The sequence below is a fragment of the Nannobrachium achirus genome, assembly GCF_963921795.1.
Source record: "Nannobrachium achirus genome assembly, chromosome: 17".
Classification (NCBI taxonomy): Eukaryota; Metazoa; Chordata; class Actinopteri; order Myctophiformes; family Myctophidae; genus Nannobrachium; species Nannobrachium achirus.
In genome coordinates, this window is record NC_137824.1 from 42,816,563 (window position 1) to 42,888,651 (window position 72,089).

The window sequence follows — 72,089 nt, forward strand, 5'->3', positions numbered from 1 at the left end:
CAAAACAAATCTTAAAAAAAAAAGAATTGGCGCGACCTCGCCCTATGTCGTCCTGAGGCGTCTCACTAGTAGTTATTATTACAGTGAGATTAACAATGTACTAAATAACACAATGTAGTCTTATTCATACAATGTCAATTTACAAACTTGCGATGTGGTCTAGAATAAGTTATACATCACATTTGTGTAATATGCTGTGTTGCAACCTTGCAAAACTTATAACACAACTAACAACACATAAGGTCCGTTCAGAAAGGATCTAATGCAACGTGTTGCACCTGTGGGCTTTAGATTAGCTGTGGACTTGCTCGCTGCTCAAAGGACTTTTAATCATCACACAACGACGATAAACTAATGATGCACTTTGTTGAGAACAGCTTGTTTCTTTCTGAACCTCTCCAGTCCCTCCGCAGATAGCGGAGGAAGAAGTTCCAAAAGGAGCTGCCGTTAAGAAATCATTGCAAGTGCAGGCAGCCAGCCATGGTCACAATGCGACTCTACTCTTACTCTATAGCCTAAATAATTATATCCCTAATGCAAGGTGAAGCTGTATTTTATTTCTACTGTATATCCCATTCACATTCAGATCGTTTTCAATCCCAAATACAATGCTTTAACTGTTATTATTGGCTCCTTACGCACCTGCTTGTCAAAAAACCGTCAAAAATAACGATATGTGTTTTCACTGAAGGGAAATGTGTATTCTCACAGTACTTTCAGCAAAAATTACTAGGTATTTTGCCGTCAAATTTCGGACTCCAAAACTCCCGGAACACAAAATAAGTGGCCGTTTTCACATGGCGTGAATTTCAAAATTGCCGTCATTTTTGAAAAAAACTTCCAGAAGTTTTGCTCAATGAAAACGGGGCATAAAACTCATGTATTGCCATAGTTGGAACGTTGCCATTGTAAAGTGAAAGTTTGACCCAGACAGCCTCCAGGCAACCATGACATTAATAGTCTAGGCTACTTCCCTAGTTTGTCTGACACTCGTCATGAAGCGAGAATGACGTTCAAAGTTCATCTATTTTCAGCGCTCGACTAATGCAGTGAAGCATCAATCAATCAATCACAAGTTTTGTTTCATAATTTTCCACTCCCATTCTCTCTCCCTACAATTGCTACTCTGTTCTGTAAATAGATATAAAAAATGTCTTGTTAACCAGCTAGTTCACCCGTCATTAACGCAGTTGAGCCACATCTCACCATTGACTAGGCAGCAATGTAGCTGGTCGTGCTTGGTCGTTTTAGCACTTATCACTGCTAGTGTGAACACATAACACTTTGTAAATCCTGGAGGCACTGCAATACATTTAATACGCAAGTAAATAGGTCAGAGGGGTCCCGGACCCCCTGTTGAAGACCCTTGCACTAGACCCCTGGGAGATGGATTACTGAGGTGGAGCGCAAAACCTACCATCATCAACTCAAAATAGCAGGTCCTTTTATTACAAAGAATAATCATGATAATAATATTAGTAATGAAGGCCTAAATATTATATTATTTCAGCCTTTATTACTATTATAATTATTCTAATAATGTCAAAACATATTGGCATAATAAAGGCTGTTCCCTCTTTTTATCTTTGAGCGCCCAGATCCCCCATTTTTGTTTATCTAAATGTCTTTTGATAAAGCCGTTTGATCCAGGAGCACCTTTTACTATTTTCAATGGTTCTCTTGTACGAGAAGCCAGTCTTGTGCTCCCCACATATACTGTACAGGCTGCAGCAAAGTGCAAAGTCATACTAGGCCTAGCAGTGTGACAGGCTGAGACAGTGGAAATTCCCAGAATCCCCAGGACTTGAGGTAACAGTATACTCAGGGCTCCACGGGGTTGAGGTAGCATGGTTGGGCATCCTCCAGGTATCTTCCAGAGAACCGGACAAGACTGGTTACACAGTAGGGGGTACACGTAGGACATTCCTAGGGGGTCAGATAAGGGAACGATGGGCGTCGGATGAGGTCACATCGAAAAACATCACGGACCAATGGTAACTGTTTGTGAAATGTTCAGCAACCAATAAATAATGAATACTCCCACTGTATAGGAAGGGCGGACGGAGGACTTTTGGAGAAGGAATTCGGTATTGTGTCCACTAGGGTTAGCTTATAACTGCAATGCTCTATCTGCGAATGCTATCTTTTCTGTCTCAAGTATAATTGTCTTTGTTTCTACTGAGTGAATAAAGCTGACTGGTTCACTCTGCTACATCTGTCTCGTTCTCCATTGCTTCCCAATCTGATGACATATTAAGTATTGGTACTTCCCCAAGAGAAGAGGTACGCTTCTACACTCTCTTTCTCTCTGATTTATTATTAAATTGCATGGCCTTTAACACCCAGCAGCTTTTTTGCAGACGGTCTTATGATGCATGCATCATTTAGTCTGGTTGGGGATCTCATGAGACAGATTGAAAGGTCACTGTTGCAACCCAAGTCAACCAAACACATTAAGGTTCACAATGCCTGAACTCAAGTAACTAGATGAGGAAAGGAGAGAGATTGGAATGCTGTAGAGACAAGCAAATGCTGACTCATCTCCAATCTGGTGTCATTTCACATGTAGCTTGTAACTTAATGAGCGTGTGATGAACTCACAACTCATTTTCCCCACATTAGTTGAACTGTTTTCCCTTTCCTTCTCGTTCCTTCTTTGCGTCTTTAGGCTATTCTTATTTCCTTTCCTGAAAACATCAAATGATAGGAGATTCCTGAAAACGTCAAATGATAGGAGATTGATCAAAAACAAGTTTCACCCACTTTCTTTAAATTGAAAATGACTAAAAAAGTTTGAAATTACTTTAAAGTCTTATAAGTAAACTTGTAAGTAGGTCAGAGGGGCTTATTGTCGCTATCAGCTGAGAATGCAGGAGTCTATCATCTCTATAGCTGAGGTGAAGGCTACCCCTACCATCAGCATCCAGTAATTACAGCACGACTTGTCGCACCAAAGCCATGCTACTCATACGCTGAGTTGGCGGTGCCCGGGATCAAACCCATGACTTTGTGTTTCCGATCCGAATGCTCAAAACCGAGCTACCCCAGACACAAAGTCTTGTGTGGGCTTCAACAATACCTGCTGTTTAACCCATTTAGGACTGAGGACGATTCTATAAACGCCTTCTAAATCCAGAACGTTTTTGAGTGGTGGTCTCCGCCACTCCTGTAATTCGCTTTCACAATGTTATTGGCTGGCTGGCCGTGTATGTCTGTCGCCTGCCATACCTCTCCTGACCACACACACAGACCACAAACACACTCACACGTTAAAGGAGGGGCGCTATTGAGCAGGCAGACTCAACCCTCTCTCTCTCTCTCTCACACACACACACACACACACTGTAGACACACACACACACGTAGCAAGGAGGGCACGCACACACACACACACACACACACACACACACACACACACACACACACAGCAAGGAGGGCACGCACGCACACACACACACACACACACACACACACACACACACACACACACACACACACACACACACACACACACACACACACACACACACTATAACACACAAATATCCTCGACTGGGTGGCTGCAACAGCACGCACAACGTTTTTTCCCCTGACCAGAAAGTAGGCTAGGCCTACCACAGATGCTTTTTCTGACACAAAGAGGTAATGTACTATCACAATGCGTCCACCCATCCATCATTAGCCGAGTTTCTTAAAGCAGGTCAAAATAATAATAAACAAATAATAGTTGAACTCCGTCCGTCCGTCCGTCCGTCCGTCCGTCCGTCCGTCCGTGAGCAACCTTGCAATCCATGTATTTGACTCTTTTTATTTGACTCTTTTTATTTGACCACCACTCAGTTCACAAGGTGTGATTTTTTTCTTCAAATTTACTCCAAAGATTACAAAAGAATGTTTCTATATAGGCTACTGTACATAGCAAAAAGAACCCCAAAGGGGGTTCCTGTCCAAAATGGGTTAATGTTGGTATAGGACACAATTACGATTTTAACAATTCTATTGTACAATTACTTTTATTTTAAGAGCTTTTGAAAGAATTCTCATTTATAGATCATTTATAGTTCATTACATTCGACAATTAAGTCTAATATTTCTAATATTTATACATCAAGGTTTCTTTTACAGTAACACTGCACCAACCTGATATGGAATTGTCCACACTCACTCTACTATCCCCTTTATTCTTGTATTCAGTATGATTATTATCCTCTATTGTACAAGTTGGTAACTGTTCAATCTTTCTTGTGGTGGTTCCTGTTTCCCACTTGCGCCCAAGGTCAAATTTAATGAATGGGCTTTTGAGCCTGCAGAAGATAAGATTGCAGAAGAAAACTCCCCAAACTCCCCTGCTCCTCCTCTCTCTGGGAGGAAAGGGAGAACCACTTTGTAGTCTTAAGTGTGTTTACCCTGACTTCCTGTCGCTTTCATGTTGGCTTGAGCCAGCATGAGTTCTTCATCCGTGTACACGTAAATAAAACTTTGAAACTTTGACAGCTCTTTGTTCATTATTTATTCTCAGTATGTAAATAAAAAAAGCCCTGTCAAATCACAACACTCTGTCAGTGTGTGTGTGTGTGTGTGTGTGTGTGTGTGTGTGTGTGTGTGTGTGCGCGTGCGTGCGCGTGTGCGTGCGTGTGGTGTCCCTGTCCCATACTGCATAGCACATGATTTCCCAAACATTTCAGCCAACAATCCCAAAATAATGCTGCCATTGACTCATGACCCCAACCTAACCCCAGAGGTAATTTTATGCACACAAACGTGCATGTTTGGTGCACACTTGTACCATAACTGCCAACCCTCCTGGATTTGGAAGGAGTGAGTCTCCTTGTTTTTGACCATTTTTCCTGCGCCAGAATTTCTCCAGTTTTTCTCCTGGATTGGGGGAATTCACCCTTTTTGTGTTGCAAGTAACCCATGTGTCAAAGGCCCACATAAGACCACCTCTCACACACCCCACTGATATGCAGCCACTGCTATTATAGTTCCTATATTAATTATGCCTATCAATTTGATATGCAATTGTGTCCGTTGTTTTATTGAAAACAACGGACTAATAGGCTCTACATTGTGCAAGGTTTCCGCAGTAGTCGCAAACAGTTGACATAAGGTCTACGCCTGGTGTCCTATATTTTGCATTTGTGCATGCCATGTGTAGTAGAGCCACTAGCCACAGTTTTGCCGACCATCCAGCCAGACTGTCTGATAACCTTGTAGCATTGTAATGTGTGGAATGAGGAAGTCTCGCTACAAGGGTTTTGTTTACATCCTAGTCTATAGACTAGAATGAAAACAAAGTGTCAGTCTGACAATGGCCAAAATGATAATTTTATCATTACTTTACGCTTTTTGTGGTCATTTTTGAATAGAAACACATATGAAGATCATTTTTTCAAAACATTATTTTTATTTTAGCATCCGTTTTTCAAGAAAAAGTTGACTATAGCTCCTTTAATTTCTGTTGGCCTACTTTTAGCTTTTTAATGTATCCTAATGTATCCTAAAGCCTGATAAATATCAAACCCTGTACTAGTGCTTACTTATGTGTAAGGACAGGGACTCTCTGGACTCCTTGCGGGGGCTCCAATGGACTCTAACTCACTGAAACCACGAGAGTGGACAAATGGAACCAAATGGACACAGATTTGTACAGAATTATCAGAATTATGGGGGTCCTTGAAATAAAATAAAAAAGCATCTTATACGATATGTTCACAACTGTGTTATAGAGAAATGAGTCGTAACCACAATCGTGCAAACAAAACGTAGGCCTATAAACCCAACAAAATATGTGTTCAGGACTGCAGCGTTGAAAATGTACACAATCATGTTGATAAAGTAGCCTACACAGCCCTACAGTGATAGTGTAGGCCTTTTTTATTTTATTTGTACGGCGACCTTGAGTGTCCTGAAAGGCACCTTCAAATAATATGCATTAGATACCTTTATTATCTCAAGGGGGAAAATCAGTAAATTATTATTACACAATCATGTTAATGTGGGCTGTATTAACCATTGGGCCGGTGGGGCAGTTGCCAGGGGCCCTTGGCTCTCAGGGGCCCTTGGGGGAACTGGACCGCATGGTCATTGACAATTTACTAAAATGAAATGTATACATTAATTAAAAAACAAATGTGCGGGCCCCTCCTCTGTTGTCTACAGGTGTTTTTTTGGCCCAAGGATGATCATCATGGCTTAAAGTAGTGCGCGTCGGGAGGGAGAGGGGTTAAGGTGGAGGGTGGGGGGGGCCCCTAAAAAATTATAGGCCAGGGGCCCTCGCGGGGGTTAATCCGTCCTCACTCATGTCACGTGACAATCGGCTCAAAACCTTCACGTTTGTTAAACTCTACACCAGTGGTTCTCAAACTTTCAACTTTGAGGCATTACATTTTGTATAACACGGTTCTATTGTGAAAATAGCATATCTACTTAATCACAATGCCTTGCGTTGTGAGGCGTTGTGACTGTGAGCATGTAGATTGTCTATTTTCTCAATTTCTGCCTCTAATATTTGACAATTTGGCCAATGTTTAATTTGTCATTTTAGAGATATTAAAAAGTTCTTAAATTGTCACTTTAGAGATGTGCATGTGTACCCTTTATACACTTAAACTTTATGTTGGTTTGTTTGTTTACTGTTGAGTGAGAAAAAAAATGTTGCACATTAAGTAAACCAAAATAAAGTATTCAATATACCTACTTTAAAAAATATAATAAGGGTAAGGGTAATAACAATAATAATAACAACAATAATAATTATTTATAGAGCACCATACATAGGCTACGTATAGTTCAAAGTACATTCAAGTTAAAAATACAGTTTAAAAAAAGCAATATGCCTACATTTAAACTAATAGGCTACTGGCCTACACTGCTGATGCTGTGTCATGTTTCAGGGCTGATGCAGTCATGCAGCACAAAGTTAGTAAGTAGGCTAGGCTAATCATGTGATACGGGATGATTTATGGCATTGGTATTAGGTTAGTATCGATTGACCTAAAGAAAAACACATATGAGTACAACTTTCCATAGAGTTATTTGCTGATGATCAGATAAACAATAGAATGACTCATGTTGTCACTTGTCACTGACCCTACCCATTCACGTGCTTTTGACGTTGACGTAACCATGACACATGACGAATGACCATGACGACGCGTTTGTTTACTTCCAGTTTGTTCCACGCGGTTCGAGCGCATAGGATGAGCGTTGTCCTTCTGGGGGTCCCTGGAACAAAATATTTTGAGATGGGGGTCCGCGGCCAAATACATATAACTTTGGGGGTCCTTGCTTGTGTAACAAAAGTTTGTTTTTCCCCAGAAAACTGTTTAGAAGACATTTAGAATCGGCCTATAGGCCTATATGGTTCTCAAAGCTGTGTCATGTCAAGGACCCCCACAATTATGTGTATTTGGCCGCGGACCCCATATCAATATATTTTGTTCCAGGGACCCCCAGGGACAGAAACAAAGATTTGAGTTAAAAATGTTCACTCTGAATTTTGGTCTTGCCTTAAGCTCTCTCGCCAGATCTTGCGAGAGAAATAAGTAATCGGGTCTATGAAAACAAGCCCAAAAGAAGCTATAACTAAGTCTAACACGATCACTTTAAATCTATATAGCCTACTGTACATCAGATATTTGAGAATAGCAGATCTACAAGCTTCTAAAAAACATAAAACAAAATGTGGACTATTAGGAAGATTTTGATTTTCAACACAACTCGTACAGCATGGGCTAGCTCCCTCAGGGAGCTAGCCCATGCTGTACGAGTTGTGTTGAAAATCAAAATAAGGGTAATAATAATAATAATGGTAATAATAATAATAATAATATTTATCCCCATCTGAAAATGTTTTGTGCCAGGGCTCCCTGGCACAAAACATTTTCAGATGGGGATTAATATTAGGGACAAATAGACCTACATATTAATTTGGGCTATCCATGACATCAAAGTAGCCTATTTAAGAACAACCACTGGTTTAAATAATAATAATAGCCTAATAATACAATAAAATATAAAGAAGCCCTTAAGTCGCTTATAACAAGCAGACAAGGCAACACCATGTCAGAGGAGGAGCTATATTATGAAGTTATTAAAAGAAGACAAAGCCAATGTGAACCAGTTGTTATGAACTTGTGAACATCGAGGCATTTATTTTTCAGATACAACTGAAAGGGATCACTGAAAAGTTGTGTTTTTTTTCTTTTTTTCTTTTTTTAACTGAATTACATGGACGTGGATTCAACCTGGACTTTTACACAGAACTTTAAAGTCTCGTTGCTTTGTCTGCTGTTTCTGACGCTTGTTAAAGGTAAGAACTCAATGAATGAATGATCACTGCCTATGTATTTTAATTGAGTTGTATTGTTATTTACAATAGTCTCTGTTCTGTCCTTTAAAACAGGACATGCATGCTTCACATGTTCAAAACTAATAAAAACAATTGATTGATTGAATGTTTTATTAGTTTGCAGAGACATTTGAATGATTTGATTGATTAAATAATTATTAGCAGTTTGCATAGTAGCTATGTAGCCTACAGTTCAGATACAAGGTCTACAATAGGTTTTAAACGCACAAGCACAAAGCACAATGGCTTTCAACTTTACATTTTCAAATTAGTCAGGGGATATCTTCCGAAATAGTGTCAAATCCTGGAATAATTTCCTTACCAAAAATAAAAAATAAAAATAAATCTTCACCAATTTGTTTGTAAAGGGGTCTAGTAACACATCTAACAAAGACTGAAATTCAGTTTCCCGTGAATCTGTGACAGCTGCTGAAAGTTGGGGTCCCCATTAACAAATAGTCATACAGGAAAACACACCAAAATAAATATGCTTTAAATAGCATGTGAGGGGTCAAACTAGGGTTTTTTCTATGATTCTGAATCCAAAAACATTCCTTGGGATAAAAAACTGCCCACACAACCATGGTTTAGTGATGAGTCATCACTTTTCACAGTTTTGTAGGAGCCATTCAAGGAGTCCAAGGAATGATTCAGAAATGAAACCCCCTAGTTTGACCCCTCACATGCTACTTAAAGCATATTTATTTGGAATGTGTTTTTCCTTTATACCGGTAGTTACATTAATGGGACCCCAACTTTCAGCAGCTGTGGATTCTCCTAGGAAAACTGTGAGATGTGTAGACACTTTAACAAACACATTGTTGAAGAATTATCTTGGTAAGGAATTTATTCCAGGACTTTATAAGATATCCCCTGACTAATGCTCTGCCTTGCATTGTGTCCTTGCAATGTTTGGTGCCTTTTATGGTTGCCTTAGCTGTGTGTGTGTGTGTGTGTGTGTGTGTGTGTGTGTGTGTGTGTGTGTGTGTGTGTGTAGATCTTTCTTATTTTCTTTTCCTCCTCTGTCTTATCCTTTTAGCCTAAACATTTATTTAAGCTAAGTATTCAATCAATCAAGAAATCAATCAGAATATAGAGCGAGGTTAGTCCTGTCTTAAATACATAACAAAAAGACAGACTTTGTTCCATCAACAAGGGAACATTGAATACTTCATGGTCTCACCACCAACTAACATACTTTTCAACGTAAATAATATCAGAATAGAACTATCTCTGTCCACATACAGTATGTGTAAATTTGTCCATTCAGGTGCAATTATAGACCTATATATATATATATATATATATATATATATACATACAGTATATACATGTATATATATACATATATATATATGTGAATGTACCTGTTCTATAGTATGAATGATTAGTTTATGTGGTAAATATGGTACAACATTTTAGGTCAATGTAAAATACTAGTGAATAGGCTATACCTGATGAATTATGTATGAAGTAGTACATTCATTTCATATGCATCTAAAATACTAAAATACTACTGAATGTACTACCTATTGCACTCTATGAATGAATGAATACTCATGGCATCTGTATGTAAAATGCCTCATGTATTATTATTCTCTACCACTCAGGGCAGTCTCTTGTGGCCGGTCCGTCCCAGCCTATCGTGGCTGTGATCGGGGATGACGTGGTCCTGCCTTGCTACCTGGTGCCTCCGCGCGACGTGACAGACCTGACGGTGGAGTGGTCCCGGCCCGACCTGAAGGCCGCACCCAACCCCACGGACGGCCTCAAGCGGAAGTACGTCTACCTGTACAGAGACGGCAGGTAGGGATGAGACCTTATGAACATTTCATCTCACGATTACTGTCAAAAGAAATGTGATTTATGATATTGTCGCGATACTCCAAATATACCCAACATCCATTATCCTGGGGTGGAACATTTGCTATTTTTTGGCAAAGAGATTTGGTAGAGAGTAAAAAAAAAAAAACAACCTTGACAGTTCTTTACAAGTCGGTTTTACCAATTATAGAGGGTTTAAGTGGTACCAGATATGCAGCTCGGCAAATAAAAGGTGAATTGATTGGAGGTCAATTTCACGATAATTCTAAATCTCCACGATACGATTATATGATTTTATCACGATAATAACCATTATGGTCCCATCCCATCCCTGACGGCAGGGAGATGACCGCCATGAAGAACCCTCTGTACTTTGGGAGGACGGCACTCCCCAGAGACGGACTGACGAACGGCAACGCGTCGCTGAGACTGACCAACGTGACGCTCTCTGACGATGGCAGCTACCGATGCTTCATCCCCAAGTTGAACAGTCAAATGAAGGAGCACGTTGTACGCATCGTCGTTGTCGGTAAGTCCGGGAGCTGAGACTCGAACCTGGCACGTAATATGAACCACGTGAATGCTGGTGTCCCTGTTCTGGGGTGAGCGTTTGGCAACAATTGCAGCTCTATAAACTCACAACGTGTCTCAATGTGACATGTTATAAAGCAGTGGTTCTCAAACTTTGACATTTGAAAGTCTCCCCTTAACTTTGCCAGTGTACAAATGGACCCTAATGGGTCAAAGTTACAGACTTGTAAGGGTCAATTTAGACCCCCATAAAGTAACCTAGAGAGTCCCTGAAATCCACTTTGAGAACCACTGTTGTAAAGCTTATAGATTATGCTATTTTCAGCAAATAGATTTTGTGTGGAGGGAAGAAAGGAGGGATCTAGTATAGATTCCTTGGGGGACTCTGGTCAATGTAGTACAGTATATTGGGTTTAAGTGGTTCATTTAACATGACATGATTATTCTCTTCAAAACTCCATAAATGCGCACACTCAGGGACTTTATAAATTGATAGTGCAAAGGTTTACGCACCCTTTTTAAAAATGTAAATCGTTTCATCCCCGTTGACATGCAAGAGATTTTGCCCAACTTCACCACAGTACAACCTGGTTGTGTGAATGCGTTGTCTGCTACATGCAGTAGTAATACAGTAGTCTCAATGTAACGAGGCAGACAACCTTTTTTTTTCTTCCAATAATCATCAGACGTGTGTGTTTCTGCACATCAGAGTCTATAGTTAATCACCATTTACTGTACACACTTTAATACACACCCTGTCATAATATACACAGAGGAGGGTGTACTTTGTCAAGCAGTAGGCTATTTATATGAGGAGACCATAAACAACTATTAGATCTAAGGTACAATGATGACATATTTTTTTATTTTGTTCTCATGCCACTTAAAGCTATACCTCTTTTGTTTTAACAAAACCCTGTTTATATGTGTGGCCAGAAGCACAGCCAACCACCACATCCAACGACATGAGGACAGAGGCACCACGTTCAACACTGAATCCACAGCACAGAAACAATGACCTGCCAGGTAAAAGCCTTTTACACAACTCAGTTAACTAGTAATTGCACCTCTGATAGTATAATAGGCAATAAACCAATAATTGTTATACACCTAAATGTGTTTTGAACCCATTTGGCCTTGGATTATTTTATACCTTAGCTATATATAAAAATAGCAGATGTACAAGCCACAGCGTGGCACTGAGTGACGCCACTGCGAGCTTGTAGATCTGCTATTTTTTTTAAATAATGAGAATTCATGGGAATCTTTGAATATATGTATTTTTAAAGCGAACATTTGTAACTAAAATGTTGCTTCTGGTGGTCCCGGGAACGAAATAATTTTTAGATGGGGGTCCGTGGTCAAATAGGCTACATATCATTTAAGGGGCATGAAAAAGTTTGAGCACCACTGACATAGCTAACATAGGTTTTTCAGAAGCCTGTTAGGATTTAGGAGACATTTATAGAATCGGGTCAATATATTCAAAGACATGATTTTCATGATTCTCGCTCACAAGAGCTTGTATTTCTGCTATTTATTAATAGTTAAAGCATAAAATAATGGTTAAAAGTAATAATGGGTTCCAGGTCTTTCAATGCAGTTGTCATGTTTGTTCATCATGATGTTTTTCACCACAGAATGATGACAAATGCTTGTTGTTTCCAGGGGTGAGATCTGCTGAGAGATCTGCTGAGAGATCTGCTGTGAGATCTGCTGCTTTCGGTTCAGTGTCTGTGTTAATAGTTCTGATAATCATGGGATTCATCTACCGTTACATGCAACATAAGAGAAAACACCAACAGCCAAACGTGAGTCTCCTGCTACTATCTCATATTCTTAACCACTTAGCGTCTATAATCTGGGGGGGGGGGGGCATTTGCCCAATGCCAAACTCATCAGTTAAAACTGAAATGTATTCAAATAAATTCACACTAAACACATGAGACATTTGATGAGTTTTGGAAGTCAGATCAGTCATGCATGAAGGTTTAAGGATGCTATGGTTAATATGAGGTCCAAGTTGTCGCTGTAAAAACAAAAGCCAGCAACACACACACACACACACACACACACACACACACACACACACACACACACACACACACACACACACACACACACACACACACACACACACAATCAAAGTACACACAATCAAAGTACACACAATCAAAGTACACACACACACACACACACAATCAAAGTACACACAATACATACTGTATGAAATGGTTTTGATATTTCAAGCCATGCACTTATTTATTCACAGTATTTATCAGTATATTAAACAACATATTATTCATAATATTACTTCATCCTCATCAATTGTTTTCTTTTGTTGCTCCAATAGCCAAAAGTTGCTGGGGAGAACAACAGGATGGTGGAGTCAAGTTCAAAGCAGACAGATGCAGCTTTTGAAGAAAACCATCTGACCTCATCATCCCTGGATAGTACATGTTGATGGAAATGAGACACTAGTTTATCCCTAGTTTATTTAGATGTGACCATCAAGGCTTAGGTGTAAAATCCAGTTAGACGGTTCCATCAAGACACACATCAGTGACTGAACTGGAGGCGGAGCTTGAAAAGGGAGATGTTAATTCTACTGGCCAACACAGTATCACTAACTTCCTTAAGAACAGCAGTAACACGCTTGTAAACTTGTGATTGGAGCTCACACTAAAGTTATTAAGAAAGCAAAACACAATAGAATTTAGATGACATCTGTCTATCAGCTGAGCTTTGCAACAGATGGACTGCATGGGTAGAGTTCTGCGCCATGGACTGTGTCCATGGTGTCCAACGGAAATGGCCTGTGCACTGCATGGATCTTTCCTTTTCCATGGACAACTCCCTGTGGTTCTGTTCCAACTGCCAAGACCCTGGTTGTTGTCCTGGACAGTCAGCTATCCTGTAGGTTTACACTTTACAACAGCACTCAGGATTAAACCCTTCCTCACCAAGGAGTCTGTCCATCACCGTATCCAGGCCTCAGTCTCAGGCTTGACCTTTACAACTCCCTCCTTATTGGCCTCGGCATGCTCACTGAATGATCCTCCAAATGATCCAGAAGAATGCCAAAAAGAAGATGGACAAAAATCCTCTCATCCTAGACAATTCGCCCCCCCCCTGGCTACCAAACTGTGGAATAAACTCCCAGTCGCACTGAACAGCAGACTCACTCCCTAGCCTCCGCCTTGGTCTGAAGTCTCACCTCTTCAGACTCCATCTTAGCCCATAGCACTTACCGTAGCACTTACGTAGCCTAACCACTTACATTTTAGATAGTTATATTTTTTTAGTTTTTTTTTAGGTTTTTATATCAAGTTTTTTTATATCACGTTTTTACTGAATAGGTGCTTGGTCTACCTATGTTTTCTTTCTTAGATTACTAGTTCTATGGATTTGATGTATTGATGTATTACCTTGCTTATTGATGTTGATGTATTGATGTATTACCTTGCTTATTGTAAGTCCCTCTGGGTTTAGAGCGTCTGCTAAATGCCTAAATTGTACATTGTAATGCTGCAGCAGGCCTGGTCTCCCAAAATGCTCACCACTTTTGTGTTGCCTTAACTGGCTTCCTATTGCTGCCCGCACCCAGTACAAATTTAACTTACTTAATTACTGGTGATGACTTACAAGGCAACCAAACACATGGCATCCCTGTACCCAGTGCATGATCCAACCCTGCAACCCCTCCTGCTCACTTTCAGTAGATCAGCTAACATTGGAAGGCTGTCGGACCCAGGACAACACTTTACATATCCCAGACTCTTCTTCTCTCTCCTGGCTCTCAACCTGTGGAATAAACTCGCCATTGCAGTCAGAAGAACTGCAGACTCACTCCCCATTTTCCACTGTAAATTCACCTCTCAAGTATTCCCTGTATCAACTCTTGTCACCTTTTTGATAGATGCTAGTGCATACTATGCAGATATTATATGTTGTATATTACATGTATTAATATAACATATAAGCATGTTGGTTACTTGTTCACATGGTTTTTTATATAGATATATTTTTAGATAGAATGTTCCTAGTAGTTAGAATGATGCTACTTTTGATGTTTACCTGGCATCCTATAGTTTCTTTGAATCATATGGTCTTTACACTGTACTTACTGTATGTGACTTATGTACTGACAGTATGTGTCGTAATGTGACAAAATATTTTTATACATTTTATGCATTTGAAAAAATGGGACTGAGTACTGAGTACATGTTGATGGCAATCTTGTACTTTTACTCACTTAAATGTAATAAGTCAGCAATGCATGCACACTTATATCAGACGAATTTGATGAAATGTTCTTTTTCGATGAATCTTAGATATGTGCGCTGTACTTAACACCAGGTTTAACATTTCATCACTTTCTTTTTTTATGGAATAATAGAATATTCTGGTCCAGGATTGTAGATAATGTCTTGGTAACATTAACATTTTGTATCTGTTATCTTTTTATAATTGTTATTTCAATAAACCTATGGCAGCTATTGCAAATGGTGACAGTGTACTGCTTTTGGGAGGAGTGTGTGCCTGGGCTGGTTCTGGGTGGGATGGGGGTTCACCAAGGTTTGAATACATTAGGGGCTGAGCCGGGATGGGACAGGCATTTTACCTTGAAAATCAAATCTATCCACATTTGCGACCCACTACCTGAATTTAAAATTATACACTTACTGAAAACATTACATTTTATATTAATAATGTGTCAAAGTAGTCCTTTAACCCCTACTTGATCTTGATGAACAGGTTGGTGCCTTGCATGGTTTCCTCAGCCATCGGAGTGTGAATTTGAAATGCATAACCTAAGTAAATCACTTTGGAGAAAAGAGTTATGTTGACTAAATGCAGTCCATTTACCATTACATGTTCACTGTTATTTAACTGCATCAGTATTATTACAAATGTGAGCAAAACACAGCCTTTCTCATTTCCATGCCCCATGCCGTAAAGCTTCTGTGGATGCATCACCTGAATACTGGAGTAACTGAACATTGTTTTAGCTCTGAGTGCTGTTTGTCAGCCACTAGAGGGTGCTCTGGGATTGTTTTAAATTTATCTCCAAAACCGTTTTTTTGGCTCTGTACATAATGCCATAAAAAATTATTTGCAATTTAACACATAATTACATGTGACTGATGCAAAGCTGCAGTATTTCTAGAATTCCTCCAGTGTGACATGCATTAGGCTACGGACCCCCATTTTATGGATTTTCTATCTCTGGTGGTAGCCCAATTTATATTAAAATCAATGTTAATTTAGTGTACAAATGGAACCGGTTCCATTTGTACTCTCTCTGTGTTACATAAGGGTCCATTTGGTTCCTCATTTAGCTGTGGAACCCCTGGAACTCCCTCAAGGACCGCACTTTGAGAAACATTGTTCTACGGAACTCAGGAAGCAATTGGGGGTTAAGAGTCTTGCTCAGGGACAGGTACCTAACTCAGGCTCCCCAGGCAGGCTCACTAACCACTCAGCTATGAATGTCTCATTACCACACAGTCTAAACACACTAAACCACATTACTCCAGTGGTTTCTATACACAAGACCTTTTTACAACATGCCCAATGGGTTTCTCGTATTGTATACTATGCTATATTACAATTTGTTGTCTTTTTATGCTAGTCTTTTTGAGAAATGAGTTGGTATTTGTTCTGATTTTAAATTGGAAGAGTTGACATAGGTTAGTTAACTAGAAGTACAACAGACTTGCTGTGATATTAAACCAGTGTATCTGAACTACTGTGACCTTAACACCATGACCCAATATGTTAAATAAATTGCACTACATTTGCTTTAAAATGTTTCTTTGTATATCACTCTGTCACAACATATCATACTTGACGACTTTCTCCAAGCCACTGGTTGGAGAACACAAGTCTATTTAATACAGAAAGACCACAGTAATTATATTATACAGTATGTTCTCTATTCTTTAATGACCAGTGAGTGACTGATACGAAAGAATAGTCCTGACAACAATCTTTTATAGGAACACCTTTATTTATAACATTTGTCACACATAGCACCAAACTCCTTTATGGTCAATGAATAGAGGAGTTACCCATATTGCAGTGGTGTATTCATAACAAAGGCACACATAGCATAAATTCCATAACAAAAAGTGAATTAACACATACATTCCCACCAAAGCATTCCCATAGCAAATAACTTGATAAACAGAAAGGAAACGATACACAGAATTGTGGACACAACGAGGCATTCTGGGAATGTTCCTCAGACAATAACCCACCACCACCCAGGACACTACACAGCTCCCACCTGAAATGTTCTACTGCTCCCAGTAACAGACTGGAACTGTCTATCAGCTCCTGTAAAACCCCTAACCCAATAAAAAAAGAATGAAAAGGCACAAAGAAAAACTTAAGATTATGTCTATTCTGAGATAAATTCCTTAAAGATATGTATATTTTGTGCAAAATAAATGCATGAATGAAGCGTAGGTAGGTTTATTTGTTTGTGCTGTATGTCTCTTGATAGTACTATTGATGTATAAACATGATACTGTATACACACATTTATATGCAGTATATTCTCTACAGTATATACCGGTAGCTTAAGCTCTCCTGCAAGATATGTTTATGTATTATTCTTATTCCTTACTGTTTTTAAACTATGTGCTAATAAAAGTAGAAGAAGATAATATAACACTTCCAGTTAATATTGTATTATCGTACCATTTTGACTGATTATTGGGCTGATACAAACATAATTGATACAAGCCATTAAAGCAATCACACAGATTACTAAAAAACTTGACAGAAATACTTTCAGAATTACAGCACATGTATAATCTTAGACCAGGGACATGTTGTGCTTACATTGTAATTTGTATTTAATAGTAGAACATCATTCTGACCTCATGGTGTATTGATCACAGTGATTGGATATATAGATCATTTCGTCCATCCCTTAAAATACTTCAAATAGCCGATCTACAATAAAAACATTGTGAGCTTGTTGATCAGCTATTTGTGCCATTTGTGTGGAGTCGGGTTTCATTCTCTTAAAACCTTGGTGTGCAGTAACTCTGATCTCATCCATTGAAGCAATAAGGCTTCTCAAACATTTAGTGTCCTCGAGGTTGTGTTTTGAGTGTCGTTACTGAACTATCTCTTGTAAACATTAAACTTTTAGAAGCTCAAAATCTCTCACAGTTCCATCGCTGAACTGCAGAACACCACCACAGGTCATAAACATTAAAACTAGCCTTTGTAAATTCCTTGGTAACTGTGATATTAATCACAATTGAGCAGTATGGAGTTTTCTCTCTCTGTTGTAATATAGACATTAATAACAAGCATCCATGGTTGCTGCTCTCTGCTGTGCAACCTAGTGTCTTACTCTATTACATTGCTTCATGGGGTTAACAACATGGGCCTGGCGAAGGCCACTTGGCCAAAAATCGTCTGCATTTTATTTTTATTTCTTTTCCTACTTTTCTTTCCTTCTCTCCAAACCGAGTGCGTAGCCTTGGACACACCAAGACCTCCACCACCACCTACAGTACATCACTTTACCCGAGACCACCTTGGGTAACATACAAACATGATCAAACAAATGCAACAGAGTACACCAGTCTGTAGCTTTTTTAAACACCATGGTGGTGTTCAAGCCATGGTCAAACCATTGTAATCAAAGACTATAAAAAAGGTGAAAATAATTGTATTAAATATTAGATAGTAATCCGAAAACCAGAAGATCATTTCTGTGTTGAAGATCACCTCATGCACCACAATACAAACACCAAACAGAAAACAGAAAAAACAACTACAAATTCTTAATAAGTTGTTGTTCATGTTTTTCAAGGCCTTTGTAGAAAGTGGTTTTGGCTTTTGGATCGTTCAGGAGTGCATAGAGTTTCTTCATCTGGTCCACAGTTTTGGGCATATCCATTATATCACTTTTTTGTTCATCGCTGATAACCTCCCCCTCAACGAGATGATTCACGATGGGTTCGACTTTGGTCACTCTCTTAATCAGAGAATCCTTTTCTTTGTCAACAAAGCTAACCACTGAAGAGGAGGGAAATGAACATAAGAATTTGATATTGGCTATATAGTAGCTTACTAGTTGCTAGTTCCTGCATGTTTCATAATCATTTGTATAGCCAACAGGTCTTCTAATGTAAACATGTGTCAATAGTAAAGTTATTGTAATGCCCAAAGTTTAACAGATGTGTTTTACGGTAAGGAGCTGAAAATGAAAAATTAACTAGGAAGTCATCTGATATATTGAAATGCTGTTCACACTTTTATTTTCTGTGAACGTGTGCTGATTTTGAATGCCGTTCAGCTGCCATTCAGTTTTCACAGTACATAGTGTTAATGCAGTTCGTTCAATACCGGTAGTGTCATGACGGTGCTTACATGTGATATTTCAGTTCTATGAACAAACGGTTGTTCTATCAATAAAATTGTTCATAAAAACAACGCTAGCGCATTCGAGATTTGCTGTGTGGTGGAGAGTTAGTGTGTATGTGTCAGTTGAGGCTGGCTCGAGATGATGGCAGAGAGAGCATCAGATATAGAAAGATTACGAGCGTTCACATGGTGAGCGAGAGAGAGCGCATGTTTGTGGTGTGTGCGTAGGGTGCAGTCGAAAAAGACATACAGAGAGAGAAAGTGAGAGAGAGAGAGAGACACAGACAGACAGACAGAGAGAGATCTTTGACCAGAGCAGTTCCATATCTACTGGAACGTCCACGACCCGACTACGGATACGCAGATGAAGATGGATAGAAGATTGTTTGCCCCATGTCTTGTGTAATGTTTGTGTGTCTAGTCCAGAGTGAGTACATCAAAGGAGCAGATGCACCCGGCAAGAGATGACGGGGAATACCCAATCGTCTCATTAGAGGGCCCATTATTATGACGCCCCGATAGTCTGACAAAATAATGTTAGGCTAGGTTGAGAATTAGGCTTGTGGTGGTCGGATCTGCACTGGTTTTAATGTTACATAGATAAATAAGGGCCTTGTGTCTCCGATCTTTCTGAAAACCATGTAGTCTCTCTCTGTCTCTCAAAAACTTTTGGAATGATGTAAATGCTGGTACTGAAACAATTTCCCCTCACAGCCACTGTCTAGCATGCTTAGAATTTTGGGGGGTGGGGTGCCCGCCAGCCTACTGGTCCAGGCGCATACCACTTAGGCATTGCCACATATGCATGGATGCCAGGCGGCGTTGTCGGTTTGATTCCCGATCTGGACGACCTTTGCCGCGTGTCACTCCCAATCTTGCCCCCCATTTCCTGTCAGTATACTGTCCTATCATTAAAGGCATAAAATCCCCAAAACAAATCTTTAAAGATTTGGGGGGTAAAATGTTAATCAAGTGAATTTGTGCTTGTGTGTAAATGCAGACACAAAAAAAACTGATTGTGTGTGAATGCTTACTTTGGAAACGCTGCATTGGTAGGCCTGGTTGTGGAGAAAAGGGGAGAAAATTTGTGTGTGAAAATGTCATGACCACTTGCAGGTATCGCACACACACACACACACACACACACACACACACACACACACACACACACACACACACACACACACACACACACACACACACACACACACACACAGGCACACACACGGCACACAAACACGCAGGCACACACACACACACACACACACACACACACACACACACACACACACACACACACACACACACACACACACACACACACTGTGTGTGTGTGTAAATGCAGCCACTCATCAATTGATGATGTGTGAATGCTCACCTTTCAGTTTGATCCGTTTGGGACCTGGTTGTTGTGGAGACGAACAGAGTTGTGTGAAAAAATTTCATGAGAAACAAAAATTTACATCCACTCTATTGTACAGGTACTGGTACGGTATAAGCATAAAGATAAAGTCTGCACAATTATTTTATTAATTAATTTATTAATACATAAGGAACAATAGCATACCACACAATGTATATTAAAGACAATACAATGCCTGTGTGGACTTAACTTTTATCTTTACGCAGAAAAATGTCATGTAAACACACACTAACACACACAGTCTACTTTTTTCCATATTTCCCCCCATTCTCTCCTAAATTGTTATGGTTGTCATCTAGTGAAGGGGGGGAGGGGTGTAACTCTAAACCCCCCAGACACCACCCCGCTATCTGTGTCTTCCACAGTTAAAAAGAAATACGGAAACACTTACCTTTCCCTTTGTCAAAGTCGCTCTCAGTCGGTAACGGTGGGTCACCCTCAGGATCTGCAGAGGCAAAAAAAAAAAGAAAAAAAGAAAAAAAAAGAAAAGATCACAGCTCACAGAGTTTAATCCATTTAGTTTAGTTTACTTTTAGGAAGTTATTGTAAACTTCTTTAAAACCTGACAGTGTTGTATCTCTACACCACCCCAGTAGTTTGTCATAGTTAAAATTGGCACACTGAAGTGTGAGAGAGAGGATTTTGGTTTAAAATAAAATAAAGATGTATTACATTTTCAATTAAACTAAGTTCAGTCAGATAAATCACAAATAGATTGAAGCAATATTTTATTAGAATAAGTATGCAAGTGTGGATGTACATTTTATCTTGGCGTTCAGGCTCTGCTACAATTTTCTCCCTGCTCAGCACAACTTTGCCCACTGGCCTACTGGTCCAGGCGCATACACCACATAGGCATAACCATCATTAACCATAAAAGAGCAGGGAGGTATATATACTAGTAAGACACCTGAGGATGACATGCGACCTGAGGGTGACATGCGACCTCAGGGTGACATGCAAGGGCGAGGTCGCGCCAATTCTTGACCATCTGGCCAACCACAGCGTTTCTCTGACGATTCTAGTTGTTGTCATTCTGGGGGGAGTTTGTTCATGTTTTTGTGAGGGTATCAACCCTAGGAGACACGGGGAGAACATGCAAACTCCACACAGAAAGGCCCTATCGCCCACACCCTAGTTGGGGTTGGCGATAGGGCCTTTCTGTGTGGAGTTTGCCTAAACATGGAGATTTGGTACAGAATTACTCATATATGGGCATAAAAAGTATGTCATGTGACATCACTTCCTCAACAGTAAGTCAGACAGACAGCCATTGTCTCCGGCCTAACAATGGCTACTGTCTATGACGGTAGTCCCATATGACATGATGGACTGGACTATCTCCATATATAGTGTTCTCCACATCTCCATGTTTAGGCCAAACAGGTTTGCTCCATTTCTCCATGTATAAGTCCAAATGCCCAACGTTGAGCTTGACAACAAAACGTTCTTAACACAGCCGCCCCCATATTTACTTTAGAAAATATGTTAAATTCTAATAACGTTTCGAGTGCCGGTTTGATACAAGAGCGAATAAGCGCTACACTTCTGGAATGCTGTGCGTCGACTTAAAGTCGGATCCAGGCCTAATAACTTTATCTGGCCGCCCGTTGCCACCTCCTTGTTACATTTTCTTTTCTGAGACTGCCGACTGCACATTGTACCTCATCCACCCTTTCTTCTCTCTCCTTTTGGTATCTTTATCCTCCTCCTCCTTTTTTTCTTTTTTATTCTTCTCTTTTTTTGTCTTTCTTAGTCTTGTGTATCCTTCTCTTTTTTTTGTTGTCTTTCTTAGTCATATAATAACAACCCCCCATGGGGAAAAGATTAATAGCAGAGCCCACTGGCGGTGCTGGGGAGGTGGTGGGAGAAAACAAGCGCATACTAACAGCCCAGGACAAAAGACAGCAGGGAGAACGACAGACTGAGGTGAGCTTAAATAGTCCGGCAATTGATCAGCTGAAAGGTCTTGCGTAATAGTGTTGTAATAAGCATCCGTATACGCCCACATAGCGCAGTGTGAAACCACTCGAGTATATCTGCCTGAACTGACCTCGCAGGCTACGTATAATTCACATCCTATGAATCCATGCTTTTCTTTTCTTTCTTTTCTTTTCTCTGTATGTAGTACATGTATGTTGTTTGTGTGTGTATACTTGTCGACAAGACCTTCTAGGTTTTTTGGCCTTTCTGGCACATCATGTTCTGATTTAGATTTTTGTTCCTTTCCATATAAAAATATAAACTAATGTACTGTACACTTTTTCAATTCAGCCTAGTGACTACGATATAACGGGCCACTTTTTGTTATGGCCAATAAATCTTGAACATATACGGTAGGTCGCACAAAAAAAAAACAAATTACATTTTCTGCCACTTTGCTTTTTTCTTCTTCTTATAAACACAGTACCACTAGTTAGTTCTCCATACATTTCCCACTAGGAGCATTTTAAATGGCTAAACATGTGTACTCTCTATTCACTGTACCTTTGGGGAGAGACTTCAGATCACTCTTGTTGATCTTCTTTAGGACATTCATCACAATCGTAGATCCTTTACTGCCGTAGGTCTTCATGATCAGATTGGCAGTGTCTGTCCTGTCAGTGTTCTCCAGAAGGCTCTTTGGGAGCGGCTGGAGACCTTCAAGGTTATCAGACTGTTGAAGACATGACTTGAAGTCCTTGAACTCATTTTCGTCCAGCTCATTCAGAGTGTCAATGAGCCATGGTGGATGTCTGGTACAAACAAAGGGTGTTACAGCTTCATTTACTAATGTTTGGGGTGTAAAAATGTGCCACAGTCCTATTATCCTCCGTCTAGGGAATGATTACTGGATATTATTCTTATAGATCCTGCAGAGTAAACAGTATAATTATGTGTAAAAAACCTTATGACTGCCAACATGTGTAGTGTTGTGTGTGTGCGCGCACACGGCGCGCGCGTGCGTGTGTGGTCATTAAAGTGTGGGGTTCTTAGAAACAGAATGAGATGTGGGATAATGACACAACACTGAAAGCATCTTGGTCTGAAAATGCATATTCTCGTGTACAACAAAATTTGACCTAAAGTTAATTCAAAAGAAAATTACTTCAGATCATCAAGAAGAAATCGCTCATGTTTCTGGAGACCGCTGTAGAAAATGTCTTTGTCTCTTCTGGAATCCAGGAGTTTATAGAGTTCCACCATCTTCTTCATAGTGGTTGGCTTAGACGTCACATTGCTGTAGTCAGTAGGGTTGATGACACCCTCAGCAAGGAGCTGGTCCAGGATGGGATCGATCATCTTCACTCTCTTAACCAGGTCATTCCGATATTGGGTCACAAAGTGATATGCTGATGCTGGGGATAGACAATTATTTTGTGGGTGAGACTTTGTGGATGGAACATATTTAAACATGTTTCTGAACATTTTATGTTTCTAAAAGGAAAGTTATTGCAAGATAGTGTGTTTGTGTTGACCTATGTCCATTTTTGGAGTTTGACGTTAGGCCAGGTTTTCCCAACCTGCAGTTGGTGGCCACCTTCAACCAAAGATCACTTGTTGAACAAAATCCTAGCTAACTCCCACTTTGCACATCACAATGTTACACATTGTGAGCTTGTAGATCAGCTATTTTCACTATTCAGTGTACGACGTAAGAGGTTAACAAAATGTGTGTGTGTGTGTGTGTGTCTGTGTGTGTGTGTGTGTGTGTGTGTGTGTGCGCGCACACGCGTGTGCGTACGTGCACATGGGGTCTCAGGATTGTCAGATATAAGGGGTGGCTACATCGAAAAAATCTTGGGATCTACTAATGTAGGCTAATGCCTGCTAGTGGCTCAGGGGGTAGAGTGGCCGCTTGGGAACCTTCTGGTTCCAAAGCAGATCCCGGGCTCCCCCAGAGTTAGTGTGGAAGTTTCCTTGAGCAAGAAACTTGGTTTTCTCTGCTATCAGTAATATGAGTGGTTGTGTGAAAGGTGCCTTGGATATATAAATACACCATTTACCATAACAGATAGAAATTATGAATTGCACATCACCTTCAGGGTGACAAAGATCCCTTCGATTCTCATTGATTATCTCTTGCTTAACTTCTAAACATATTAAGACCTCTCTTCACCGTACCATCTGGAGTTGATTCATCTGGAAGCATCTCTTTATCCTTCTGTTTGATCTCCTCCAGAACATTGGTTATTATGTTCTGATCTTCCTCACTTTGGTAGGTCTGCATGATCAGACGGGCAGTTTCCATCCTGTCAGTGTTCTCCAGAAGGCTCTCTGGGAGCGGCTCGAGACCTTCAAGGTTTTTAGAATCTTGAAGATACAACTTGAAGTTCTGAAACTTCTTGTCATCCAGCTCCTTCAGAGATATCCAACAAGTTGTATCCCTGGTACAAGGAGAGAATATTAACATCTCAGCTTCATTCTCTTAATAATTATTTACCCATAATAAAAACTGTTATGGGAAGTCGATTGTTTATTTAGTTAAATTAAGTGTGTGTGTGTTAGAGCTGGGATCGGGACCACTTTTTCTGTCCCTGCTGAACCCGTGTGACAGTTTTTTGTCCGACCCGGATCGACGTCTGACCAAAAATCATTAAAGGTCCTACACCATGCATTTAAAAATAATTTATATAACCCTGTTTGTGTCCCAAAAACGTTTTTGAAAAGGTTTGAGGCTAAATTACCACTCCTGAATACAGAGCCCCTGTCATTTCTGCCTGGCTTTCAGAGCATTTTCAGCTGCAGTACCACCTTGTCCTGAGTGGGAGGACTGCGCTATTGAGCCAGTTTTGGCCCCACACTCCTCCCCACCTCCTGCTCAGCAGGCCTGCCCACCCCTCCCCAACCCTCTCCCAGCTGCTCCTGCCTCCTTCTCAGGCCTGCCCACCCCTCCCCAACCCTCTCCCAGCTCCTCCTGCCTCCTTCTCAGGGCCTTGTGACATCACAAATCTGACATTTCACAATCAGGACCGTTCTGAGACATGCTAACATAGATCTGCCCATAAACTGAGAAAGACATAATGGTCAGAAATAGGACTTTGTGCTGGTGGGACACCAAGAAAATACATAAAAATTGGAAAAATGAAAATTCATGGTGTAGTCCCTTTAAAATGCGCCCGACCTGCGCCGAGGACCGACCCTTATAATTCCCACCGCTTTTTCCCCTCCTTGCTAGTCAGTCAGTGTTGATTTACACTGACTGACTAGCAAACTTGTTCTAAAGTGCAGTGCATGCAGCTTTCCTGCTTGTTATGATTATTATGAATATTAAGCCACATTGTGGCTTGTGAAAGTATTTACATTGTGTGTCGATTATTAAATATAAATAATATACGTCTGACTATAGTGACTCGCTGCCGGCTGCACACTCATCCTGTAAGTTTCTGCATTTGGAAAATAGCCAATCTGCCAGCTCACAACGTGTTGCGGATGCAAGGCGTTGTGAGCTTGTAGATCAGCCACTTTTGGCACAGAACACGCCGTGACGACGGAGTATAACCCAGGATTTACTTGTTAATGTGTGTGTTGGACGGACAAGGCTTGCAATGCACAGTGCACTGCACACAACCACAACCGTCACAAAAATAAACTTCCAATTCAAGGGACGTACAGTAGTGGGGAACACGGCGCCAACAAGCAGCGAGCTCCCTTCACCACTACAACATGTTTACCTCAGCGTTTGGGACGTTCTCCATGCTTAGAGTTATGTCTCCATGCCTGCAACATTAGCGCGAACAGCACACACACAGTGCCACACACACAGGAGTCGTGCGCTGCGCGCATCATCAGAGAGATTGCATGATATGTCCGACCCGAATCGACGCCGACAATTAATTATGAAAATGCGTCCGGCCCGAGCCCAGGTTTTCCGTCGGGTATCCCAGCTCTAGTGTGTGTGTGTCATAGACTGTATAAAAGATATGGACAAAGCGAAGCCATTGGTTTCTATGCAGCGCAAATTACAATTTTGGGTCCTTAAATAATTAAATAATGGGTGTGTTAAAAATGTGTCACAGGCCTATCAACCCCTAGATAATGACCACTGTGTATTATAGTATATTAGCCTACTGACTATTTGTATGTTATAGGCCTAGTTGTATATGTCATTTTAAGTTTTTTTGGAAATAGAAAGAATAAATTAGAATATGATATGACAACACAGAAGCATTGTGGTCTGAAAGGTACATTCTCTTGTACTATAATGTTTGAGCTAAAACTTAATTCAAAATAAAATTACTTCAGATTATCGAGAAGACGCTGCTCAAGAAGGTCCTTAAGAACTTTGTGGAAAATGTCTTTGGCTGATTTGGAATCCAGGATTTCAAGTTTCCTCATCTTCTGCACAGTGACATCTTCAGTAGAGAGCATATCCTGGATGGCAATGACCATCTTCTCTCGTCTATTCAGGCCAAGCTGACTGACAACGTGACCTGGCTCTGTGGCTGAAACATATTGAAACACACGTTGCTGGACATAATAAAACGAAAAGACGCAAACAAGTCAGTCAGCCCCATATATGGACACAAAAGGGGACATGCCTAGCCTGACATTAGCCAGACTGATAACGTGAATTCACTCAAATGTTCCTCCACGGTATCAGTCTGGACTTCAGCCCATAGGGAGCAAGTATGAGAAATCAGAAAATGATCGGGCCAAACAGTAACTTCCCTTCACTGTTCGGTTGAAATGCAGTCATGGATTGGCCCTATCATTGATGACATTAGTGATCTCCACAAAAGGGCATAAAGCAGGGATGTCAAACATACGGCCCGCGGGCCGGATCCGGCCCGCGAGATGATTCAATCCGGCCCCATGCTTATAGAGCATACATTTCTGAGCATTTAGGAAAAAGTAAGAAAAGAAAGAAAAAGAAAAGTAAGTCTCTAGCCCATTCCTGTCAAGAGTTATGATTGTTTTAAGAATTAACCTAACTAATGCCTTCTCACTGCAGGCTAGGTTTCTTCCACCTGGCAGTGATTGAGTTGATTGATTGGAATGTTAAGTGACCAGCTCTCTCTCTCTCTCTGAAGATGACAGCATTGCTAGGAATGGGGTGGGGGGTCTGGCTATGAATAATACCTGAACATACCTACAATATTCGAACTGTACTCAAAGATTACACATATTAGACATGGAAATTAATGTTGTTAAGAAAATAACTTATTTAAAAATATAATAATAATAAAATGTAAAAGTTTTATTATTCAGATATTTTCTGAATATGCCATTATTGTTCATTACTTTCTTTTTATTATAAAATACAATAAAAATTATTATTGTCCTGCATCAATAATATATTTTTTTAGCCATTTACAAATTATAGCAGAGACAATCACAAATTGAATTATTCTATTACCAAATGGTTTATTCTTATTGGCACTTCTTAAAGGAGTAGTTCACCCCCAAAATGCCATGGAGCCAATGGAGACTCATTCCTAAAACAGAAATTTGATTACAATAAATACATGCCTATTGATTCCGGATGGGGACCCAAATGCATTTGGGTCCCCATCCGGAATCAATGGGGGGAAGTGTACTATTATCACATTTTAGTCTTAGTAATGCGACAAATAAAATAAAAATATATTATTGAACTCAAGTCTCCATGGCGTGAGTAATCAAAGAAAAAAAAAGTCATTTTGGGGATGAACTACTCCTTTAAACAAATAGCATCTCTCGTACCTAACTGCAACTGTAATACCAATAATGAAAGTAGCTATTTTACTTAATAATGAACACAATTTGTAAAATGATATACTGCTATACTGCTAGCTACAGTTAGCAGCTAGCAGTATAGGGTGCAGTTAGGGTGTTAGTTCGACACCCCTGGCATAAAGGGACAAGGACTGACAGATACAATACCTCCATATATGGGCATATTGGTCAGATTGGCAGTCCCCACAACAACTAGATGTGAGGGGCTGAGGGCCACTAGTACAGTAATGGTACAGTATAGACCGATTTCCTGAGCAACACACTGTTCCTCTACACCCCCCTAACCTCGCCTACCAGGCTTTCTCCCGGGAGAGAGCCTGGTGTTCGTTCACAACAGACCGTTTGGTTTCCGCCTAAAGCGCGGAAACCACTAGAAGAAGCGGCGTTGCTTTGATTTGGTTCCCTCCGTTTGTTTCCCCAATCCCTTTTAAAATGCTGGAGTAGCCTAAGTAGTCTTGCCAGTCGCTACGCGTTGGATTAAAAGATGCACATACCAAACGAATCTTTCGAAAGCAAAACTACGCCTCATCAAGGTGTTTATTAGGTCGGCCCTAAAAGTATGTCCTTGGGTGCAGGGGAATATTTTGGGTTAAAACTGAATCCGGTTGATAGTTCCGGCCAAAGTGTAGTCTGTCTAGGACTACAACATGACGTAAAGTGGTTTCCGCTCCCGACCGGATCAAACCCCGTAAAGTGAAGTGATCCCAGACTAACACCCCCCAGACACCAACAGTAAAGAAATGCAGAAACACTTACCTTTCCCTTTCTCAAAGTCGCTCCCAGTCGGTGAAGGTAGGTCACCCTCAGGATCTGCAGAGGCAAAAAATAAAATAAAATAATACTTCATTATAAAGTGCTACCAAAATGGTAGCTAAAATAAAATACATCCCAGCTGAGCTCAAAGACCACCTGACCAGTGTTTAATCAATTTAGTTTATTTTATTTTTAGGAGGTCATTGTAAAAATGTCAGGTACAGTAGTTTTACTATTCACTGCACACAGAGTGCATCTGCTTTCCATACACTCCCAAATCAATAGGTACTGATAAGTAAAAGGCCAAAATGGTGAGTGTTGACCATAGAGCATAAAGTGATACGAGTTAATGAGGAGGCATTTATAAACAAAAGTATTCAATGTCATTTAATTAATTTGAGTATCTGTCTGTAAAGCATTGCAGCGTGACTGTCTGTCTACAGCCCTTGATACTGTTGCCTCAAAAAGTGTGACAACTTGTGAGCTTGTGGTTAAATGGTGATCGGCACCATAATAATATATAGATTAAAGCAAATTAACAGAAATGCATTGATCAAAAGGCATATTTAGCGTATGCTCTTTTGAAGCAAACAAATATAGAATGGAGCATAACACACACTTATACTTGGTTGGAAAGAGGAGGAGGAGATCTTTATTCGCATACACATATTTATACATGTAGGTGAAAGTACAACACTTGGGCCCCAGAAAAAGGTGAAATTAAACAAAATACCTGGCATCAGGGGCCATCAATCAAAATAAACATTTGATGTACTGATGTTGATGTATTGATGTATTACCTTGCTTATTGTATCGTATTGATGATACTTTGCTTAGTGTATTGATGTATTACCTTGCTTATTGTATTGTATTGATGATACTTTGCTTAGTGTATTGATGTATTACCTTGCTTATTGTATTGTATTGATGATACTTTGCTTAGTGTATTGATGTATTACCTTGCTTATTGTATTGTATTGATGATACTTTGCTTAGTGTATTGATGTATTACCTTGCTTATTGTAAGTCACTCTGGATCAAGAGCATCTGCTAAATGCCTAAACTGTACTGTACTTACCTTTCCCTTTCTCAAAGTCGCTCCCAGTCTGTGGCGGTGGGTCACCTTCAGGATCTGCGGAGGCAAAAAAAGAGATCACAACTGAACTCAAATACCACCAGACCAGTGTTTAATCAATTTAGTTTAGTTTATTTTTAGGAGGACATTGTAAAAAAATGTCAGGTAGTCTCGTCAGGTAATCTTGTGGAAAGGTTTGCTCTCATCCCCCGCACCCTCCGCTATAGGCCGAAGTCCAGTCTGATACCGTGGAGGAAAGTGTGAGTGAATCCATGTGATCAGTCTGGCTAATGCCAGGCTACCTAGACACCACCCCAGTAATTTGTGTTGTTCACAGTTAACAGGCAATTCTTTCAAACCTGACAGTGGACAATTTAAGCTTTTGGGCGGCTACGGCAGATGACAACGGTAACCGGAAATGATCAGTGTTCGATAGATAAACCTGCCGCCATCGCAGCGGTCTCTACAACGCCAGAAGCACGTCTACAACGTCTTCTGCATAGACGCGTCGCCATGGGAACCAAAGCGTTCAGTAAAAGGGGTGGGACCCTGTCGCTGACGGCTGTTTGCTTAATGATTTTGACCGCTACAGTGATTAGGTCACAGCCATAGTCCCGCCTCGCATTGTGGTTGTAGAAACGGGCAGCTTAAATTGTCTATGATTGTACCTCTACACCACCCCAGCAGTCCGTCCCTGTCAAGGTACATATAATGCAGAAATATGTACCTTTTTCTTTCTCAACATCACTCCGAGGCGGTGGGTTTTCACCCTCAGGACCTGCAGAGAACATTTGTGCATATACTGATGACATCAGTGATCTCCACAAATGGGCATAAAAGGGACAAGGACTGACAGATATAATACCTCCATATATGGGCATATTGGTCAGATTGGCAGTCCTCACAAGAACTAGATGTGAGGTCAACTACCTCTAGTATTACAAAAGTACAGACACTGTAATGGTACAGTATAGTTAGTTCAATATAGTTTACACTGATCTGGGCTAAAATACAGCACACACCAAAAATGCCTGAGTACACATCTCTCTCTCTCTCTCTCTCTCTCTCTCACACACACACACACACACACACACACACACACACACACACACACACACACACACACACACACACACACACACACACACACACACACACACACATCATTTCATCCATAAAATAGAAATCTCACCTGAAGACCCCACAGTCTGGGTGGATGACGGCAACAATGGAGCCAATTCTGCAACACAAGGTAGGAGAACAATAGGCTAAGTGATTTAATTTAATCTAAATAATAACAACAGGTCTATGTCCTGATGAATACTAGTTACTATAGAGTGTTTGGTCTATATTTGGACTTCAGCCTTATATACCCTGTGAGGAGAAAAAATGCAGTTTCAGTTGCTCCACAAAAAGTGTTGGGTGACAGGTTTTCCTAGGATAGACTAGCCCTTACCCGTTCGAAGATGTGAGCTCTGAAATTATGTGTGGGTTATGGGGTGTGCACTGTGCACACAGTATATGAGGGCTGGAAAGTAACTTTAACTGGTGCTTGCATGTTAATACATAGGAACAACAATTTAAGAAATACCCGTTTCGTTTAATGGCTATAGAGATACTGTGTACCGATCTGCATGATTTTTGGACAAAATCTGTAGCAGTACTGTGCAAAAATGTGTTTTACTCAAACCCGCCTCCTGGTGGCGCTGTACTCAGCATTCTTGAGTCAACAAAGTAAATCCTAACAGTTTGGCATATGCTATCAGTGGTTCTAACTTTGTCATGTCAAGTAACCCCCATCTCAATCTAATTTTTTTCTTCTTCTGGGGACCCACCGTTAACTTTTTCCCTGCCAGATTATTTATTTATTTATTGGGTCTGGTGCCATCAAAAAGCGGCTTACCTTTGCGACGTTATAGTAGATAGATAGACATTATTATTATTCTTTTTCTTTTTTTTTTTAAGTGCCTGGTCTGCACTTTCGCAGACCAGGCAGCAGAGGGCGGCGTCATGCCATTAATGTGAATTTGGCCGGTCTCGCTTCCCATACATTGAGAGCAGTCACTGGCCACAGAGCCTCTGGGACAGAGAAAATCAACACGGAAGAGAATTGGTCTCTGTTGATGTTAACGCATAATGGATTTTTAAGACCATCACTGCTCGCGATGTGATTACAGTACACGGCGGCGCGACCCCTCATCAGCTTAAGGACATCAACAAGGTAAACGAACGAACGGCCGTATTGGCGCGGCTCACTCTCTAGAATTGGGGCCAACAGGAACGTCCAAAGCAGTATAAGAGTTAATAGCCTAGGTCCCCTCTCCTCCAATATCCACGACAGTGCAAAAAACCTTGGCTTTATTTTTGACAGCAATTTCAAATTCAATAAACAGATCAGTTCCACCGTCAAAACCAGCTTTTTCCATCTACGACTACTAGCCAAAATAAATCCCTATCTACCCCTCAAACTATTTGAAACAGTAATCCATGCCTTCATAACATCTCGACTGGACTATTGTAATGCACTGTACTATGGTATTGACCTTTCCTCTCTCAGACGATTACAACTAGTACAAAATGCTGCTGCCCGTCTACTTACAGGGACCAAAAAATTCAATCACATCACACCAGTTCTGGCCTCACTCCACTGGCTCCCGATCAAATACAGAATCGATTTTAAACTCCTCCTTTTCGCCTTTAAATCAATAAATGGTCTGGCCCCCTCTTACATGTCTGATCTCATTGACCGCTATAATCCACCCAGAGCCCTGAGGTCCGCCAGCCAGTCACTGCTGACTGTGCCAACAGACAAAACCCAAAAAAACAGAGGTGACCACGCTTTTGCAGTGGCGGCTCCAGAGCTCTGGAATAATTTACCCCTCCATATCAGATCCGCCCAATCTATTGAAATCTTTAAGTCCCTACTAAAAACACACCTTTTTTCTATGGCTTTTAATACCTCCTAAATGTCAGTTTTTATATTCCTTGTTTGCCTTTGAAGTCTTTGATTGTTCGACTGTTTTATTTTGTCTTGATGTCTTTTTTAAACTGTTTCATCTGTACAGCACTTTGGTCAGCTAAGGTTGTGTAAATTGTGCTCTATAATTAAAGTTTGATTGATTGATTGATTGACCCCCAGAAGCAAAGATTTTGGTTATAAATCAATATGTTTGATTGGGGCCTTCCGCCAATCATGGGGGGGGGGGGGGGGGGGGCGGGGGGCTCAGGGGGAACGCTCAGCGCAACACTTCTGGAAAACTTTCAGTACTGTAAACAAGGAAATACTTGGTTTTGTTTTTAGTTTTGAGTCAAATGTATTAATTATTAATAATCGATAGATAAACCTGCCGCCATCGCAGCGGTCTCTACAATGCCAGAAGCTCCCTTTCCACGTAGCGTCTACAACGTCTTCTGCATAGACGCGTCGCCATGGGAACCAAAGCGTTCAGTAAAAGGCGTGGGACCCCGTCGGCGACGGCTGTTTGCTTAATGATTTTGACCGCTACAGTGATTAGGTCACAGCCATAGTCCCGCCTCGCATTGTGGTTGTAGAAGCGGGCAGCTTAAATTATCTATGATTGTACCTCTACACCACCCCAATCATGGGGGGGGGGGGGCTCAGGGGGAACGCTTCTGGAAAACCTTCAGTACTGTAAACAAGGAAATACTTAGTTTTGTTTTTAGTTTTGAGTAGAGATGTTACCGATCAATCGGCAATGGATCGGGCCGATCAAAGCGTGATCGGCGATAATCGGTGGTTTAGATCAAAAGGTAAATTCACCGATCCGATCCGATCGGTGCATCCGATCAACCAGCCGTATGCCCACTTGAGGCCATTTTGGGGTATTGAATTCCACAGTGCTGAAGGAATAATTAGTTACTGCTATGATAATAAATACATAGTAATGCTGGTAAATAACTATAAGGCAAATATATAAATGATTTCATGAATGAATTAATTAATTAAAGTTAAAACATTAACATTTAGAAAATATAAATAATATATAAATAATAACTTGATCGGATCGGTGATTGATCGGTATCGGGTGATCAAACTTTTGTGATCGGTGCTCGGTGATCGGTTCCAAAAAACCTGATCGGACCATCCCTAGTTTTGAGTCAAATGTATTAATTATGAATAAGCTGTGTAATAAGCGGGATAATGTCTGTCTGAGCGGCCGTTATCGAGAAATAATCCCTTCAAGGATTTTATAACGACCACTCAGGCAGTCATTATCCCTTACGTACTTGATTACATGCAGTGGAACTCAGTAAGTAAATAAAGTATATCATGGATGGATGTTATACTTACCTAAAGCCTGAGGGTCAGTGTCAGTCCTATCCATAGACACTATAGGGGGAAAAGGTTTCAGGTAATGTTACGTTATATAACTATTATATATTGATGCTGTCAGGCAGAAAACACATATGCCCATATTTCAACATGTGTAGTAGTGAAAATAGTATAGTCAGTATATCTCACCGACACAGTCACCGTGGTTGACCTTTTCTTCATCTGAAACAATTACATTTTGGATTATGTTAACATATTTGTGTATAATTCATGTAAACAAAGTCAAGCATTACACGCATGCATATATTAGGCTGACCATATTCTGAATCGCACGCACGCACGCACGCACGCACGCACGCACGCACACACACACACACACACACACACACACACACACACACACACACACACACACACACACACACACACATGCGCATGCACACCATGCAAGGCAGACCGAGGAACAGGTGGGGGGGATCATATCTCCTCACTGGCCATGGACTGCCTTAGGAGTCTATAGGAGTGCTGCTATAATTATGTTAAGGTTATGGTAAGGTTGTGTGTTGGAAAATGGCATTTAGTAGCTACATGTGATCTTACCAAGTGTCTTCAACAGGTATGGTTGGTGAACTTTGAGAGCATTGTAAAATGCTGCTCTGACATTTGTTCCCGCTGGTTGTAGTATCTGTCTATACAGGATCCACATCTGGTCCATGCTTGTCTCCTCCTCTTGAATCTCATCATAGATCTCAGGATGGACCATGGAATCTAGATTGTCTAGTATAGCCATGACTTGTGAAACATATGTTATCAAATGTTTCCTGTTCTCCTCCACGAAACGTGCTGTTTGGAGAAAAAAGAAACAAAGAAACAAAAAAAAAAGAAAAAAAAAAAAGAGAGATAAATGTATAACAGAAAATGCAGCTCTCTACATTCCCACATATATAATAGTGTAACAACTGGTACATGTGTAACGGAGGTGATCCGAACCTCCCCTCCCCGGCTTCGAACCTGGGTCTCCCGCGCGAAAGTCCAATATCTTAACCATCGGTCCAAAGGGATATCCCTAAGGAACAAGGGAGATACTAGACTTTTGAGGCTTCAAGGCTGGGGCTGCGACTCTCTCCGCCACACTCACCCCACTTTAGACCTCCTCCTACAGGGAAGCCCGGATCCAGGTCACGGCACCAATGTAACGGAGGTGATCTGAACCTCCCCTCCCTCGAACCTGGGTCTCCCGCGCGAAAGTCCAATATCTTAACCATCGCTCCAAAGGGATATCCCTATGGAACAAGGGAGATACTAGACTTTTGAGGCTTCAAGACTGGGGCTGCGACTCTCTCCGCCACACATGTACAGTCTTGGAAAAAGATATTGAGGAAAATGTTGAATAAAAAAAATGATTTTAATATTTAATATTACATTTTACATTCAGGGCTTATGTGCCACAAGGCACTAAGTAATAATAATACTTTAGATTTTTTAGATTTTCAATATATATATAATGTTATGCAATGCAGACTCCTCTTTTAAGAGGAGATTTAAGACGTTTCGATGGCCAACCATAAATGTCAACACACTGATACAAATAATACAAAATATAAATGAAGATGATATGAAATAATCCAATCAAATAATGTAGTTTACACCGTTTTATTTGCAACAATATGATGACGAAAAGCTGTAAGCACAGAGCGAATAGAACTGTACCTTAGGGTGACCAGACGTCCCGGTTTGGCAGGGACTGTTCTGTTTTCAAGCTGCGTGTCCCGGTGTCCCGACCAATATCTCCAAAACACTAATATGATATGTCCCGGTTTTCAACATTCACAACAAAATTGTCCCGGTTTTCGGCAGAATTCAAATAATAGTAGCTGTTTTTAGTGGTTGCATAGACTAGATTATGTTCTTTTCATGAAAACATGCTCACCTAACCAATCAGAAAACATGAACAAATACATGAGGCTGTTTGTCAATCATTCACTGCCTGCATGCAACCCTGCGGTGCGCATGTGCGCGTGCACGAATGTTAGAGAATGGGCATGCGCTGTGCGCGATAACATGCACATTACTTTGAGGGTCCCGGTTTTAGGCAACAGTGGTTCGCGCCCCGGTTTAAGCGGCTGTACCTACAAGAACATACAAAGCTCACCTTTTTCTTCTGGAGTCAAGTCAACAGCATCCTGTTGAACACAGTCATGTTATTTAATTCATATCATACCTGATTGATTGATTGACTGAATGATTTTGGGCCATATCTGATTACTGATAAATAGCATGGTAAAATTGACAAATTGGTCTTTTCTCTGTTATTATACAGTAACTATGATTCTGTTTCCTGGTGCATACTTGCAGCAGAAAACACTGATTGAATCTGCAGCCTTCATTATAACAAAATTACTTTTCAGCTTTACATTCAAACACAAATATTATAAAATAAAATATTGTCTAAAACTGATTATTACAAATTACTAATGCCCGATATACAGTACTGTGCATCCCTACTACTAGAACAACCCGTAAAGTACAGATTTCCTTAAAGTAAACTAGATCCTGAATCATCACCAGACAGGCAATTTAGCAAATTATTATTATTATTATTATTTTTTGTGTAATGGCAAAATTATTGTACATTTGGGCATCATTTGTGATACATCATAAAGAGGCTAAGTATAGTACAAATACAATAATTTTCATAAAGCTGTGAAGTCTTACCCTGGTTGGTGGATTTTCTGTCATGACGTGGTTACAGTATATGCCATATAAGAAAAAACAAAGATGTGTGAGAAAGAATTCAAGACAAAGTCAATAACAAACTGAAAAATAATAACCTGAGAGACACTTATTATTTATTGTAAAAGTAAGACTAGAAGAAGACAGTTCTTCTAGTCCGATTATATTAGATAAAGGTGTATGACAAATTAATAACAATGCACAAGTATTTAAAGATGAAACATCCAACACGGTAAAGCTGTAAATAAAAAAACTAAAACTAAAATGATGTGTTTAAAATAACTCCAACACAAACCCCTAAACCTAACCTCTAATTTCTAATCACAATACCCCTCATTGTATTTAATCTGAGCCGCAATGTGTCTATATGCAGGTACAAACAGCCCTGTCTCTGTGCGTGGCCCAGAAACTAAGCACAGTACACGAGTAAAGGCAGACTCGGAAATATTGTCATTATTTTGAGTTTGTATCAGTAAAAAATATATTGCTGTAAACTTAGTGCTTGCAACAAATCACATATCAATGTCAATGCTGCAATGCAGTATATACTATGTTAGCGTCACAGGGCAGCCCACACCTGATGCAAGGACTAAGTTACAAATGTTTGTATATAAGCTTGCCACAAAAAGTTCGGAAATCTAACTTTGGTCGATTATATCTCCCCTTTAATAAACCCAAATGGTATTGTATTTTATATCATTTTTATCGTTGATTTGTCACCTTTACAATGAAGTACAGCTTGTAAGCATCGGGCATTCGAGGCATGAGCTACACAGCCAAACGTGTGGGTAGCGCCGACCAGAATTTTGCCAAAATGGCTTGCAATATACTGTTCTGCTGGCATTTTTTGGGCTTCCCTGACACTGAGCTTAACATTAATAAAGTGTAAAAATTGCCAATATGTGTTGTTTTTTCTTTTCCTTATTACTGTGAGAGAGTGCAATCATTCAATGCCCCAAGTAACAAAGGTGAAGACCAAAAGAACAGTATTGCAGGCCTGCCAGGCCATTTTGACAATTTTTGGAGGAGCGCTACCCACACGTTTGGCTGTGTTTCTCATTCCACGAATGCCAGATCCTTAGAAACTGTACCTCATTGTAAAGGTGACGAATCAACGATAACAATGATATCAAACACAATACCATTTGGCACAATTAAAGGGGGGATATAATGGACCGAATGTTGGCAAATTTTGGGTCAGCGCAACCCACACGTTTGGCTGTGTAGCTCATGCCTCGAATGCCCGATGCTTACAAGCTGTACCTCGTTGTAAAGGTGACAAATCAGCAATGAAAATGATATAAAACACAATACCATTTGGGTTTATTAAAGGGGAGATATAATCGACCAAAGTTAGATTTCCGAACTTTTTGTGGCAAGTTTAGGTGTATGTTTCGAAAACATGGCTGCTGTGTCGTAAGACAAATTTCAGTGTGAACTGACAATAAGTAAGGGATAAATACTGGCTCCGCGGGGGTTGTCCATATATAACATCCCGACGGACTGATAACTGTTATCAGTTCGAAGGAATGTTATATAACATGGACAACCCCCAAGGAGCCAGTATTTATCCCGCTTATTACCCGGCTACTAAATAAAATTAATAATTTTGACTCAAAACTAAAAACAAAACGAAGTATTTCCTTGTTTACAGACGGCTGGAAGTGTTCCACAAGTGTTGCGCTGGGCGTCCTCCCAGCGCGACACGGTCGCCTTGGAAAACAAGGAAGTCCTGATTAGATAGAATCCATTTTCTGATACTAGGTCGTCTATTTCTCGCTTAAAATAATTTTAAAAACATTCTTGAGATCAACGTTTAGTTCTAAATGTCGCTGTGTGGTTGTTTACATGGCTGACATGTTGGATACGGCACTAAATTCATGCAGCGCAGGCTGCGCAGTTTGACTGCAGCAGGTGCTCTGAGTCTTTGATTAGGCAGCGGTCTGTTATAGAGCGGAGCGGTCTGCTATCCAGAAATAACAGACCTCTGATTTCAGCAACTGACCAATCAGAATCAAGCATTTTAACAAGCCGGGTAATAAAGTATCATATCATATCAAGGGACAGGTCGATTTTTCAGGTCGAGGGACAGCGTACCCCTGGAGAAAATGTATGTGCCCTGATATAAAATACCTTGACCCTCCCTCAGACTGTGTTGGCGCTGGTAATTATATTAACCCAAAAGGCCACAACCTTAACAGTACGATAAAGCAGGTTCTAATAAGCTACACAAGACTGAGGGACACTAAAACAAATAAAAGTCAATGACCTTCCCCAAGAGACAAAAGAAAAAAGATTAATCCTCCCTAGGGGTGTCACAATATATTGTCCTACAATTACAATGTGACAATAAGTATATTCTTTAATATATATTTTTAAACATTAAAATGATGCATGTCTGTCTGTCTCAGCTGATGCTCATTGACGCTCTTAATGTTACAAGCATCAAAGCAATTTTGCTTCTCCACTGTCAAATAGGCCAAGTGTTGGCCATTGTTGATGATAATTGAAAAAAGGAACATAATTATTAGGGATGGCTAGGGTTGCCACCCGTTCCGTAAAATACGGATTCGTCCTGTATTTCAGAATGAAATGTTGCGTTCCGTATTGAACCAATACGGAACGCAGTTTGTTCCGTATTTCCCAAATGCCCCATAAAGGTCTGTCACTCAAACACTGAATTTAACAATAATGAACTGGCGGCACTCGCGGGAGGCAAGCAGGACATCCTGCGAGCGTAAACATAAGCTGTTTACACTTGCATTGCGACACATTGTGAGCTTGTAGATCGGCTATTTTCAAATGGCCGAAATGTAGGTCTGAAGTGCTTAATGTTTTGTAACCAGTAAGACTCCCTAATCAGGAGATAAGCGACCATTAGGTCGCATACACAAACTTTAGAAGGCAATTGTAGGCAATCAGGAGGGAATATGGGAAATGGGACAGAGCCATATTGATGACATGACTGTAGAGATACTGTATACTGCTTTACGTGATTTTAGGGCAAAATCTGTAGGAGCAGTGTCCAAAAATGTGCTTTGCACGAATTGGCCTCATGGTGGCGCTAGAAGAGGGCCATGTGAGAAAGGAGGGTGGAGATTGTGGTTTGGCAGCCAAGGGGTGTGTGTGTGTGCAACGTTTGGCATGGATTGGGGCAACGGTGGCGTAGATATGAGTAGGGGAAAAGTGTGAGGTGACGGACAGACTGACTGACTGACAGACTGACTGACAGACGGTGGAGGTTTTGATAGTAACTGAGACCTGACGGTCACAATAATAATAAAGAAATGCTGAAATGTAAGGAAGTTACTGTTTGAAGGTATGAAAAAATAGGTACCACGCAAGCCTATTACACAAACCTAAACTCTGTATATTTGTCTAAAAACATATGTATATATAATTGTATTGTTAACATGGTTAACATTAATAATTGTAAACATTGGTATATAATAGAGCATTACATGTGATCTTACCAAGCCACTCCAACAGGTGGGGTTCATGTTTTTTAAGGACTTTGTAAAATAAGTCCTTGTCACCTTCCATCGCTGTGTACAGAGTCCTCATTTTGTTCCGTCTTGCCTTCTGGGCTTCAATCTTGGTACGGAGCTCAGGACTGATCCTGGTTTGTACTTCTTGACTGTCTAGTATAGCCATGACTCTGGAAACGCGTTGTATCAACTTTGCCCTGTTCTTCATCACAAATTGTGCTGTTGACAAAAGATAAAGTGGTCGAAAATAAAATGCAGTACAGAAAATTAAGCTCTCTGCATCTTTACATCCTCACATAAATAGTTGTGGCGAGGTTGCTTCTTTGGTAGTAATACTGTACAACTGGTACATTTATATTATCAGGAATAAGAGAAGATTGAATGTGTATACACTGGCAAACAAAAGGTAGCACCAGCCAACAACCTCTTTAACCCATTTAGGACTGAGGCCGATTCTAAAAACGCTTTCTAAATCTTCTAAAACGTATTTATAAAACAGTACAATAAAATATGTTTCAAGAACCCGTCTTGAAAGGTAAAAACTACAAAAGGGGTAAGCATTGAATTGTTCCAGAAAGAAAGCTCACCATTTTTAGTCAAGCTTTGTTCACCTGCATTCGATCCAGACCTAGCCTCAGTATCCTGTAGAACACAATCTTGTCAATTAAATCATATACCTGAGTGCTATAGAACAATGTTATGTCTTGTATGGTATTGTGTATACCAGTGGTTCTCAACCTTTTCAGGCCGCGACCCCTGTGTGTCTTTCCCACCACACAAGACTGGACAGTTCCACTGTGACCACAAATCCTTGGGTCGCGGGGTCTCTAGATCTTCTGTCATCACATGGTTTGTAAATATAAATTAATACATTTAAGAGGGAAGAAAAAAATAACAAAATGAGAAATAGAAAAAACAAAAACAAGAATGAATTCACATTGAGGGAAAAAAGTTAAGAATTCTACAGTCACTGCTATAATTTGTATTACATTTTCTGTGCGTGCTGAATATTTTTCTTTTAAATGTAAGTGATATTTGTTCTGAAAATTCTAATTTAGTACTGTAGTAGCCTACTGAACATGATCTTACCAAGTGTTTTAAACAGCTTGGGTTTGCGTTCTTTAAGGGCATTATGAAATGCTGCTTTGGCTTCTACTCCTCCTGGTTGTAGTATTTCTCTGTACAGACGCATCATCTGGTCCATGCTGGTCTTCTCCTCCTTAATCTCAACATAGAGTTCAGGGGTGACCATGGGTCCTAGACGGTCTAGTATCTTGATGACTCCGGAAACATTTAGAATCAACTCTGCCTTGTGCTTCATCACAAACTGTGCTGTTTGCATGAGAAAAGGAGAGTGGTTGAGAAAAATGCAGAACTGAAAATATAGCTCTCTGCATTTTGATAGTCATGTAACAACAGGTACATTCATAGATTTGGAATAAGATATTGAGCATGTACATCCTGGCGCACGCACGTACACTGTCATACAGCTTACCTGCTTTATTCTTGTCTTCTTGTTTACCTGGTGAGGATATAAAAGAATAGGATGAACACTCACACTCATTACACTGTAATGTGATTAAATAGAATGATGGAGGAATCACTAGGGATGGATATCATTCAGATTTTTAAGTCCGGTTCCAGTTCTGCTTATCAGTTCTGGTTCCTAACAGTGGGGAAATCGCGCTCTTTCGAACAACCATCATTTCGACCGGAGGGTTAGAAACTCACTCCACGGAGGTTAGGGTTAGTGTGAGGGTTAGAGTCGGTTGTCGAAAAGATGACATGTAGTAACAGCGACACGCTCCCCCTAACAGTTCCCTAGATCGGTTCCAAAACGTAAAAAAAAACAAAAAAAAAAACATGTAGCTTATTCTGAAGAGATTGGCCACTGGAAGAATTGCCAAAAGAACACAGCTCGCAAGTCGTAACATACAGTACATAGCCCGGCCCCTGAGAGACACAGGGATCAGAGGAGACCCCAACACAAGCACTGTTACCGCACACCTTTTCAGATGAATGCCACGCTCTCTTAAATGTTTCATCTCCATCTCACGTCTCTCTGTGCCTTTGCAGGGCTCATCTCTACTGGCGGCTGGACTGCTAATGTTGCTAGTAGTAGGAGCATTGCTGCCAGTCAGTGTTAATGTTGTTGACTGGCGACAACACGCTGCGTTGTGGGTGCGTTTTATTATTATTTTTATTCTATATTTTGTAGCGCAACTACGGCCCCAACACTGGCACACCAGACCAGATTGTGTGCCTATTCAGATTACAATCAGTTTTTGTTAATCAAGTCTGAACGGCATAAAAACACATAAAAGCCTTGTTCAGATGTTATAAAATCAATCCAACTTTAATCTCGAAAGGAAATCAGATTTGACGGTTACGCAAAAGGGACCTATATCTTCACGTGAATAGGAACTCCTCGTGATCCCTAATTTAAGGCTGGCAATTGTAGCCAGGAAAAGGGAAGCGGGTGAAGATGGATGGATGGATGGATGATTGAGACACTATTCATTTTGATCATGATAATAAATTAATAATCCATGATCAATTTGATTATTTCATTAATATAGATGAATGGATATATCAAATATGCATTTAAAAAGTTACATTTGTTAATAAATATACTGACCAGTTTGCTTCTTTTTCCAGTAGAAATATCCCATTAACATAAGTATTGATGCCACCAAGAGGACCATCCCTGCAATCACTCCTCCATTTGGTCCAGTACTCTCGGCACCTCTGGCACTCGCCTGAGGTGCCTCTGAAAAAGACAAAACACAACCGCTGTTTAAATTAAATCAAACAATCAAATCAACAGTGGTGTTAAAATGGTTGAAGGCATTGTTCCGTGGGCCAAGGCTCACAGGTTTGATTCCTGCCTGGTCTCCTATAAAGCCATGTGACCTGCATGGTAGACCACTAGGGGGGGTGAGCCCAACTTGTTTGCTATGGTTTTTGTAAACATTATAACCATACCTAACACCATACCAAAAATCTAAAACACATCACCAAGTGCACGATTTTGATGATTTTGCATGAATTACCTCCCTGCCTATTTAGATTTTTTTATGTTATGGGAAGGCATTGATTAAAACAAGATAAGATAATAGAAAGTTGACAAAGTTACAGATAAGTGGTACATGTTATCATCAATATCTGATGGGGGGTGGGGGGGGGGGGGGGGGGGGTGTCATAATGCCCAAAATGCATAAAAACCTATGCATTTTGGCACTCTTATACCTATAACACACAATACAAACAGAGAGGACCAGGTGTTGGCTTTTGTCTGTCCTCTACCCTGAAACAAAGCAAAGCAGCATGTATCTATTCTGCATCTAGCTTGAGGCAAGATCCAAATGAACTAAAATCTTTGCTTCTGGGGGTCCCTGTAACAAAATATTTTGAGATGGGGGTCTGCGGCCAAATACATATCATTTGGGGGGTCCTTGACATGACAAAGTTTGAGAACCACTGATTGAGGCAACATTTAGCTTGTCAGGGTGGTTGGAGCGCCTCAGTGCAGCTGCAGAGTTCATGTATAACCTCTCTTCCAGAGTAGAGAGAGACACTAGAAACTCTGCTGGAAAGACAAAACAAACTGCTGAATGAAATGAATTATGAATTTTAACTTTTGGAAGAAAAGAAAAAGGACTCATGTCCCTCTCAACTCGAAGGGACTATATGGCATTATTTCTGCAAGTGGTAAATACACACACAGATGTGCTGAGTCTTTACATGCTGCTTGCTTGCTTGCATTCACTTGAGCACCCCCTCCTCAAAGTGTCTGTGCACGCCCCTGCATATTTCACTTGAGCACCCCCTCCTGAAAATGTCTGTACACGCCCCTGCATATTGTGGGATGTGTTTGTTAATGTCATTAAATGTGGGGTCCTTTGCCAGAGTGTGAGAATTCCTGTTCATCATGTGAGCTTTCCAGAGTGCACAAAGTGGAAGTCCATTAACTACAAGGACCTTTACTGAACTACTTCTCCTACGGTTTTAATGTAGTACCTATTTTTTTGTATTCGGGTGTAATTTGCGACAAGGGAAACAAAAGCATGCATCTAGCTTTACAGAATATTCCAGACATGGTCTTCCACGGTACCAGCCCGGGTTGAATGTGCGTGCTGTCTTGCCAAAATGACGTTTTGGAGAAACAAGATTAGCGGGCTGTGATGGTGCTGTGGTGCTTAAACCAGTGCTGTTATCAGCGGCCACTGCTGCATCGTGTACGGCGGCGCTTTCAGCCGGTGTTGCGGTGCTTGTGGATCTTAATTGGGGGTTAGGGTTTGGGTCAAGGAGCAGCTGTCCCCCGAGTTGACGACGGCTCGGAACCTGCCTCTGGACTGACTGGAGCCGCCGCTGCCGTAGCAGTGCTACTAGCGCTGGGAGGTTTAGAAACCAATCAACGCATTTTGACCGAAAGAGCCAGAGAGAAAGAGAAGTTTAAGTGAAGCAAGCAGCGCTAAAAACAAACTGTTCCTTCTCTCGATTAGTTCCTTCTTATTGCGCTGAACAAAGATTGGATTTTGGCAACCAGAAGTGGTGTGTGTGTCTGTCGAGATGAGAGAGAGACTTACTGCTGTTCGCTCCTCAACCTCGTCGCTACGCATCAACGCAAATCAGGGCGGAGCTGCCGGAGCATTATTTTGACTTCTTTTTTGAGGTGCAGAGAGGGAGAGAGATGGCGATCAGATTTCTTTTTTTAAATGTATACCTATAATGAAATGGTGTTGGTTTTGGTGGTGCGACAGCTGTAGCATAATATTTAAAATAGTTTTAAAAATATAAGATTTTTTCTTTTTTGCCATCTTGTTTGGTGGGGCAGTCAGGGCATTTAGAGGGGCATTGCCCCCCCTTGCCTATGGGGAGATCCGGGCCCGCTGAAAGCTAAAGTAAAAAAAAACAACGGGACCTTTTTACCAAAGCTACAACTGTACAGGAGTCCTGTCTCAAAGCATCTTATGCCGTTTCACTTGATCTTGCTAAAAATAAAAAAAACACTGTCAGAGGATGGCTGAATCTTTTGGAGATGAGGACATGGCAAAGAACTTTTAATCCGTGTCTCTCTCGCGTCGTACAGTGACGCGTAGAATATTTAACATCCAGAATCACGTCGAACTGTCAAACTGTATCAGATCTCTATGGGCACATGAACGCTTTTCGGAATAAACTTTCCCTTTTCACACAGGGCTTTTCATCTGACCACCCGATGTTGACGCACTTTTCCTGCATGTGAAGAGATGTGCAAGGATGCCCCCGAATGTGAGGAAATATTCAAAAAGTACAGAAGCGACATTGAAACTCAACTCAAGATGTCCACAGTATGCAGTCACGGATAGTGCTGTTTACCGCGCCCCTCACAGCCAACGTCCCAGATCAGCCTCCCGCGTTGCAGCTTGAACTGTGCAAACTACAGTCTGATCCGTTTTTTCAAGAGAAGAAAAACAAGACGGGAATTTCATTTTGGAAACTGCTACCACTCCTCAGGGACTTTGCTCTTTCAATGGCCATTATGTTTGGAAGCACATACATCTGTGAGAGCAACTTCTCCAACAGGGTTAGGGTTACACATTAAGTCAAAGGAGAGAAACAGGCTGACAGATGAAACGTTGTTCCATCTGATGCAGATCGGATGCACAAGCATTGAAGTTGACCCCCACCTGAAAATGTTTTGTGCTAGGTACCCCCAGAAAAGTGCAATTCTTTTTTTTTCAAAAATTGCAGATGTACTGAGCTTGTAGATCTGCTATTTTTGAGAATCACTGTTCTAAACCAATGTTCTAAATCCTAAGAGTTTTCTGAAAAACATATGTTGCTATATAACCTTGCATCACCAGGCTTTCCACCGCAGAGGAACGCCTGGTATTCATTCTAAACTGAGCAGCATCTGGTCTAGAAAAAAAATAAAACATTGTTTTTGTTCCCTACATAATGCAAATGAATGTTTATTCTCGCTAGTCGTGCTACTAATCAGAATAAAAGATGGACATACCAAACAATTATTATATCAAAAGAAACAAAAGGAATATACCAATTAAACCAATTTGAAACTAGGGGAATCATTGTGCACAGCACCTCAATACACACTTAGCTCTGGCTAGGGCGTAACATAGTGTTTTGACAGGATTTGTGAAAAGAACAGATCTACAACCTAACAATTCAGTACCTAGCGATGTGACGTGTTGTTAGATGTAGATAAATACAACTTTTGGATAATGGATTCATGAATAAAATTACAGAGGTGTGTGTGTGTATGTATGTATGTACTGTATGTAAATCTCTCTCTCTCTCTCTCTCTCTCTCTCTAAATATATATATATATATATATATATATATATATATATATATATATATATATATATATATATATATATATATATATATATATATATGATGTTGCTAGGTTTGCTAGGTTTTCAATGTAATGGGTCCCAGGACCCAGAAGTGGTCATTCAAATGGGTCCCAGTCAGAATTTTGTTATGGGTCCTGTGATGACACATGCATTATGCATCAACGGTGAAAACATCAAAAAGGACTTTAATTTAAACAAATAGTGGAAAATAGCTACTTGTATGTAGTTAATAAAGGACAGAAGCATGAATTTACAATACTATCTCAATCATCTCATCAATTATGCCAGAACGCACAGCTGTGGAGACTTCACCACATGCGGCTCAGCTGGTGCAGTGAAATGATAGTAGGAAGGATAGCGTTGTATGCGTTCTGGGGATGCAGTGATGCTTAGTTTAATGCATCTTTTATTTAAAATATACGTCAGGGACGCAGGATGCAGGGCTAGTAGCATCACTGATAGCCTATGAAATAGTATTGTGCAGTCACAGTTACCAACAGTACTTAAAGCTTATTAATTTTCTGCATTATTTTAATGATGGGCCAAGTACAATCCCACTAACCAGCCAAACTTCATTTGCGATCAAAACCGGCTGGGGATGTCCTATCAATCGATGCCAGACTAACCGATTGCGTGCATGCTTGGGCATGTGTAGCCTGTTTTGAGAGTGGCGCTTGCGTGAGCTTTCGGTAAACACCCTCGACATAAGGCACCCTTCGTGCCAGAGCCTTCGTAATGACTGCACTTAAGACGTAAGGATCGCTTCGGGAAACGTGCCCATGGACAGTTGGTACTGAATGACATTTTCGCTACTCAAAGCAGTTCGGTCAGTGCCATTACTGCCATAAATGCATCAGATGTTGGTAGAGCAGTTTTTTACAGATGTACAGAGGTATTAAAGAGTGATGGAAATGTCAATTACCTGGGGTCTCAACAGTGGTGGTGTAGTTGATGTGTGGTAGATTAACTCTGCAGGTTATGTTCTTTCCTCGCCTCACTGCCACGGTCCTCTGGACAAAGTAACAGTTTGGAGAATCTGTTGAGCTGGTTTTGATCATTGGGGATTGATCATTGATGTGGTTTCCCTCACTGTCCAGCCAAGACACCTCAGGTTCTGGATACCAGCACCCAGAATCACAAGATAAGCCCTCGTATTTTGGTCCAATGAAAGAGATCTTTGGCTGAGACACAGCCCCTGCAACAACAAATAAACATGATCAATCAATCAATCAATCAATCAATCAATCAATCAATCAATCAATCAATCAATCAATCAATCAATCAATCAATCAATCATCCCCCTCTGAGATGTGTACAGGCCACGTCAAACGTCTGATGCTTGTTCAGATGTTACCCAACTCCTCCCTGTAGTATGTAGTACAAAAACAAGGTGTCCTACCTGAAAGCACCTCCATACCCCATGCCCTAGTAAATATGCTCTACTGCCTTCTCTCCAGCTTTTTAATGAACAGAAAATACAATTTCAGGTGGGTTGCCAATTCCAGCCATTTAGGAGAGATTACCCATTCAGGAGCATACATTTTATAGTGTTCCATATTCAATTTGGTCTTAAAAAAAATATATATATATATATAATATATATATATATCTGTGTGACTGGTTCTACAGACAGGGATCTCCATGTATGGGCATAAAAGTGTGTTTAGTTAATTAGCAGATACAAATTAGTATTATTATTAGTGTGGTTGCTGTAGGCAAAACACAATTGTATTCGGTCAGAGTGTTTTTGGCCAGCAAAGTGAACCTGCATTTGTAAACTTTTTGACTGATGTTATTCGGGCAGGATAGTGTATATCTTGGACAATATCATGTCCAATCAGACAGTATTGGTCATGCTTCACATGTTGACTCTAAACAACAAACAACCATTTCCCATAAGCCTGAGAACTGAGAAGCAGTTCAAGGCAGCCTTAATAAGAGTCCAGTGTTGTAACATGGCGAATATCCATTGGGAGAGAGTTCCACATAATGAAACCCCTGCTACATGCCATTAGTGGTTGGAGGTCATTACTTTTCCTGCAGAGAGGGTAAATGACAGATATTTTTTACATCCATGTATTGACAACTAAATCTTACCAACAAGGAGCTGGATCAAACTGCCGCTGATGTTCGGTGGAACCAAACACTTGAACTTCCCTTCATCTGAGAGCTGCACTCTGAACAGCTTCAGTGAGACGTTACCATGAGAAAACCGCTCATGAAACAGGGCCGTCCTCTGCTTGTACAATGGATTCATCTGGTCGAACTTGTAACGGCCACTTTGGAGAACGTGCACGTAGGGTGGCTTCAGGTCTCGTCTCGTCCACTCCACATTGTGGAGTGTGGAGTCCGCACTCTCCAGGTTCGTAGACTTAACGTGACAAGGAAGGACCACATCATCGCCCACTTTGGTCAGCACGGTCTGAGAGATCACCTGTCCACCTTCACGTCCTAAAAACAAAATAAAATGCTCTTAAAGTTATACCATGTAACTTTTTTTATAAAACAAATCTTAAAATTGTCCTAACTGTTAAATCGCTAAAGTTTTAGAACACCCACTCCGTTATTTTCAGCTTCTGAAGCCTTCTCTTTATATGTTTTCTTCTTAGCAGTGACAGGGGCGGGATTTCCCGGCAAAATGACGTAATCTGCATCATCTGTATACGTTGTGTATACGTTGGCCAATCACATCGCAGATCATACACACATGATACACTACCGGCCAATAACCGACTCTTCAGGAAGTAGCTTCCCTCAGCAACCAGTGTTTACGATGGTGAAGGATTCTTAACCTCTTATTCCCCAAATCCTGCTCAGAAAATTACGTTCTACCACTCCATGGATTCGTATCTGTTGCGGTGGTTTGCGGCGCCGCTCCGGTGGTCCTCGGCGGTGGTCCGCGGTGACTCCGGGCGAAAAACGGACGAAAAAAGCAATACCGCGACTGACCACTAGTTAAGCAACTTACACAGTATAGCTTTAAATGTATTGATAATCTTAAATGTTACGTTTTATTTATTTTATTATAAAGTGCATGCAGCCTAATTTATAGGATGACGGCGTCGCTTGCCTCAAAGAACACACTGTTTATTGTCATTGTCTACTGACAGTGTCTACTGACAGTACTGAATTGGATATTGCACACTGTTTAGTGTGTAGGCCTATTGATGGTATGAACAAACAGCACACTGTTTACACATATCAAATTGATACCCACTTTTATAATCATATTTGTAGATCTGCTGACAAGGGATGGGGGTCTGCAGCCAAATAAATGTAATTCTGGGGGTCCTTGATTTTAAAAAGATTGAGAACCACTGATATAGAAACATATGTTTTTCAGAAAACTGTTAGGATTTAGAAAACATTTTTAGAAGACAGCATCAGGTCTTATTGGGTTAAGTTATTAAACCATGGATATCGATGTGGCACAGAGACAGAGTTTATGCCGCTATGGATTCACAACATTCTAGCGTTATGAAAGGTATTCGAGAATATCAGCTGCATGAAGATGTTTCTCCCTCTCTTTTCTCACAGAGTTTTCCAAAATGTGCAGTGCATCCTCCCCACCCCATCCCGCACAATAGTTTGGTCTCAATATCACCAATGCAGTCACTTGCGCTGTTGCTAGGTCTACTTGTTAAGCAATACATTTTTTATATTTATTCATAGACCTGGTTGCTTGTTTCTCTCGCATACAGTATAACCTGTCAACACTGGTCTAATGCAGAAACTCTAAATAACATGTTGAATTGGTCACATTTTGTCATTTAGTAGCCTTCATACAAGACTGTCATAGTAATTTAAAGTTTGCATGGCTTTTGGACGTTGTGGGGATGTCACACTTTCAAAATATCCTGGTGGCAACGTGGCTGACTGTTGGCGAGTTATGAGCCATTCCTAATCTTTTATACAGTATCACCTGTCTGGCTATACAGAGGATGATCAGTGTAATTTGTTATTGAAAGTGCTAAGAGTGTGATGGCCTTATTGTTCACATCAGCAAGTGTGTGGGAAGTCCGATGATGCAATTTGGGTAATACTGTAAAGTTTGTTTCTGTTAGGCATGGACAGTGTGAAGAAATATGCTGAGAAATATGGTTGGCTGAGGTGAACAGAACTGACTGGCTGCAGTGTGTGTGTGTGTGTCGTGTGCGTGTGCATGTGTGTGTGTGTGTGTGTGTGTGTGTGTGTGTGTGTGTGTGTGTGTGTGTAGGCTATTAATCAGTAGTGCTTTCCAGGCCGGACGTGACTGGACGCCGTCAGGCAGGCTATGGCGCGTCGTCACTCATAGCCTATAACTCTATAGTTCTAGCGTGCACTGTTCCGTGCCGTTCCTGCGCGTGCATGTGGGAAATATATTGGCCTGGCGGCGTCCGGTCACGTCTGGCCTCGAAAGCACTATACTGCTGCATTTTGTACTTGAGTAAGAGGATCAATACTGCAATGTAGAAATACTCTGGTCTGGTATTCAAAATGTACTTGAGTACAAAAGTATTGGTATCGAAATGTACATATAAGGTACCAAAAGTGAAAGTGCTAAAAAGTAAATGTTCTACAATATACAAGCTTGTGAGCTTGTATATCGTCTATTTTCAAATATCCTATGTATTAAATGGGGCTAAAGTAGGTAATTGGTGTTTATTTTTTTTTTACTGCAATGTAACCAGTAACTAATGTTGTAAAATAATTTAATGGAGTAAAAAAAGTATAATATTTGTGAGAGGCACTGTTGTAGGCTATGCATACTTATAATGTGCATTATGTAATGCAGTGGTTCTCAAGGACTCTGTGGGATACTTTGTGGGGGTCTAAATTTACCCTTACAAGTTACTCTGACAAATGGAACCAAATGAACCCAACAATACTAACTTTGGTCAATAGGTGGCAGTGCAAGACCCCGGTTCAGCCCTGTTTTGCCTTGCCTCTATTTTCTCCCTAACAACTTTAACCTGTTTTCCAGGTAATTATATATCTGTCACTTGGTGCCACGTCCTGGGCCTCGTATTCTAAAGTATTTTTTATTATGCTAAGATGCCTTATTTGTTCCTTGATTGATTGACTGAAGAATTTATTAGAAGTTTGCAATAGAAAAAAAGTACAGTTTCATGACAGTAGGCCTACAAATCAGTGGTACAAGGTCTACTAAAAGGAGATCCATGAAAAGACTAAGCTTATTTCCACAGGAAACCATTAAAGTATCTCATAGTCATATGCATCCTGGTTGATCAAAAGTAGGCCAATCAATGATGAATGAATGATGAATGATTAACTCTGTGATAATAGCTGTGCAAGACTGAAGACTATTAGAGACTTCTTGGAGACATCGAAAAGAAAGCAGAATAGGCTTATAGGCCTATATCTACAGTATGCAGATTATAACCATGGGCCCCACTTTGAGAACCCCTGGGATATGTTTCCTATATTTTTTATTTCTTGGTTGGAAGTAGGAGTAGCCTATGTGTATGAGGACAAATCAAATAAATGTAGGCCTATTGCATGTCTGAAGAATCCACTCTCATATAGCCTAAACTTTAGCAGCCCTATTGCTGTAGCCTAATCTGAGTTCCCAGATGTCTTTTTTTTCACCAGGGTGCTGCATGTAACTCCACTTGTAAATACCGGTAGGCTAGGTAAAGTACATTTACAAGTAGGCTTACAGTAAGTAGTTTTGAGATAGTTTTTCCAATTTCCAATTATAGACCTAGGCCTACTTACTTTCTAGCCTACTCTACATCTAGGATACAAACATTGTTGGCTACTTTTGCTCCACTAGTTGAACATATTACTTTGCAGGGTTTGATTAGGCCTATTATTCAAAAACATGCATTAACCACTTCAACCCATATGTCTGTAGCCTACATTTCGGCCATTTGAAAATAGCCATACAAGCTACAAGAAATGGGACAACCTACTGCATATTGAGTATAGGCCTACTTCATACTTTCCTACTTTACTTTTTTTTTTTTTTTGCAGAAATTCTCTACTGGCATGAAACCGCCCCCTCCCCACTGAAATACATTCAAGGTAGGACTACCTTGGTGTGGCTTCACTAACATAGTATTTCTACATACTTAACTAAAACCACCAGATACTTTTTCACCACTTGTAAATACATTTTCTAAGTTGCATTATGTAACGTATAACTACCTGTCACAGATGTGTTGTAACAGCTGGCCCAGATGATCAGCAGGAAAATGTTGAAATAAATCCTGACACTGACTTGGGAATCAGAGACCGAGTGAAACGCCATATTCCCTGCTACTTGGTCGCACCCTTATCGGGAGTGTTTTGATTAAACTTGTTTACTGCCTGGGATTCTGGGAATGGGAATGGGATAGACCTACTTTACTTTCGTTTTCAAAAGATCCCTGAAACTGAAAGGATGAAATTCAACGCAACCTGCATGGTAGCACTTTTGCCAATTTGCCACGTACGTCTTCACAAACGTTCAGATTTCGAATATAAAGTGCTTACTGAAGGCTCACGGATGTCACAATATGGTACGCTTAATTAGAATGACCCGTACCTCCTGTATTGTTTAATAAAAAGCCTTTTAATCCAATCGGTCACCATTTTCAAAAAAAGTTTAATGTCAGAGAGAGTGCAGTACACCTCTCAACCGATGGGGTCACGTATCAGAGAAAATGGCCGCTGATCAGATTAAATGCTTTTCATTAAACAATACGGGAGAAACAGGTAATTCTACTTGAACATACCATATTGAGACATACGTGAACCTTCACTAAATACTTCATTTTTGAAAACAGAACGTTTGTGTGGACGTACTTGGCAAATTGGCTAAACTGCTCAACACCAGTTTGAGGTCGATCCATCACGGTCGTAACCGTCATGTTTCAGGACTAGTTTTCAAAGTGTTACATAAACATAACCTATTAAATTGTGTGACCGTAGAGGTCGCTGTTTCTCTGCTGTTTTTTGCACTATTTAACAAACATAAGAGATGATTCCACAATAAACAATGTACCCTCGTCAGGTCATTGGTTAAAATGTTAGTTTAAACCATGTAAACACGTAATATATGTCTGTATGTTTTACATTTAGGCCTACCACTGAAGCAAGGTGAATGTTGAATCCTAGGTCTGATGCTTCAATCCATAGCTGGACAGTTCTCTAGCTGTATGTCAGTGTACTAGCTAGCCTACAAAAGATGTTTGTCTATTGATCAATAACTATTACCTTAGGCCCTAAGGTGCCATGTTGCAATTAAGTCCAGGGTGTACGTTGCACAATAGCCTACGGTCTTTTCTGGAATTGATCAATCTTTTCTGGAATTGATCAACAACCACTTAACGGTGTTCACACAGAGAAAAAAAGCACGCCGTAAAAGCGCATAGACGAGACAGGTGTCCACGTTACACTGATAAAACTAGATGCGTGCGCAGGGTCCGTACCAAAATTAGCCAATGAAACCAGCGCTCCCCAAAACAACAGGTTTGGGGATTGGACGGAATTGATTATGCACTTCACACACGCACCAGCGTAGTGTGAATAGGCCTTTAGGCCAGGTCTCCACTGACGGCTGTGACTGTGAGGTATTAGACTAAGTAGACTAAATAGACTAAGCCCCCATGCTCCCCCCCCCTTTTCTTTGTATTCTGCTGTTGTATTCTGCTGTTTGTATTCTGCTGTTGTATTTGATGTTATGCTTTTGAAACTGATATTATCCTAGATAAAGTTCTATGTTCTATCCGTCTGTCTTTCAATGTTATATGAGATACTTAAAGTGTGGTTCCTGTGGAAATAAGCCTCGGCTTTCTAGGATCTCCTTTTAGTTGACCTTGTACCAGTGATTTGTACTGTCATGAAACTGTACTTTTTTCTATTGCAAACTTCTAATACATTTTTCAATCAATCAATCAATTCATTCTGGCCAATATAGCCCATTTCCAAAACAACATGAAAATCCCCTTCAAACAGGAATAAAACGATTTGTGACATAGTGTGAACTATGTTCACAGTTGTTTTGTCATGATTATAGCCTGTTGTGTTTATCTTTATACTACATTTTATCAAAGAAGACCACTGTTTACCTACATACAAAAATATGCTAGGATTTTTGGGACATCTAGTCACCATTGTGAATGACGTGACGTGAATGGATAGCCAATGGCAGAAAAGCAAGTGTAAATATAGCTATATACATTTAAATGCAACGCAATTACATTTTATAACTAGAAGCAGTGCTCTTCCGAGCACAGGTCTCCACCAGGACGTACGTCCCGGTGGTGCTACTGTATAATAGGCCAATGTAAAAAGGGTGGCATATGTTCTTCACCTTAGATCTTTCATTGCAATCGGACGATGCATGCATGATTTGAAGCATTGTGTTCGAAAAATGTGTTTTGCTAAAGTCTACCTGCTGGTGGCGCTATAACAGGCCAATGTGAAAAAGGTAGCATTTGTTTGACCTAGTGGGAATATGCATGGCAAATTTCACGGTAATCGCAAGCTGCGTTGATGATTTGAGGCATTTTGTTCAAAAACGGAGCAATCCTGCAAACTTTGGAAGCCAATATTAGCCAATCAGGATGGAATATGAAATATCAGACGGATCGGACTTGATCACATGACTATAGAGACACTGTGTACCGATTTGCGTGATTTTTGGATACAATCTCAATGAGTAATATCCAAAAATGTGTTTTACATAAGTCGGCCCAAAGGTGGCGCTATAAAAGGCTGATGTGAAAAATGCAGGGCAAAGGTTTATCCTTAGCCTCTAGGGAGTGCGCTTCCAAAGTTTGAAACTGATCGGTGGAGTTATAGGTAAAACCACAAATCGGCCTGTTATAGCGCCACCATGAGGCTGATTTAAAAAGAATAAAGTGGTATTTCTTCCTCGGCCTAGTGGGAACTTGTGTGCGCGATTTCATGATAATTGCACTTTGCGTTTGTGATTTGAGGCATTTTGTTCAAAACGGCTCAATCCTACAAACTTTCGAAGCCAATCTTAGCCAATCAGGATGGAATATGCAAAATCGGACAGATCTGTGTCGATCACATGACTGTCGAGATACTGCCTACCGATTTGTAGGATCTTTGGACAAAATATGTAAGAGTAGTGCACACTGCACAGAAATGTGTTTTGCAAACATCGGCCACTAGGTGGCGCTAGAAAAGGCCCATGTGAAGAATTCAGGGCAGAGGTTCTAGATTGGTATCCAGGGAATGTGTGTGCTCACTTTGGCAGCGACCGGGCCAACGGCGACTGAGATTAGGTGCACACAAACTGCGAGGACACACGGACGGACGGACGGACGGACGGACGCACGGACACACAGACACACGGACGGACGGACACACGGACGGACGGAGGGGAAAACATACTCTCCCCCATGCCTTCGGCTGGTGGAGACAATAATGTATACATGACTGGACGTTGTGGACGCCGTCAAAAAATTTAACACGGGCGATCTTTGAGTTTGGACGCTGTCACCGGAGCGTCCGACGTTGACGTTGGCGTCGGCAGTGGAGCACCCTTCATTGATTAAAACGGGAGCGTTCCCAGCGTTGATGTTGATGTTGACGCGACGCTCGACACGCTCGGTGGAGCCGGGGGCAGCTATAGGGCCGCAAGTGCGCCGCACCCCAGAGGCAAAAGAATAAATAGGCCTATATTTTGAATTCTGAATTCTGTGATTTATTTAAAATAAGCAAGCCAGCAAGGCAAATATGATCTAATAGTGAGTAACCAGTGAGTAAAAGGTATAATCTGCCGTGAATGCCACTCAATTTGTTGATAAGAATGTCCTACGTTGTAGAACGTTACTGATTGGTGAGAAGCGACCACATAACTTTCTGTGTGCACAAAGATGGATCTGGCTCACTTAAAAGAGCCGTTCAAAAGACTGGCTCATTTGGCTCCTCTTTCACTCAATCTCAATCACTGTACTCAGTCAGTACTCAGTAGAGTATCAAGGAGATGTTGAATTTGGGGGGGAGGGGGTCTCCCCCCAAATGAACGGCTCCCTACTGCGAGCTGGATCCCATCGTTCACTTCAAAGATCCGTTCAAAAGATTTGATTAGTTCGCAAATGTCCCACCTCCATCGCAGTTCCTAATGCTGCGTGGTGGTGGACATTAACCCCTTCATGCCCGTGGACAGCTCACCAAGACAGCAGCACACACAGCCACTCATTGTTTAACCACAAGGACACCAGTCAAATAAAATGCCATGAAAAAGCTTCATTCTGAAGAAGACGATTAATATCATCCTTTTCATATTGACTTTAAGTTTTAGATATGAATTATGATACATAATTATATGATTCATTTATTAGGTTATATTTATGTGAACTACTGTCTGAACTTACAGTATAGGAGACCATGTTTTGGTTGTACTGTAAGTTCAGGCTGGTGGATTGCAGGATATGGTGACTGTGGTTACCCTGACAAGGAGATCATGTTTTGGTTATACGTGTCTCTGTCTTCTTGTTATGATAATGGGAACAAATCAATGAGTCCCACGATCTTACTGTCATATACTGTATTCTTTATATACTGTATGTTAACTTCCATCTTGGGAAGAGAGAATTAGCAAGCTGCCACTAGGATGGTATGCTCACTGTTTGTCTCTTTGTCTGACTCTCTTCAATACAGCAATTTATTGATTGTCCTTTGGCTCGTCTCTGTCTTATTTTGGTTATGGATTTATCCATATCCATATTAATTTAACTTAATAATTTATTTAACAAAGACGTTTTAAAGGTCTGTCACTAAAGTGAATAGTTAAAGGTGACAGAGTGAAGCTTATAAGGAACTGTGTCAAAGTAAAGGAGAATATTCATTGCATCTTCATTAACCAATTTAAGAGACTCATTTGATTCATTCACAAGAAGTTAAAAACACCCTTATGAACACCCTTATGTAAATGGCACAGTGAACTAAGGACATTTTCCTTTTGAGTGGTTCTATTTGGTGTGTGTTTTTTTTTTTTTTTATTATTATTATTTTTTTAAATAGCGCTCCCCCTGGAGAACAAATACCCAGCCGCCACTGGCCGGGGGGTTACTTAGACATATGCCTAGTAAGGCTAGGGCTCCACCAAAAAGACGGCATCGTGGTGGCATCGGACGTTGTCAAAAAATGAACCGGGGTGAATTTGAGCGTCCGACGTTGACGTCGGCAGTGGGCACCCTTCATTAATTAAAACGGGCGCATTCCCAGCGTTGACGTTGACGCGATGTTCGACACGCCCGGTGGAGCCTGAGGGTAAAACAGACCTGAGTTGCACTGTACTACAAAAATTGCAGATGCGAGCTCACAAAGTCACATTGCAACACATTATGAGCTTGTAGATCTACTATTTTTGATGAATGTTCCCCCCAGAATAAGGATGCTGGGCTTCAAGTGGTTAAGTTTAAAGTTATTTTTAATCAGTCATAATGGGAACATGTATTCTATATAAAGTGAACTATATTTAATCAATTAAACCTATAGGGTTTAAGAGGTTAAATATGACAGCTGGATGAGTGCTCCACGCACCTACACATCTTAATTGACAATGTTCAGAGGAAGACCCTCAAAGGCTCTCAGCCTCCCAGGCTCCAATACACGCACACTGGACAGAACCTTTCTCCCCACTGTACTAGAGTGTGCATAATTATACTTTCATGTGTTATAGATCCACAGATGTCACTTCTGCTTTGTTCAATGTTCACTTTGTGTGCTCTCTCTATATGTGCTCTCTCTCTGTGTGTGTGTGTGTGTGTGTGTGTGTGTGTGTGTGTGTGTGTGTGTGTGTGTGTGTGTGTGTGTGTGTATGTGTGGCATCTTAAAGAGGAAATAGGCGCTTCAGCCGAACACGCAGCAGAAGGGTCTATGTCAAAGTTTCAGTGAGTAGCTCTCAGTCTGTTTCAGTGAGTCAGTTTGTCAAGATGAAATTTGCATCGACCCATATAATATCATGTAAGTACATTGTTAGTCAGTTTGTCAAGATGAAATTTGCATCGACCCATATAATATCATGTAAGTACATTGTTATAATCTTATTTTAGTTGACTTTGAGACAAAACACTTGCTCTTTTCACTAAACACACACAAGGTGATTAAGTATTTTTTTTATGTGGAGCAAATGAAAGCTGAAAATGGTCTCACTGGTTTAACTTTCTGCCGGCCTACCAGGACCTACTAAGTTTAAAACCAACATCGGATTCATGCCAAGTGTGCAGCCTTGATTTGAGTGCATACACTGGTGTATAAATGATGATTTGAGTGCCTGTGATAATAATTTGCATAGATCGATGCCTTGTTTAATACAATAAAAGGCACGCATGATCATGCAACAGGAAGAGGAAAGCCTAATTACACTCCACTGAAAGACGCTGTAATTTTTCAAAAATGATAGATCTACAAGGTAACAACGCTATAGGGCTGATGGACGCAGGGTATCTGCATTACCTCCCCCTTTTAAGCAGTTCAAATGCTGCCAACGGCCCCACATGTACATGCAGGTGCATCCATATGTGAGCGTGTGCGTTCCCCTTAACCTCACATCTGCATTTCTCTCATTCACTTCACATGCTGCTGTTGTGTCGGGCCACTGGCCACTGTAGATAGAGTTACGCTCACGATTCAAGGGATAGTTCACCCCCCAAATACTCTTTTTCTATTGATTATTCACCCCATGGAGACTTGAATTCATGAATAGTTTTTGTTGCAATCCTAAGCCAATAATTTGATGGCCAGCATTGGTTCCCTATGGAGACACAAAGAGCCTGCTTTTTGGAGACATACAGAGAGTCTACTCAAATGATTGGCTTAGGAATGCGACAAAAACAAAAAACTATCCCTGTAAGAAAACAAGAATCGACACACAGTCAATTTAAAATCTGGTGGATTGGTGTGTTGAAGTTAGTGTTGGTGTTCTTTCTCATGTATATTTCATAATATTCTAACTTACTGTAGTCTATATGTCTAGGGATGGCCAAATGGAGATTTTTTCTTAACCGATAACCGTCAGGCCTTATCAGTTAATTAACCGTTAACCGTTAAGGAAATGTGTTCAAAAATGCGCTATTTTAGCGATTTAAAAAAGGAAAATAGGCCTACACACGTTTTTCCCCATAATAAAGTGCTATATTTACACATTAAAAACCATAACACTGGGAGAAACAAGAATACAAATGTTTTCTAAAAGAAATGTGTTTTTGCAAAGAAACGGATTGAAATGATAAGTCTGTAATGTGACGCGCTGGTCGCCAGGCACGTGCGCACATAGAGCAAAAGGGGCTTGAGCCCTTAACTTGTATCCGTATGAAAAGGCCCTTTTAGAAATGTCAGCCCATGCCTCTCTAAAATTCTGTGCACTCCCTGGACCCTGGCTATTGCCTAACAAAACCAGCATGAGACGCATGTAGCCGCATGTAGCAATAACTTCCAATCGTATGACTTTTGGAATCGTTGAATCGGCTAAACGTGATGTCCATTTCATTCATTTACTTCTCTCACGCCCGTGTTTTGTGTGTGCTGATGCAGCGATCATTGAATTTGCGACTCTGAGCTTTGTTATTTTCGCATAGCCTACTATGTAACCAAGACGACTTTAGCGTTCCTCACGTCATCAATGTAACATTAGAAAGTTGTGTTTTAAGCTCTTCTTAAACAGAGAATAGAGAATAGAGTTTTATTTGTCATTATTACACAGAACAAGTCAGTGAATAACGAAATTTGAAACAGGATTCAATGTGACGACGCGGGTCTGTTTTGTAAAATCCAATCGACGAGAGAGCATGTTTCCTGATGAACAAGTCAGCGTGTACAGCCAAATCAAGCACGCAGCGGCAGACTCGCAGTTGTATAAATGCATGGATGTTACACAGATATTGGTGTCCAGAAATGTGTGACCACAGGGCCTGACCATAGAGTTATAGGGCCTGACCTGTGAAGTGTGAAGGAATGGTGCTCCCTGCTGGACAAAATATTTCATTACACCAGTCTAGGATTCCATAGCCTGGAGGAGCGGTAAAGTCCCCTGCTATTGGCCCTAATGCAGTACCCCCCATCCCATCGTTTGGAGGGCCGCTCCCAATCATGAAACTAGCTTGGTTACCATGTGACATTGGACAGCCAATCGGCAAATAGGTCTCCTGAATGTCTCGCCAGAAAATGATCTCTTTAAAGATCTGGTTTACACCAGATAAAAATACCCTATAGACGAGAGCCATTAGCCACATTGTTGTTGTGTGTCTAATGAGATCAGGCTTTTATTGAATTGCACAAGTCATTCCATGCTGCACTGCCGAGTGCAAAAGAGGATTCCAACATATTAATCTAATTATCACCCCGACCTGCACAAAGTTAACATTTACAGTATCAGCCCTGATGTTCCTGAAGTTACATTGGTGACCTCTAACCCGTTGCGATCCGACACACACACACACACACACACACACACACACACACACACACACACACACACACACACACACACACACACACACACACACACACACACAGTGGTTTGCATGTGATCGAAGAGAAAGTATTTGGTTTTCTGTCACAGTTTTTATTATAATCCACAATGAATAATCTATAATGAATGGATTGTATTAGATTTTTGAATTAAATCTACTCACATTTCATGGAATTAAATGTGAGCAGATAATTAATATATGCAGCTCTAGTCTAGAACACCCATCTCTGGGATACATGACAATCATGTCATAAAGTTGTCGTTGATGATTGAACCATGATTAATGTATTTTATGAAGGGGGGAAAAGATTTAAATGAACGATATACCGGTATATATTAACTATTCACATGCTACTTAAAGCATATTTATTTGTTGTATTATTTTACTGTATAGTAAAATCTATGAGACCCCAACTTTGATTGGCTCCCACAAGTTTCCCAAGACAAATCTGCGATGTCCCTATAGCCAAAAATGTTCCATAAATTATGGCATGTTCTAACTGTGTGCCATATTTCATGCTTTTATCGTAAAGTGCACGATCTTTGCCCGAAACGGTCGGACTAACTGGCCCTCCACAACATCAGGGTCTTGAGCACTGTACTGTTGTTAGCTCTGCTGTCCCGCTGCAATTTGCAGAGGTGGAATAAGTATTCACATTTTTTTATTTAAGTAAAAGTATCGATACTGCATTGGAGAAATACTCTGTTACAAGTCAAAGTTCGGAATTAAAAACGTACTTGAAAAAACATACAAAAGTATAGGCATCAAAATGTAAAGTAACAAAAGTAGAAAGTACTCGTTATGCAGAATGTCCCGTTTCACAAGTTTTCATCAAATGAAATTAAATGTATAAAATCTTTTGAAAATAGCAGATCTATAGCTTGTCGATCAGCTTTTTTCAAATGGCCAAAAAGTATGGGAGGCTCTCTCCATTCCGACATGTCGCCACTCCGAAATTGACTTCTTATTGTCGGAGTGGCGACACTCCCATGGGCCTAAGGTTTAGGGTTAGGGTTAGAGATAGGGTTAGTGTCGGAATGGACATGTCGGAAAGGAGACATGTCGGAGTGGAGAGATACACTCAAAAAGTATATACGTAGGGCTGAAGTGGTTACTGTATGTTTTGTAATAATAATCAAATCTACAAAGTAACTAATTAAAGTTGTCAAAGTACCATATTTGGATCCAAGATGTAGTGGAGTAAAAGTAAAAGCATTGGGAATTGGAAATACTCAAGTAAAGTACAAATACCTCAAAATTGTACTTAAGTAGGCTACAGTACTTACAGTAAGTAAATGTACTTACTTTACACCTCTGGCAATTTGTCTATGTAGTTGGTGCACCTCTTTCCCCTGCAGCTTCCCCTCCCCTAAATGCATATTGTATGTGGGGTTTTACTTTGACTGTCACAGTGTGTTTGGAGAAAGTGCAGATAACCTTTAAACTTTAATTTGTCAGGTTTGTACACACACATGAATGATGAAGGAGCAGTTCAAGAGTTAGTCCAAATTGGCAGCTAGAAAACAAAAGAGGGCAGACACAAATCTAAATCCAATATGTAGTAAAAGTGAAAAATCAAGTCAAGTGAGCAGTGCTATTTATGACTTGGGGGGTAGGACATATGCACATACAGACTTGGGACATACATACACACAAAGCCAGATATAGGAGGGGCTAGCACTGCTCAAAAAAAACAAACTTAAAGCACCTGGTAGCATAACTTACTGTTGTGAGGTGGATGGAATGTGGAAGGGACACACAGAGAGAGAGAGAGACAGACAGACAGACTTGAAAGATGCAGTTCTGGGAAATTGCAAGTGTGGTGAGAGGCACGTTTCTGCAGCAACACAGGGTTCCTTTCACCTCTACACTTGGCCAGATGTCAGGTCACCTCCACACTTCAGCGGAATTCCTCCCCGGACTATTTATCTCCCCTCGTTGGGAAGCGAACCCGGTCGCTGGTTTTAGTGGCCTGTGTGCTCGAGCCTCTACCCACTGAGCTACCGTGCGGCAGGCCAATCGCTGCTTTTTTGGGGGGGGGTATTATCTTTGACAACGGGGATACTGGGGGACGAAGATTTACGGTTCTTACTTTTCTGTCCATAATGGCACATACATACTATGCCTAAACCTAACACAAACCCTAAACCTAACCTCAGAAACTATGCCTAAACCTAAACCTAACCTCAGTAAAACTATGCCTAAACCTAACCCAAACCCTAACCTCAGTAAAACTATGCCTAAAACTAAACCTAAACCTAACCCTAATCTCAGTAAAACTATGCCTAAACCAAACACTAACCCTAACCTATTAAATGAATAAAACTAATAAAACACATCTAATACCAGTAAGACTCCCTAATCGGGAGATAAGCGACCGTTAGGCCAAAAATGTGTTTTTCCAAAATCGTCCTGATGGTGGCACTTGATGGGACAGATGCGTTTTGATTACATGACTGTAGAGATACTGTGTACCGGTTTGCGTGATTTTAGGACAATCTCCAAAAATGTGTTTGAAAAAATCGGCCTGATGGTGTCGCTAGATGGGACAGATCCATGTTGATGACATGAGTGTAGACATACTGTGTAGCGATTTATGTGATTTTAAGGCAAAATCTGTCGGAGTAGTGTCCAAAAATGTGTTTTAAAAAATCAGCCTGAAGGTGGCGCAATATGGGACAGATCCATGTTGATGACATGAGTGTAGACATACTGTGTACAGATTTGTGTGATTTTAGGGCAAAAATTGTAGGAGCAGCGTCCAAAAATGTGTTTTGCAAGAATCGGCCTCATGGTGGCGCTAGAAGAGGGCCATGTGAGAATTGATGGGTGGAGGTTGTGGTTTGGCAGGCAAGTTTGGTGCAAAATTTGGCATGGATCGGGGCAACGTTTGCGGAGATATGAGCAGGGCAAAAGTGTGACGTGTGACTGACAGACTGACTGACTGACGGAGGGACGGACGGACGGACGGACGGACGGACGGACGGACTGACAGCCGGTGGAGGTTTGGATAGTATAGGAGTGCAAGTAACTGCGACCTAACGGTCGCAAAAACTATGCCTAAACCGTGAGGTCACTTCCTGCCACTTGTGGAGGTTCCTGTCTTGCGTGGACCTGGGAGGTACCCCTGTGGGGGAGTCTACTGGTAAATTTGGGGAGACCAGGGCTGGTTGTCACAGTGCTTAGGCCTATTCTACAGCCAAACTAGAGGGCGCTGTTTCACCATGTTGATATCACTCATGTAACATAACATCAGAATAATTTCTACCTGGGAATTTTTGAAGACATGAAAGACATTGATGTTAGAAGATATTTTGTATTTTTAGGAATTGCGACCGTCAGGTCGCAGTTTAGTATGAAAACCTCCACCGGCCGTCCGTCCGTCCGTCCGTCCGTCCGTCCGTCCGTCCCTGAGTCCGTCCCTGAGTCACACGTGTGACGTGACACGTGTGACGTCACACTTTTGCCCTGCTCATATCTCCGCATCAGTATGACATCACGCCACATCATCAGCTGTGGACTCTGTGATGTCAGAGTGATATCAGCTGTGGACTCTGTGATGTCAGAGTGATGTAAGCAGTGTGATGTCATACTGATGCGGAGATATGAGCAGAGTGTCATACAATACACAAACAAGCCCTATATAAAGGGGCAATTCTCACCACGGAAGAGAGCATTCCTCGACTCAGACCTTATCGCCAGGATCAACTAAGCTTATAGCTTATCATCACATCCAAGATGCTCAGCTAGTGGGGAATGCTCTCTTCCCTGCTGAGAATTGCCCCTCTGACAACAACAGAAGGAGCTGTGTTGAAGGAAGTCAAGGACTTCAAGTACCTGGGCGCATGGGTCGACTCAACTGAGAAAGACCTTAAAGTAAGGAAGGCACTCGCTTGGAGGGCCCTGAACGGCATGAACAGTGTATGGAACTCTAACCTCCCCCGCCAAATCAAACTTAGCTTCTTCTTTGCAACGGTGGAGTCTGTTCTCCTCTATGGCAGTGAATGCTGGACCCTGAAGCCAACCCTGCAGAAGTCTCTAGACGGGTGCTACACTAGAATGTTGCGTGCAGTACTCAACATCAACAGGAGTGCACATGTTACAAACAGGAGCCTGTATGAGGGAATACCAAAGGTAAGCGAGAAAATTGCCACCAGAAGAATGAGACTAGCAGGACACTGCCAAAGACACCAGGAGCTTCCAGCCAGCAAACTGGTACTGTGGGAGCCAACACATGGGCACCGGTCGCGAGGACGTCCCACAAAAACATACGTGGACGTACTCAAGGAAGACGTAGGGACACAGAACACCAATGAGCTGGCCAGATGTATGGGGAACCGAGATGACTGGAAACAACGATGGAGGGCTCGTCTGAGGACGACCTAGATAGATATAGGGCTTGTTTGTGTATTGTATGACATCACGCCACATCATCAGCTGTGGACTCTGTGATGTCATCGTATCTCCATATATGGCCATCTCCGTATATGGAGATATAAGTCGTCCATGCCCAAGTATGGGCTGGTGAGGTCAGACTTTGTGTGATGCGTAGGTTATCTCCATATATGGAGATTCAACATTCCAGGTGTAACTATGGCTGCCCGTATGACGTGAGAGGTGGAGGCTGTGATATAAGACCGGCATTATCTACCGACAGATTAGTAGCAAGATGTCAAAATCGTTTAAGGTTGAATCTCCAGATATGGAGATAACCAACACATCCCTCCATATATGGAGATAACCGATGCAGTGGTGTCCGGTAAGAACTTAACCGAGATGCCTTGAATCGTCACACTCCATATATAGTGTTATCCACATTTCGTGTAGCCGCCCTGTACAGGAAGTGATGTCACAACTCGCTGACATCACCGTCAGGTCCACAGCGTGACCGTCAGGTCACAGCGTGACCTGACGGTCGCTTATCTCCCGATTCGGGAGTCTTACTGGTGTCACATATGAACGTACACTTGTACGTATACACTAGGAAGCACATGCTTCACAAACACGGACTGCATGTGAGGCACATACCGGTATGAGCTTCTTGCACCTCCTGCAGTCTGTCTTCCTGTCTGCTGTTGTAGGACACACTGAACAGCGCTTTCTCTTGCCAGATTCTTCAACTCTAAGTTCACGGTTTATTTGACCATTTCTATCATTTGGATTGTTTGGAATTGAGACAAAGTCAATTGTTTTTTGTTTTTTAAACCAAATATCCCCAGGGTCAAAATGACCCGCAAACAGCATTAGAGGGTCAAAATAAATGAGGGGGGTGTAGCATGGGTGTCGTGCAAAAATATACTTTTTTTACATTAATTAATTACTGAGTTTATCACTGAAGAATCTTTAAGGCCAGTGAGTTTCAGGTGGAAAAAATTTAAACTTCTACCTTTTTCTTACTGCCTCATTACATTCTTGTCATATCTGTTAAAAACAGCGCTGGTATCCCCAATTCACTCAGATCCTCTCTCTCTCTCTCTCTCTCTCTCTCTCTCTCTCTCTCTCTCTCTCTCTCTCTGTCTCTCTCTCCCCCCCCCAACCCCCCCGCCCCCCCACAGTGCTGTATCTCCTCGTCTGCTGTGGACCTGCTCAAACAGATGGTGAGACCACTTCAATGCATTGCATTATGGGTAGTCAGAGCAATATGATTGTACTAGAGTTCGGGCTGCTCGGCACACCAATCTGATATGCCGATATGAAGATATCTGTACCGTGTCCCTTCTATGCCCATACATGGAGATCCATGATGTATAAGCCCATATATAGGCACAACCACTTTTATGCCCATACGTTCATTTCACCATATGACTCAGCCATAACCATATCGTGTCGTTATGGCATCAGGCGCTCCATATAAGTAAGTCATATATGGCCACAAGTGCACAATTAAGGCGCAAGTTGGCACCTCAACAGAGTGCAGTCTAGCTAAACATGACAAAGATAATCTGTATCCATCCTCCTCAGACTTCAACAGATGTTGAGATGTGTACTGAATAGCAGCTCATATCTGATCAGAATAGGAAACGCTCTCTCTCTTTCTCACTCACTCACTCACTCCATCCCCCCCCTCCTCTCTCTCTCTCTCTCTCTCTCTCTCTCTCTCTCTCTCCTTCCAGTGTCCCTCAGAGTCCGTCCTGACAGATCACAGTTTTTTCAACATGAGTCCTTGTCACTGAGCTGTGAGGAAGAAGAGAAGTCTATGTCGGGGTGGTCTGTGAAAAGACAGATCAGTGATGGAGTGAATAAAACCTGCAGCAATGATTGGGGATCTATCAAAGGTATATATTGCTCATGTGGCACCTTTTGCTTTTGGGCTAATGAGATTTCTTTTTTTTACCAGACTGTAAACCACAAACTAGACGTTTTTCATCTGTTAAATTCTTAATGCACTCCCCCCTCATTTTGTTGACTTAGATTTTATTTTTACTTAACTCATTAGGAATTATAAGACAACAGTATAAGTCCATACAAGCAATATTCAGCAGATAAAGGGAGCAGATAACATTAAAACAGACAATTGAACAAAAATGAGGAGGGAGTGCATTAACAATTTAACAGATTAAAAATGGTTTGTGGTTTACAGTCTGGTAAATCAAAAAATATCTATATTAAAAAATAATAATAATATGGACTTAGAATGTTATTCGTCTCAGGTACTTTTTTAAATCAAAATGTCCCATCCACTGGGCCGAGCAAATAATCGGTTTGATCGGCGGCTTCTCCCGTTGCGTGCACTGGGGACTTGTCCAGTGAGATGCAAAAACTATGATGCAAAAACTAAGCGTGATTAAAATGCCTTACTTGTTTTAATCGTGTTCATTTTCTGTAATTAATTAATCTAAATTAATCATTTAAAGTCCCAGCATATATACTTTTAACTGAAACCTCTCTTTCTTTTCATTGTGATTCTGCGTAGGAGCATCCTGTGTCATGGATATCCCGTATTCTTGGGACAGTGGACTTTATTGGTGTCAGTCCAAGTCAGGAGAACTCAGCCGGTCCATTAAGATCACCATCTCCGGTACAGTATATAACCCTAAACCCTATATCTATAATTTGCTATAATTGCGCTCCGATGAGCACTACGTATTTATTCACAAAATCAACACTTTAATCTTATAAATTCGTTAAGTCCTAGTGCCAATGTCCAACTTCCTCCTGGATATTGATTATTGGGTATCATGATACCCAATAATCAATTGGTTATCAGTTCTCAATTTAATTATAGTAAACACTTGAGGTTGTTCTGTTATAATACACAGACTGTGACTGTGTTCCACTGAATCACAGCTGTGTAGGTGAAATTATATACAGAGTAGCCCTATATATTTGCAATTATATAATTTTCACCCAATACTAGTATACACCACTTATTGATTGATTGATTGATTGATTGATTGATTGATTGATTGAATACTTTATTAACATGCTTCTTAACAGTACAGGTATTACAATCACAGCGAAAAGCCCCTGGCTACACCAAGGAGGGAGTATATGTGTGGGAGGCCAGGGAGTTTGTGTACAAAACGCATACGCGTGTGCACAAAATAGAACCGATCCTATTTTTACAGCATGTGTAACTGGGGCAGCGGGGCTCGCGCTATCCGTGAGCCTGGTGTAGCCGATATCATTGATATACCGGTATATTGGAGCTTTCCAAAACGCGCATACGCGCGCACGCGTGCATGCGCGTTTTCTGGTGTAGCCCGGCTGTCAAAGGTTATGCTAAAAGTCTAACACAAATAAACTGCTGTTGGTTCTAGGTGGAGATGTGATCCTGGAGAGTCCTGTACTTCCTGTGACAAAGGCAGGTGATGTCACACTCCGCTGCCTGTCCAAAGACAAGACAACTGGTAAACCATCCTCTGACCTCCCAGCTGATTTCTATAAAGATGGATCCTTCATCAGGACTGAGTCTACAGGACAGATGACCATTCACGATGTCTCCAAGTCTGATGAAGGATTCTACAAGTGTAACATCTCTGGCCTTGGAGAGTCACCAGAGAGATGGATGGATGTGCCAGGTGAGTCTTGAGCCTTTGTGAGATTATTTGACCATTATCAAAAAGTGCTGGTATCCTTTAATCCACTGTTCACCACATGTTGCTCTTACCCCCCCCCCCCCCTCTCTCTCTCTATGCAGTGCTACAATGCTCCAGATCTGCTCAAACGGATGGTGAGAAAGTGTGGTGTGAGACAAGCAATACACATTTTGTAAAGTATTTGTATTCAGCATTCAACATATAGACTAGTAGGTACAGTAGTAGCTAAGGAAGTTATATACAATACATGCTTCTCCCCCCCCCCCCCCTAAAAAACAGATAAAACAATATAGCTACGATAGAGTACACAGAGTATGTACACAAGAGTGGTTCAGTTAGCTTTGAAATAACACTTGAGAGAAACAACAATCAATGTGTGACATCACATTGTTGTGACATCACCTCATCAAAGATCAAACCCTGGATATCCATACATGGAGACGACTGGATCATCACCTAGATCATCATAATCGGAGATATTAATCAGAATTATTTTAACATAATTGGTCCGATACGATAATGCATTTTTTATTAAAAATGGTCCAATATGTATTTGTGCATTTTCCGGTTGGTTGGAATTTGACTTACCGTAAATACGATTTTAAAGGTTTGGGTTGTTAATTAATTACCTTGTCATGGCGTATATGTTGCTCTGTTGTCTTGCTGATTATAAATTAATAATCCAACATAGTATCTTCATTCTCTCTCTCTCTCTCTCTCTCTCTCTCTCTCTCTCTCTCTCTCTCTCTCTCCTTCCAGTGTCTCTGAGAGTCCGTCCTGACAGACATCAGTTTTTTCCATATGAGTCCTTGTCACTGAGCTGTGAGGAAGAAGGCAACTCTATAGTGGGGTGGTCTGTGAAAAGACACAACCGTGATGGTGTGAATAATACCTGCACAAATGGAGAATGGGGAACCATCAAAGGTACTGTATGAGAGAGAGAGAGAGAGAGAGAGAGAGAGAGAGAGAGAGAGAGAGAGAGTTGACTAAAATCCTTCTTTCTTTTCATTGTGATTCTGTGTAGGAGCATCCTGTGTCATGGCCATGCTGTATTCTTGGGACAGTGGACTTTATTGGTGTCAGTCCAAGTCAGGAGAATGTGGTCGGTCCATCAGCATCATGATCCCTGGTACAGTCAATAGCTAATAATTATATCACTATAATCAATATATTGTAGTGGGTAGACAGGGGGTCCCCAAATTATTTTGGTGGGTCCCTAGGTGATTAGCTTAATGTGCAACATTGTTTTCTCAACAGTAAACAAACCAACATACAGTACAGTATAGGCCCTATACTGTGCTATGCCCTATAGCAGTGTTTCTCAAATGGGGATATGTGTACTACAGGGGTCCTTGAGAGAAAATTGAAAATGGAAAAAGAAACATTTACTGTTAACCTGACTGCGCCAGATGGTGGCAGCCAGTGCGTATGCCTGCATAACGCTCTGCCTTACATCTGGGATCGCTCGGGCAGACCCGATGTAAGGGGCGTGCCATTTTTTCAAATTCTTTAGCAGGTGATTGGATGGGGCCGTCTGTCTATCACAGTCTGGGAGTGCCAACTATAACCACTCATCTTGGCTTGTCTGCATGACGTTACACCCATAATCCGCCTCCTGGGTTTCCACGTGGTCTGCAATCAGACTATTGGCTCAGAGCCGCTCAGAGCCCGCCCGTAGCTGCCGCTGATTGGTCCGCCCCGGGACTTTACGAGTGTTATCAACTCTCCCCGAGCAGTCTCAGATGGTAAAGGCAGAGCGTTATGCAGGCATACGCACTGCTGCCACCATCTGGCGCAGTCAGGTTAATTTACTGTTATGTTTAATGACAAAACATTGACAAATATATGTGAACGTGCTACTCTGTAAAGCTTTAAACCAAATTAAGTAAGAATTTTACTGTTACTGAATACAAAACATGCTACATACTCAACATATTGACATAAAAACTATAGACTTTTGATGTCAGTCTTTTTTTTGTCAAAATATTGTTGTCGATTAAAGTTATACTGTGTAAGTTGCTCAACTAGTGGTCAGTAGCGGTATAGCAAACCGCGGTCGCGTCTGCTTTTTTCGGACGTTTTTCGCCGCGGACCGGGCCTTCAGACCCCCGCGTCCGCCTCGCCTGCCTCGCCAAGTCGCCACGCATCCGTAGAGGTCTCTCATGTCCCTCTGCGGACCGGTGTTGGGGAGTATATTTAATAGCCTAAACACCCTTTTTCTGGGGTTTCAAATATTTTTGGACATAGAATCTAAATGTTTATGGTCAATATTCTCCAGGCTTAAAATACTTTTTATATCTTGCATTGTGAGGCATTGTGAAATTGTAGTTTGGGTATTTTCACAATATCTGTGTAATCGAGTCAAAATAAATTGAATGCCTCAATTCCCATCCCCTTGTCCCCAGTTCAAATATCATTATTTTGGTGGTCACAGCCTGAAAAGCTTGGGAAACCTTGATCTAGGCCACCGATCACGTTCATAACTCAACATGCTGTTGGTTCTAGATGGAGATGTGATCCTGGAGAGTCCTGTACTTCCTGTGACAATGGGAAGCAATGCCACGCTTCGCTGCCTGTCCAAAGACAAGACAACTGGTAAACCAACCTCTGACCTCCCAGCTGATTTCTATAAAGATGGATCCCTCATCAGCACTGAGTCTACAGGACAGATGACCATCCAC

The 72,089-nt window shown here is 41.0% G+C and overlaps 3 protein-coding genes across 5 annotated transcripts; 1 reads left to right on the forward strand and 2 right to left on the reverse strand.

Annotated features, from left to right (window-relative positions):
- Positions 1–1,847: 1,847 nt before the first annotated feature.
- LOC308302496 (uncharacterized protein) lies at positions 1,848–13,172 on the forward strand (the record flags this gene model as incomplete). Its single annotated transcript, XM_080746751.1, has 6 exons — positions 1,848–1,902; positions 9,964–10,159; positions 10,519–10,706; positions 11,645–11,734; positions 12,377–12,519; positions 13,062–13,172. 6 exons carry the CDS (start codon positions 1,848–1,850, stop codon positions 13,170–13,172), a joined length of 783 nt encoding a protein of 260 aa, XP_080602877.1.
- A 3,580-nt stretch (positions 13,173–16,752) lies between these two features.
- LOC308301648 (uncharacterized protein) lies at positions 16,753–35,316 on the reverse strand. 2 transcript variants are annotated; one of them, XM_080745708.1, is made up of 15 exons: positions 34,946–35,316; positions 34,535–34,567; positions 34,364–34,402; positions 31,244–31,291; positions 30,779–30,829; positions 30,055–30,108; positions 28,980–29,033; positions 26,746–26,950; positions 24,630–24,892; positions 23,614–23,863; positions 23,013–23,260; positions 20,917–20,970; positions 20,481–20,504; positions 20,137–20,160; positions 16,753–18,754 (listed from the first exon to the last, which is right to left on the reverse strand). In XM_080745708.1, the coding sequence occupies exons 1-15, from the start codon at positions 35,133–35,135 to the stop codon at positions 18,510–18,512; spliced, it is 1,782 nt and encodes a 593-aa protein (XP_080601834.1). In that variant the 5' UTR covers positions 35,136–35,316; the 3' UTR covers positions 16,753–18,509. The 2 variants fall into 2 exon arrangements, with proteins under 2 accessions (XP_080601834.1, XP_080601835.1); XM_080745709.1 differs by lacking the exon at positions 20,481–20,504.
- A 541-nt stretch (positions 35,317–35,857) lies between these two features.
- Positions 35,858–53,218, reverse strand: LOC308302072 (uncharacterized protein). 2 transcript variants are annotated; one of them, XM_080746256.1, is made up of 11 exons: positions 53,082–53,218; positions 49,029–49,382; positions 47,854–48,126; positions 43,205–43,336; positions 42,062–42,088; positions 41,656–41,898; positions 41,305–41,399; positions 41,154–41,208; positions 40,552–40,785; positions 37,061–37,077; positions 35,858–36,528 (listed from the first exon to the last, which is right to left on the reverse strand). In XM_080746256.1, the coding sequence occupies exons 1-11, from the start codon at positions 53,182–53,184 to the stop codon at positions 36,475–36,477; spliced, it is 1,587 nt and encodes a 528-aa protein (XP_080602382.1). In that variant the 5' UTR covers positions 53,185–53,218; the 3' UTR covers positions 35,858–36,474. The 2 variants fall into 2 exon arrangements, with proteins under 2 accessions (XP_080602382.1, XP_080602381.1); XM_080746255.1 differs by having other exon boundaries at positions 41,305–41,402.
- Between the last annotated feature and the right edge of the window lie 18,871 nt (positions 53,219–72,089).

Excerpts from the sequence above, each read along its gene's own strand:
- LOC308302072 (XM_080746255.1), bottom strand. The coding sequence starts at position 53,184 with ATGGCGTTTCACTCGGTCTCTGATTCCCAAGTCAGTGTCAGGATTTAT. Across the intron at positions 48,127-49,028 it reads TTTGATCCAGCTCCTTGTTG|GGGCTGTGTCTCAGCCAAAG; the intron begins GTAAGATTTAGT and ends TTGTTGTTGCAG. Across the intron at positions 41,403-41,655 it reads CAAGCTGTTTAAAACACTTG|AAGATCTAGAGACCCCGCGA; the intron begins GTAAGATCATGT and ends ATGTGATGACAG.
- LOC308301648 (XM_080745708.1), bottom strand. The coding sequence starts at position 35,135 with ATGGCTATACTAGACAATCTAGATTCCATGGTCCATCCTGAGATCTAT. Across the intron at positions 20,971-23,012 it reads TCTGAAGTCTCTCCCCAAAG|ATCCTGAGGGTGACCCACCG; the intron begins GTACAGTGAATA and ends TTGCCTCTGCAG. Across the intron at positions 20,505-20,916 it reads CGACTTTGACAAAGGGAAAG|GTCCCAAACGGATCAAACTG; the intron begins GTAAGTGTTTCC and ends CACAACAACCAG.